This window comes from Oncorhynchus kisutch, linkage group LG5, assembly GCF_002021735.2.
Source record: "Oncorhynchus kisutch isolate 150728-3 linkage group LG5, Okis_V2, whole genome shotgun sequence".
Classification (NCBI taxonomy): Eukaryota; Metazoa; Chordata; class Actinopteri; order Salmoniformes; family Salmonidae; genus Oncorhynchus; species Oncorhynchus kisutch.
Genome location: NC_034178.2, coordinates 20,360,061 through 20,414,319, shown reverse-complemented (window position 1 = coordinate 20,414,319; position 54,259 = coordinate 20,360,061). Strand labels below are relative to the sequence as shown.

Genomic DNA, 54,259 nt, shown 5'->3' with positions numbered 1-54,259 from the left:
GGAGCTTGTGTAGGTTTCCTGGTTGGATTCCAGTATTTTCTTCAGGGAAACCAGTGCTGACTGATAACTATGCAGGCAGGGTGGGAATTGACCCATTAGATATTAAGAAGGAGGAGCCACTATTGGCATACCAAACCATACTGCTTTGTAATCTTGACATAACACTTGGCATTATGCCCGTCGTAACATTGTATGACTGTTCATTACAACAACCTTTTTTTCGGTACTTGAAATTAAATGTCATGGATAATGACAACAGACGTTAAGGAATGTTAATGAAAACAACATAATGTGGGTATCATGTCAAGTTGCATCAAGTAAAGAGGAACTTTTTCCTCAGAACTTAACTTTTCAACATATCTGCTAATACAATGTACTTCATTGAGAAATTTAAGTCATTGCAAGATCCAATGTTTTTCATTCTCCCATAACATGTTTGTTTGCATTGGTCATGTACGCTGCCTTGCCCCACTAATGAACTGTACCGTCTAGACCAGGTGCTCAGATGAAAGCAAAACAGAATCACTCAGACAAAACAGATAATCCCAAAGATTTCAAATGGTGTGCCTTTAGGGTTGACTCGATCACCCCCGATCCCTGTCTGTAATGAGCTCTTCCTGTTCTATAGAGATGCCTGTGTTTAATGAGGGAGTCCCACACAGACCAACTTGTGCTGCCATAGGCTGGCTGTCGGTCCCATTGAAAATGTTCAGTGTTTGTGTGCCTGCCTGTGCTGAAAGATTGGGCTCTGTCTGAACTATCAATCTGACTAAACTGGCTCTAGACTGATTCACATATTGACAGAGACTTATAGTTGATGATAACAATGTTGATAGAGGTGTCATGGAGAGCGTTGCAATATACCTAATCTTTGCCTTTTGATAATGTAGTCATTGTTTAAATTAGGAGAAATGTAATGATTGTTTTCAAAAAATATATATATACATTTTGCTCGAATTCATTGTACATGCGTATGAGGGTTTTGCTGTATAACTCGCAAATTAATAACAGAACATGTATTCCATGATTTGACCACTAGGTGTCTTCACAAGCAATACTGTCTACCATAGTGAGTCAGGCTTTGGAGACAATGGCCCAAACCAGGTTGGGCATCACTTTGTTTCAATATATCCAGGACCACAGGTTTCTGCACTTAAGTCAAACTGGTAGAGTTGATGGGAAGTACTATTAGGTGATCGATCAGGTGCCAGAATGATGCCTTTGCCTCTATTCACCCTTAAGTTGTCGTCAACATGCCCTCTACTTTTTAATGTGGAATGTGTTTCTCTAGCTTTTGGGGGCACCATTTTGAAAATGAGTATGAGGAGAAACCAGATGGGGTCAGGTTTAGAGGCATCACCCTGGGTAAGAACTTTCTTTTACCTTCCAACTACATTCTCCTTGACCAGTGTGAGCAGTACGGTGTCCATATTAGGACAGCAGCAATTGAGGCTGTCCTAATATTGACACTGTAGAGTGGACCTGACTGGGTACAAATCTGCCATATTACCCAATGGTCTACATACCCAAATCGCTATAGATTCCCTTCTCCACCACATGCTCAGTTCTAGATGTGTGCCTTCTGTGGTTAAGACTATTTTTGTAATGCGTTATAGTGCAATTTTTTGGGCTCTGGATTCATTTGCTTTTTCACATGTAACAAATCACCCTTCTTATTTGCAATACCAAAAAAAATACAATAAAGAATTGACTCCATGTTCTATCATAAGATAATAATTTCCAACTCTACTGCATACATACCGATAAAAGTAAATGTCAAATTTGAAGCACTAAAGTAAACCAAAAGGGAGAAGCATGGGATGGACAGGTTCCTAAGGGCCCAGCTCTATGAATATACAGTAGAACATAGCAAACAGAACTTGTCCTAGTATACAATACATGTCCCTCTACTGCATTATAACATTTTTACTGAATCATCTGTTTTAGATTGTTATTTGCATTATTTCTTTCAATAAGTTACTGTTGAGGGTTTGAGTGAAAAAAAGGCATTTTCAAAGAAGGAATAAAAACCTAACCAGAACCTTTTGGGCTGTCCTCTTTTCCTTTGTTTTGACCCTTTTCAACTGTTCTGTTGCTTTGTTTGTATAAACCTAACCAGAACCTTTTGGGCTGTCCTCTTTTCCTTTGTTTTGACCCTTTTTAACTGTTCTGTTGCTTTGTTTGTATAAACCTAACCAGAACCTTTTGGGCTGTCTTCTTTTCCTTTGTTTTGACCCTTTTTAACTGTTCTGTTGCTTTGTTTGTATAAACCTAACCAGAACCTTTTGGGCTGTCTTCTTTTCCTTTGTTTTGACCCTTTTTAACTGTTGTTGCTTTGTTTGTTTTGCCCTTCAAATCAGTGTTGCTTTGTTTGTTTTGCCCTTCAAATCAGTGTTGCTTTGTTTGTTTTGCCCTTCAAATCAGTGTTGCTTTGTTTGTTTTGCCCTTCAAATCAGTGTTGCTTTGCGACTTTTAAAAATATAAATACATTTTTAAAAACGAGTGATGATTGATTTTTTTTAAAACATATGGTTACAGTAAAAGCATATTTATAAAACTCTTAAGCAATGTATTAACTGTACAGAAAAACATACGATCCTGGTGCTTATTTTGTTATGACGCTTTCTGTACTGATGAAGAGGTAATGCTATACTGTCAATATAAAATCAGTTCTATTCTATAACAAGTTCCATTCCGAGATGTATTGCAGTAAATAAGTGGGTCCTACAATTGTCGACAATAATTGTACGTGTATCAACATTGTTTATTTTAATATACAGTACCAGTCAAAAGTTTGGACACACCTACTTATTCCAGGGTTTTTCTTTATTTCCTACATTGTAGAATAATAGTGAAGACATCAAAGTAAACATCATTAGTAAACAAAAAAGTGTTAAACAAATCTAAATATATTTTATATTTGAATTCTTCAAAGTTGCCACCCTTTGCCTTGATAACAGCTTTGAACATTCTTAGCATTCTCTCAACCAGCTTCATAAGGAAGTCATTTCAATTAACAGGTGTGCCTTGTTAAAAGTGAATTTGTGGAATGTATTTCCTTCTTTGAGCCAATCAATTGCGTTGTGACAAGGAAGGGGTGGTATCCAGAAGATAGGCATATTTGGTAAAAGACTAAGTCCATCATTACTTTAAGACGTGAAGGTCAGTCAATCCGGAAAATTTAAAGAACTTTTTGCTGCTAAGAAACCACTACTAAAGGACACCAATAAGAGGAAGAGACTTGCTTGCGCAAAGAAACATGAGCAATGGACATTAAACCGGTCTTTGGTCTGATGAGTCCAAATTTGAGATTTTTGGTTCTAACTGCTGTGTCTTTGTGAGATGCCCAGTAGGTGAACGGATGATCTCCGCATGTGTGGTTCCCACGTGAAGCATGGAGGAGGAGGTGTGATGGTGTGAGGTTGCTTTACTGGTGACACTTTAAATTATTTATTTAGAATTCAAGGCACACTTAACCAGCATGGCTACCACAGCATTCTGCAGCGATATACCATCCCATCTGATTTGTGCTTAGTGGAACTATCATTTATTTTTCAACAGGACAATGACCCAACACACCACCAGGCTGTGTAAGGGCTATTTGACCAAGAAGGAGAGTAATGGAGTGCTGCACAAGATGACCTGGCCTTCACAATCACCCAGCCTCAACCCAATTGAGATGGTTTGGGATGAGTTGGAATGCAGAGTGAAGGAAAAGCAGCCAACTAGTGCTCAGTATATGTGGGAACTCCTTGAAGACTGTTGAACAAGCATTCCAGGTGAAGCTGGTTAAGAGAATACCAAGAGTGTGCAAAGCTGTCATCAAGGCAAAGGCTGGCTACTTTGAAGACACTAAAATATATTGGTTACTACATAGTTCTGATGTCTTCACTATTATTCTACAATGTAGAAAATAGTTTAAAAAAATAAAGAAAAACCCTTGAATGAGTAGGTCCAAACTGTTCAAACTTTTGACTGGTACTGTATATTGGATCCTTAAAGTGTTGCTGGGTTTGTATCTATATTTGATAAGAACAAGACACAATGTCTATTACAGAACATGCTATGAATCTGATACATTTCAATTATACCCCAATTAAACAAATAAAAACATTTTATAAAAACTGTCTGCTTGTCTTTTTACTCTCTCACTGACCATGAAGAGTAAAATACAGACATTTGTCCACAACTACACCATTTCTTATGACGCATAATGTCAATGTACAACCTCCCTTATGGAAAGAATTCACATATATTTTTATAAAGTAAATGTTAATATTATGGCTTTCTATAAGAAAACACAACATATGATTATTACGCAATTCCTATGTTTGTCAAATACACTGAGCTCAAAAAGTATTAGGAGAGTGACACATTTAACCTCATAGTCATTGTATCATTTCAAATCCAAAGTGCTGGAGTACAGAGCCAAAACAACAACAAAGTTGTCACTGTTGTCACAATACTTTTGGAGCTCACTGTATATGTGACAACATTATAAGGAAAACATATGGTTCTTATATTATGGCTGTGTATGAATGTGGCCTACTTAATTTAAGTCATATACCAGTTATGGTTCTTACTACATGCTGCAGGAGTACCCATATAAGAATTCTTAAATTATTCTAATGGACTGACAATTTCACAGGTTGCATTTCACTGTTCAGACGCTATAGAATATAAGTAAAGTCCTTTACTCAACCTGTTTAATAAAAGTCTTGCTCATTTAATAGTGATAGTAAATACTACAAAAAAATACTTGCACACTTGTCTTTTCTGTGGTAGGTGGTTGTCTCACCTACTGTAGCTATCTTCAAAGATGTCTGCTAAATGACTAAAATGTGAAAATGTACTACCACAAGATGGCAGTCATACACATTTGTTGGAGTATTACTCCACTGCAGCTTTCCCACCATGCTTGTGTAGATACAGATTATCAATTTTGTTGACCAGATACACAATTGGCCGTTCTAACAATGAAAAGCAAGTCGGGAGGAAGCAAGATCAGGTGGGACCATTCTAGCCAATGAGAGGGTAGATACAAGTGTGATAAGTTTCCGGGATGTCACGTGTCCTACTTATATCAGTACACTCGTAACAACTTAAGCATAACGAAGCGTATATTTGGTTAAGTAAGCCACACTTGGCAAATAAGCGATTACATTTTTTGTTTACAAAATTTGACTCTCATTGACCATACAAAAACTGGTTGATTGGTGAGCAAAACATTTGTTTTAAACGCCACCTGCAGGAGAAGACAGATTTTGGGCACAGTTATCACAGTTATCCCTCTCGTTTTGCCTCTTTTTCTCTGGTGTAGGCATTGACACTCAGTATCCAACAGAAGGTAGGTAGGCTTTTATAATGTATTATTATAAATAGGCCACACACAGTAGCCTACACAGAGACTAAGGATTATATTCCAAATTGACCTGTAGCCCCTACTCCCCAGCCAACCAAACTAAATGACTATTTTCCCATAGCGCTCTCGTCTGTCATGAAGTGCTTTGAGAGACTAGTGTCGTGCCTTTGGCTATGCCGGATTAGGTGATATGACATGCTATACTATAAAATAATTTCTCCGTAATTAATATCACTTGATTGAGCTGATCATGTAAATATAATTAACTAGAGAGTCGGGCACCACAAAATAATATTTATAGAGCTGTTATCTTCCGAATAAACTCTTAAAGACCTAGTAATATTTTACATTAATAGCAGTCAACATTAATCTTACTTCAGTCTCATCTGAAAGTTGAAAATTCTTGGTTATCTGCAAGAACCCTGGCTAACAAGTTGAATCAGCAAAACAAAATTGGGTTTAATTATTTATTTACTAAATACCTAACTAATCGCACAGAATTCACATACACACAATTAATCATAACTTGATTACAAATTACGTCATAAAGGAAAACGTCCCTAGCGGGCAGAACAGATATGACAGCTAGTTACAAAAAGGAAAAGGGGCTGGGTTGAGTGAAAGAGCGGGAAGACAGGAACAAAGGCGAAGCTGTGCTATCGTAAATACAGTATCTTATGCATTCTAAGTTACCGCCCATTTGGAAAAAGAAAATGCAATAATTATTTACTCTGAGCTGCACTTCAGTAGGTGGGTGGTAGATGGAAGGCCATGTTGTCAAACCGAGTCCTCTGAAGAATGTCTCTGGTTGTCAATTGAATAAGTTGTAGTAACGTCGTTGTGTGATAGACGGGATACTCTGTCTGTTCCTTTCTAACCTGCGTTAGCAGCTGCGGTCGCTAACTCAACAGCTAGGAGGTATCACTTCTATAGTGAATAAGAGTTCAAAGTTCGCAACCAAAGCTCATGCAGATGTTGGCTTCGTTCTGTAGTTATTATCTGAACCATTCTGACATAGGACCATCATCCTACCTCATCGGAACAGGAGGTTATGTTGTCGTCAAGGCTTTATATAGGGAGGGAGAAAAGGGGTGTGTGTCATAGTTTACAACCTCTGTCTATTCACATGGGCGGGCCACTGAGTGAGCAGCAATATCGTATGAAAACCCACATCTCACATTTTACAAGCTAAAATCACATTTCATCCCATCACAAATAATTTCATATTCAAACATTTAAATTGAACAACAATTCCATGTGAATCCGATAACTCTGATGTGTAGACTTTCCACTGTAGAGGTTATGTCATCTTATCATTGATGAGATGACAACAGAATATTGACAACCGAATATTCATTAACTTCTTGCGACAAGGTGGCGCTATTAACATTTTTGGATGAAAAACGTTCCCGTTTTAAACAAGATATTTTGTCATGAAAACATGCTCGACTATGCATATAATTGACATCTTTGGAAAGAAAACACTCTGACGTTTCCAAAACTGCAAAGATATTGTCTGTGAGTGCCACAGAACTGATGTTACAGGCGAAACCCAGATAAGAAATCCAATCAAGAAGTGCCGCATTTTTTTAAACCGCCTCATGCCAATGACTCCTTATATGGCTGTGAATGAGCTACGAATAAGCTTACGTTTTCTACGTTTTCCCCAAGGTGTCTACAGCATTATGACGTCTTTTTAGGCATTTAAATTGGAGAATGGCTGTAAGAGACCATATAGCGCGAGTGGTCGCATGGTGTCTGCTGGAGAAAACCTTGCGTAAAATACTGAGGTAGCCATTTTTCCAATCGTTTCCTATGAGAAACCAACTGCCTCGACGGATATATTATCGAATACATATGTTAAAAACACCTTGAGGATGGATCCTAAACAACGTTTGCCGTGTTTCTGTCGATATTATGGAGTTAATTTTGAAAAAAGTTTGGCATTGTAATGGTAGCATTTTCCGGTCGATTTCTCAGCCAAGCATGATGAATAAACGGGAGCTATTTCGCATACAAAAATAATATTTTTGGAAAGAAGGAACATTTGCTATCTAACTGGGAGTCTCCTGAGTGAAAGCATCCGAAGTTCTTCCAAGGTAAATGATTTAATTTGGTTGCTTTTCTCATTTTTGTGAAAATGTTGCCTGCTGCCAGCAGAGCTAGCATAGCATTATGCCATGATAAACTTACACAAATGCTTGTCTAGCGTTGGCTGTAACGCATATTTAGAAAATCTGAGATGACAGTGTTGTTAACAAAAGGCTAAGCTTGTGTTTGAATATATTTATTTCATTTCATTTGCAATTTTCATGAATAGGAAAAGTTGCGTTATGGTAATGCGCTTGAGGCTATGATTACGCTGCCGGATACGGGATTGCTCGTCGCTAGAGGTTAAAACCTGTTACTGCTGCAACCTTTTGTTCTCAATTTCCGCCTGAAGACATACCCAAATCTAACTGCCTGTAGCTCAGCCCCAGAGGCAAGGATATGCATATTCTTGGTATCATTTGAATGCAAACATTCTGAAGTTTGTGGAAATGTTAATTGAATGTAGGAGAATATAACACAGTAGATCTGGTGGAAGAAAAGAGAAAGAAAGAGCATATGTTTTCTGTTTTTTATTGTTGTAGCATCATCTTTCATATGTACTAGAATAGCCACATAGGATGCTGGAGATAATTTTGATGGATAACACAAGAGGTCAACTGTAGGTGTTGCAAAGTTTCAGACTGATAACTTCAGGAATGGGTGAGCTACATGACATTTAGCATGAAGTCACCCAGGTGTCCCACACAAGTTGCCCAAATGTACCCAAGTGGCCGAATTGGTGAAATGACCTATAACTATATACAACATTGCAAATAACTATATACAACTTATCAAAAAGCAATTCTAACACACAAAAAAAAAACAGGGGTAGACTGTTCAGAAGCCCTCTACACAATCTTTTGCTGCCTGTGCCATGTCCCATAGCAGTCTCTTTCTGCTGTAAAGCAGAGGCAAACTGAACAACTGGTGCAGGTGATGGTCATGTGACAAAGAACACAACGACGCCTCCATGCTTTGCCCTTTTGGCCCTGAGGTACAGTCATTCCTCACTTCCCTTCCTCCGCTTCTTTGTTCCTGTCTTCACACCTCTAGATGGCCGGGCGGGGGTAGGTGTGGAGCCGGAGACAGCAGGAGTCTGGCTGGATGAACCCGCTTCAGTGGGGGATGGGCACCTGGGCACCTGGGCACCGGGGCCTCCCAGTCAGAGTCGCTATCACTGTGAAAGAAAACATAAAAAATATTTGTATTGTATGAGCCTTTTATCATCACATAAAATAAACAGATATGTATTGATTGTATAGAGCAGAGGGAATAGTCACTAAGGTGTTCCATTCAACTCCGGCCATTGTTGTGTGTATATATATATATATATATATATACACACACACACACGCACACACACACAAACAAACCAACACACACACACACACACACACACAAAAACAAACTACACATTTCATTGCAAAAAATATATATATATATATTTTTTTTTTATATTTCATAAAACGGCATTAGCACTTACCCATCCAGAAGTATGTCCTGTCCTTGCAGAAACAGCTCCTCAGTTTGTTTGAATGATAACACTCCAAGATTCCTCAAACTAAAAATCTGTCTCACTTTCACTTTTACTTTAGAGTTTGACTTCGCTTTACATGAAGTTTTCGCCAGGATATCTTCAATGAAATCGTTGAAACTACAACTTTCCGAAATACAGCCTTTACAGCAACCCCTCTGATCGTCAAGGCGAAAATGGAGTTCCCTGCGCGTGCGATTACAACAAAGGAATTGTGGTCAAACCCCAAACCATTACATACGGGCGTTTACCTCAGCTCATTGGCTATCTACCCAGCTAGATTTCAAGAAGATCAGTGGTCATTGGGCAGAACTATAGTCAATCAATGAAGCTTCGCTAAAATTATTGGTGCGTCAGGTAGTCATTTATCGTTGTCAGCTCACTTCGGTCAATTCTCCCTGCAAAAAAACCAATGGTGTTTGACTGTGTTGCAAACAAACAGAGGAATGCACTGACACCCACCATGACTATGTAACGATTGTTTACAGGGGCGAATCATGCTGAATGCTCCGTAAAAGATTGATAGAGATGGAATTCACTGCACAAATTTTTTACAAAATGTTTAGATTTAGGCTATAAAAATGGATTTTATCAAAGAAAACAGCACTTCATTTGATCAATGGGATACTCAGGAAGAGAAATAAGAGCAAGATATCAGAATGTAAGTCATAATTTTATACCTTCAGATGTAAATGTGTAAAAACTGTCATGGCTGTTCTTGATTGCTCTTCTCAAACAAAAGCATAGGATTTGTTCTCTGTAATAGCTATTTTAAATTGGAAAACGTAGTTTCATTACCAAGATTCTAATCTTTTGAAGGGTGTAAGACACTTGCATTTTCAAGAATGTTTAATGTTACGAAATTGTATTTTTAGTTGTCACTCTGAAATTTCCCTTGATGTTGATCCCTGTACAGGGACAGCAGCCATAACAGGTTTTAAGGACTCCTTTACACTTCGGAAACAGTCTGCTGACCCCTCGGCTTTTGATACATTTTTTTAAATATTCTGTCGTGACTTGACTTTAACATTAATCTGAAGAATATTATTTTTCTAATTAAATATGTTTAATTGTTACCCGATTAAATTAATCATGTAACTAACTCATTAGGATCTGGGGCACCATGAGAGTGGTTCTTTAAAGAGTTACCATCTCCTGAATTAAACTCTAAAAGTTTAAACATCTATAAACAGTCAACTTATTAATCATAACCTCGTATCATATCATCATTCTGAACAGTCGTAACCTCTTTCCATCTGCAAAAACCCGAGCCTTACTTATGATTCAGTACTACCCAAATTGGTTTACTTATTTATTTACTAGCTAATTAAATGGGAACACAGGATAAACATACACACTTTGCATCGGTTATTGACTGGAGACTTAATACGCTGGAAACAGGTCCCTAGCGGAACGACAACAACATGGCTGCTTGTTAAAGAAGAGATGGAGAGGGAGAGAGAGAGGGACATAGACACTTAACATTGGTACATTCAGAAAATACTCACCTACAGTAACCATATACTTTGCACAAGAACCACCTCCTGCTTTGAGTAAGAAATCATAATTGTATTTACGTGAAATGCCTGGGTTTGCCGGGGATCTCTTTCGGTGAACAGGACAGCCTTGGAAAGGGAGTTGGCATTTTCATGGCACGCTTGTAAGGCTTTAATTGTCCAAAATGGTTCCAACCTTCTCCGTAGTTGTCCTGTATCCGGTGACTTGTCATGTAGTCCTGAACAGATCTACAGAGTTGACTTTCCTTTCATTCACTCTTGAAGAGGTTTATTTGAAGATAGACTAGACTAGCCAGCCATATCGATGGTTTGAGCAGAGTAACAGGATGGTCCTACTTAAATTCTCTTTCAAATATAATTTACTTAGGACAGCTAATCAGCCATAACAGTGATTGTCCGGGAGGGGAGATTATCGCCTCCACCTCATGTTGAGATTCAAAGTTCAAACCAATTTAAACGTGCAGCTTCACGTCTTTCTGGTATGGTATGTTAATTTCTTAAGCCATCATTTATATAGTTTGCAGGAAAGGGGCGGTTTTGGCAGGCTCTCTGACCTCACTCAGGGACGGTGACTACTTACTGTGCAAAGTTAGAAAAACAATTATCTCTTATAGCTTCTCAAATCACATCACTCTCTTAACAAAAACACGTTCATCATTTTCCTATTACATGCACAACGCATAGTATGGAAACTTCATACATGCAGTGGGTATACTTTCCAAGTTACAGTATTTCCTTTATAACAAAATCACAAAATAACAAACAAAATTACTTTAGTGTTCTATAGATCGCCTCTGACCATTCCCAATGTTCTATGTTAGAACTATTGTTCCGGTATTCGCTTTTGAACGTGTTAGAGTTTCAGCTGGAAAAAGTCTGTTGAAACAAAGCTCATTCCTTTGGTGAATCTTGAGTGCAGACCTGAATCTTCTTCCTTGATTTACAACAGGGAGTGAGTTGTTAATCCCTACTAGTTATTTACTTCCCCCCTCTAGGGTAAAAGGAGGTCTGATTGAAGTTTTTCATTGCAAATCTGATCTGACCTATTTGGATTCTTGCGGACAGTCATGACAACTCTAACTGTCCCAAAAATTGATTCAGTCTCCAAGCTTCAATTGGAGGAACCTATCCCCATGGAAGAGATTTGAGGTGGCACATGCAATGCAAGGCGGTAAATGTCCTGGACCAGATGGATACCCAATATCATTTTATAAGAAGTTTCTGTATAAATTAGACCCGCTCTTGAATAATATGTTTATTGAATCCTCTGAATCAGTATCTCTCCTTCAAACCTTAACACAAGCCTCCAGTTCATTTATATTGAAAAATAATAAAGACCCTCTCTCCTGCAGGTCCTATCGCCCAATCTCAATGTTCAATGTGGATGTTAAGCTCTGAGCTAAACTACTAGCTGTGCGTTTGGAGTCGGTTTTACCATCTGTTATTTTCTCTAACCAAACAGGATATATAAAAAATAGACATTCTTTATCAAATATCAGACAATATATGTAGAATCCTTCAATCTCAAAGTAGCCAAAGATTCTCATATCTCTAGATGCTGAGAAGGCTTTTGAGAGAGTGGAGTGGGGCTACCTTTTTCATACTTTAGAAAAATGTGGCTTCGGTAAAAATGGATTGCTTGGATCAAGTTACTATACACTTCCCCACTTGCATCTGTCAGAATGAATAACACCAACTCAGACTATTTCCCTCTCTTCATACGCACTAGACAGGGGTGTCTATGGTCTCCCTGGCTTTTTTCCATCGCCATCGAGCCCCATGCTATTGCATTTAGATCCAACCCACATATAACAGGAGTATTCAGAGGTGGCATCGAACAAAGGGGCTAATGTTATGCTGATGACTTGCTTCTCTATATCTCAAACCCTTATTTATCCTTACCCATTGTGCTATCTGTTCTTAATGCATTTGGCCTGGTCTCTGATTACAAGGTGAAGATAGAATCTTCCTCATGTATGCCATCCTGACTGGCTGCTTTGGCACATTCCCCTATTCAGTTTGCTACTTCAGGTTAACATTTTGGTAAAAAACACTCAAGATCTGTAACCAGTTTAGACGTCACTTTGGTTTGCAAACCTATTTTTTTATTAAACTAGGCAGGTCAGTTAATAAGAACAAATTCTTATTTTACAATGACGGCCTACCCCAGCCTTACCCTCCCCTAACCCGGACGACGCTGGGCCAATTGTCCACCGCCCTATGGGACTCGCGATCACGGCTGGTTGTGATACACCCCAGGATTAAACCAGGGTCTGTAGTGACACTTCTAGCACTGAGATGCAGTGCCTTAGACCGCTGTGCCACTCGGGTGCCCCCTATTAAGGGCCCTTCTACTCAGAAATCAAGTTTTCCATCACTTCCCTAGTAGATGGAGCCGTGTCCATGTGGTTCAGCCTTGGCATCAAATCATCTACAGTTTTTTTCAATTGCTAACATGCATTGGTCAAAACTGAAGTCACATTGGCAAAACTCTTCACACAGTCAGCGAAACAGAAGTGTATTTGGACCAAATCTTCACACAAAATGCATTCAATGACCACATTCTCCGAAATCCATGAACTCTTCTCTCATTCATACTCCACCACCTGCAAAACAATGTATTTGCAGCACGTTTTCAAATGCTAACACACTGTTTCCAAAATTGTTAAAAACGCTTTGAAAACAGAATGATGGCAAAATGTTGTGCATTTCTGCAGTAACCAGATTGAAACATCTCTGCAGAATATTTCATCATTCCAAACACAGCTGATTGTAATGTCAGCTGAAAGCCTACCCAAGTGTCCTGTTTTTAGTTTCGTTACCAAACAGACAAAAGAGGACGGCTTCAGCATTATTTTGTTTGGAAAAATGGATCAAGGAAGACAGGTTGGTGGGGAAAGAAGAGTGGCAGGGAGAGGTAGACTGCCTGGAGGACAAAGGAGAGGAAGACCAAGAGTGGTGGTCTCTGATGAGATATGGGACACAATTATTGACCTTGTAAACCATGGTCTCTCTTTGAGAGAGGCTGGTTTACAGTTTCTCAGTCGCTTTGATGCATTTCTTAGATCAAAAGTGCAATTTTTGATACTACTTGTACAAATTCCAAATCATCTATTCACTTGTACACATCATTAAAGCAATTTCTTATTCATTTGAACAATTTTGCAATTGATAATGTACAAGTGTCAGTTTTTTTCCACATTATCAATTGCTCATGTCATGTTGATCAAAATATAGTAGATGGTTCTCTGTTGAATAGTCTTACCCCTCAAAACATCTAGGCATTAGTTCCTTGCATAAGTCATTACATGCTAAATTGTTTAACTATTTGTCATAAACTGTCAAGCATAGTTTTACACATTTCTATTAGACCTTTTGTACAAAAATGTGAATTGATGAATCGTGCAGGTGAAATTGACCCTCACTCATGAAGGAATGTAAAGTGTTAGTTCAACCAACAATCAACCAGTTGTCTAAATTGCTCAAAGGTGCATCTCATGAAGAATCAATTGGCAAGCGTATATAGACAGACCACAACACAGAGTTGCAATTTTCCAATAATGGATGGACCAGGAAACGAACAGGGTCAACAGCCAAGAGGAGGAAGAAGAGGAGCAAGGATGCGTGGTGGAAGACAAAACAGAGGAAGAGGCAGAAGAGGACATAGGCGCATATCTGATGACATAAGGGCCACTATTGTAGACCATGTTGTCAATCATGGCCTTACAATGGCTGAGGCAGGTCGAAGGGTGCAGATGAATATTGGGAGATCAACTGTGTCCTCAATAGTTCAAACGTTTCAAAGGAACAGGTATGTCCACCAATGTACAGTGCACTGTTACTGTATATAAGCAGTATACTGTATACTTCCTACAATGCTTCATATTACAGTAGTCCACTTGTATTTCACAGCATACAGAAATATACTCTATACAGATACATACTGCACTTTACATGCACCCACCTTTATGTTTTACAGTAAAATGGGTGTTCGCATAGTTTTTGTCTATGTGAAAGTGTGCGATGCATCCCTGCATTTTTCCCCACATAGGACTGCCAGATTAGTCAAACCGGTGGCAGAGGACGCCTTTTCACACCTCAACAGGAGGAGGCTATTTGCACCATGGTCCTAGCAAACAATGCCATGAGACTCAGGGAAATACAAAGGACCATTATAGAAGACAACGATGTCTTTGAAAACATCCATACGGTTAGCATCTCAACCATCGACAGGGTGCTGCATAGAAACCAGATGAGTATGAAACAGCTGTACCATGTACCATTCCAAAGGAATGAGGACAGAGTTAAGGAGCTACGGTACCAGTATGTACAGGTAAAACATATATCTATGTAACTTCTTTACAGCAACATTTTATAGTGATACATAGTACAGTAAGAATAAACTGCACACATTTCCATTGCTGTGGAAGGAACATGCAATATATGTACATTTTATGTCACTCTTCCTTACCAAATCAAATTCAACTGTGTGTTCTGGGATATAGCGTATAATGGAGTTGGAATCAAGTGAACCCTCTCACAACTTTGTATACGTGGATGAGGCTGGCTTCAACCTGGCAAAATGCAGAAGGCGGGGTCGGAATATCATTGGTCACAGAGCTACTGTGGATTTGCCAGACCAACAGGGAGGAAATATCACCATGTGTGCTGCTATTTCAGAGCATGGTGTCCTAACCCATATCCCCCGTATAGGGCCATACAACACCCAGCATCTACTCAACTTTTTAGAGACTCTCTACAGGGCTCTCATCCCTGATGATGAGAGGGGTCTGTTTAGAGAGGATTTGCCAAAGTATGTGGTCATTTGTGATAATGTGAGTTTCCATCGATCAAACATCATAAGGCAATGGTTTGTGACCCACCCGAGGATGCTCATAGAATTACTCCCACCTTATTCACCATTCCTTAACCCAATTGAGGAGTTCTTTTCAGCATGGAGGTGGAAGGTGTACGATCGTCAGCCACACACACAGATGACCCTGCTGGCTGCAATGGATGCAGCATGTGAGGACATCACAGTAGACGCCTGCAGAGGATGGATAAGGCATTCCAAAAGATTCTTTCCACGTTGCATTGGAAGGGAAAATATCCGGTGTGATGTGGATGAGAATACGTGAGCCAACAGACAGGAACGTCTGGATGTGTAGAGACAGCACAACAGTGCTGCGGGCAATGTTGTGCCTTAGGGGTGGTTTCCTGTGTTTCTTTCTAATTTCGTTTTTTTTCCTTTGTGCCCCTTGGGTTGTCCAGTCTCTTTCAATCAATAACCCACATACAATAATATGTAAATAGTACTGTTGAAATTGATATATGCCATAGAAGTACAGCCTTGTGCATTTTCAATACAGTAACTGTCATCCAAACTGTAGCCGAAGTTTACATCAGGTAATACTGTCAAAGTACACAGTTACATTGACAACAATGACTTATCATTCTGATGACACTGACATGATCATTGGCATGAATATTTACTTTTGAGAGACTACTAAGGATTTTTAGTGACTGACTAGCTTTAGAAACATATCTATTGTATATTGCAGTTTGTACAAATTGTTCTGAGAAATGCACTTATTATTTTGCACATGTTAGGGATGATGTGAAAAATGCACCAAAGCGACTGAGCAAAACTGTAAGAGTGCTACCAAATCTGCAGCATTCAACAGTTGCATCAATAATTCAAATTTTTCGGTAAAACAACAGGAGAGATGTGCATCCTTCAGTAATAATTGAACTACATATTACAGTACAATACAGTATGTTCACATTTTTACATGTACTGACATTTTGAAATATATTGATTGTTTTGTGTTTTCAGTAGGATCCAAAGATTGCCTCCCACAGTAGGGAGAGGCAGAATATTATCAGATTTGCAGGAAATTGCCATTGCTGAAATGGTAATTGGCCACAATGCAATAAAACTGTGGGAAATTCGGGACAGAGTGCTGGCAGACAATAACCCTTTTGTGAATGTGAATACTGTCAGAATAACGACAATTGCCAGAGTCCTAGAGAAACATAAAACAAGGATGAAGCAGTTGTACACTGTACCCTTTGAGAGAAATGGTGAACGTGTGAAAGAACTCCGGTATCAATATGTCCAGGTAAGATGTCTGTTCAAAAACCAAACTGGGTACATACACAGCTATGCATAATGTAAAGTGCTGTAAAACTGTGGATTTACTGTATTTTAGAGAGTAGTGGAGATAGAAGCCAGGCAAACTGCACATACATTAATCTTTGTGGATGAAGCTGGATTCAACCTGGCAAAAACACACCACTGGAGAAGAAATGTGATTGTCCAGAGAGTAACCGTGGATGTCCCAGGCCAGAGAGGAGCTAAAATCACAATGTGTTATGGTGGAAAAATTGGCAGATTATGTTATAATACTTTTATTGCATCAAATGGTTGTTTTATTCAACAGGATAGAGTATTCTTAACTATTGTGTATGTGTTCTACTGAGGTTGGGCCTCTGGGAGATAACACTGACAGGAGAGATTTACGTTGTCTTTTGGGTGATAAAACCTAAAGAGCATTCCAGAGCATGAGTTAATGTTTCTGTTCAATACCGTACCAGGGAAAGATGCCTCCAGTTTGGAGTCGGAGGGCCAAACACTGGTCTCTACACAATGAAAACTGTTGATGCAGATACTATCTGCTGTGTATTATAAGTATCTTTCAAACAAATCTTAACCTTGTGACCCATTCTATATATCTGTTGTTTGTCATGTAGGTTGAAAGGGGTGTATCTTGGCTATAAAATACCTTTTGTATTTTTGTCTCTGGGCTCTCATGAATCATCTGAGCTTGAATCGTCGACCAGCCTTGACCAGCCATCATTATCGTAGAGCACTCAATTGATTCACTTTATATGTGTGTGTTGTATTGACCTGCTCCCTTATTAATAAGTGATTAAAGATTTTGTTTAAGTATAACTCTGACTTGTGTGATAAGTTTGTCTCTTCATTTGATAGTAAAGAAATTAACCACCACAGTGTGTAGCACTGTCCAATGATGGTTTGCAGTTACACAAACCACTCATTAGCCCCTACAATACAGAGAGGCTCATTTACTTTCTGGATGACCTGCATAATGGACTTGTGCCAGCAGAGGAGAGAGGGGCCACAAACTCCCCTACCTTCGTTGTTGTGTGGGATAATGTGGCATTCCACCACTCTGCTGCAGTCACAGACTGGTTTACTGCACATTCCAGGATGTCAGTACTATTCCTGCCTCCATTCTCCCCCTTCCTAAACCCCATAGAGGAGTTTTCTCTGCGTGGAGGTGGAAGGTTTATGACCACCATCCACATGACCAGATGTCCTTACTGGATGCCATGAATATGGGGTTTGAAGACACTTCTCCTGAAGACCGGCAGGGTGTGGAGACACTTCTCCTGAAGACTGGCAGGGTGTGGATACACTTCTCCTAAAGGCTGGCAGGGTGTGGAGACACTTCTCCTGAAGACTGCCAGGGTTGGATTAGACATTCCAGAAGATACTTTCCAAGATGCATCGCCCGGAAGACATAAGATGTGATGAGAACTGCGGGAGAGAGGGACAACTAGAACCCTCACAGTACTGTACGAGTGTTATATTACACATGTTTTTTGTTGTTGTAATTATTAGTGCAGCCCTGGAATTTCAGGAATTTGTTTCAACTTTTTATTTTTCACAAGTAAATTACTATATGCAAAGATAGAAAAGAAAGGCTATTGAAGCAAATGGCTGCATTTCTGATTAATTCTTGTGACATGTACTTTAGTACAGTCAATAAAGTGAAAAGGTGTCACTTATTCTATAATGAAACACTGATTTATGTGAAAATTCATTCAAACTTCTAAGAGAAAAGTTAAATTATGTAATGCTCCCTGTTAGTGTTTTTTTTAGGTCACTGTGTTATGAGTGACAATCTATGCTTTCTGAGTGAGAATTGTTGCCGGTGTTATGGCCGAATGAGCTTATTTTGAGACATGTATGAAGTGTTTTGGTGGTTTGAGTGAGTTTTGGAGGTGAGATGAACTGTTTGGCCAAGATGCATGTTGGTAATGCAGACTGAAGAGTTTTGAAAAAGGGGCTTCAGTATTGAATGTTTGTTAGCAATAGAAAACAACTGTAATGATTTGTATATTGACGGCATGTTTACTTCGTTCCACCTTCTGAATAGTAATTTCTTTAGATATTTACCACTGACCTGCATAATGGGCTTGTGCCAGCAGAGGAGAGAAGGGCAACAAACTCCCCTACTTTCGTTGTTGTGGAGGATAATGTTGCATTCCACCACTCTGTCCGTGAAATGACCTCTCAAATCCCCACTCTTCCTGTGAGTGGGGAATTGTTGACGCTGTTTGCGATAGGTTTCGGCAAGCTCCTGTTTCATTAATGCATATGTTTTGGTCTTGCTCTTCTCTACATAACTATTGATCTGACATCTTTGATGCAATATCTAAAGTATTACAACTGCCATTTACTCCAACTGCCATAACATCCTTATTTGGGATAATGCCTGATATTATAACACTACCAAAATACACATCTGACTTTGTAGCCTTTTTAGGTTTGTTGGCAAGAAGGTAGATTTTACTTCTGTGGAAATCACCTTCTCCTCCCTTTCATTTTGTGCAGATTAAAGATGTCTTACACTAGTTAATTGGAGAAGATGATAAAGAAAAATACAAAATGTGGCAGCCTTTCTTTACCTATGTAGAGACAATGCAATTTCCCTCTACAGTAAACTGCCTAGCTACGCCTTGTATTAGGTTTTTTATACCTTTATTCAACTAGGCAAGTCAGTTAAGAACAAATTCTTATTTTCAATGACGGCCTAGGAACAGTGGGTTAACTGCCTTCTTCAGGGGCAGAACAACATTTTCACCTTGTCAGTTCGGGGATTCAATCTTACAACCTTTTGGTTACAAGTCCAACGCTCTAACCACTAGGCTACCTTCCGCCCCATTTATCTACCTTTGTGAGTGTTTAATATGAACCTGTCTTATCAGAATTTTTCTATTCATTTTGAAGACTAGCCATTTTTTTTGTGCACTTTTTTGTTTGTAATGTATGTTTTGTTATGAAAGTATTGCATTTGGAATGTATTACGACCCCATGACTTTCTCCACATTTTGTTAAGTTACAGCCTTATTGTAAAATGGATGAAATGAAAAATTTTCCTCGTCAATCTGCACACAATACCCCATAGCGACAAAACAAAAACAGGTTTTTATACATTTCTGCACATTTATTAAAAATTAACCACAGAAATACCTTATTTACATAAGTATCCCCACCCGTTGCTAAGACTCTAAATTGAGCTCAGGTGTATCCTGTCTTCGTTGATCATTCTTGAGATGTTTCTACAACTTGGAGTCCACCTGTGTAAATTCAATTGATTGGACACGATTTGGAAAGGCACACACTTGTCGATATAAGGTCACACAGTTGACAGTGCATGTCAGAGCAAAAACTAAGCCATGAGGTCATGGGAACTGTCAGTAGAGATCCGAGACAGGATTGTGTCAAGGCACAGATCTGGGGAAGGGTACCTAAACATTTCTGCAGCATCGAAGGTCACCAACAACACTGTGGCCTTGATCATTCTTAAATGGAAGAAGTTTGGCACCACCAAGACTCTTCCTAGAGCTAGCCGCCCGGCCAAACTGAGCAATCAGGGGAGAAGGGCCTTGGTCAGGAAGGTGACCAAGAACCCGATGGTCACTCTGTCAGAGCGCTAGAGCTCCTCTGTGGAAATGGTTGTCCTTCTGGAAGGTTCTCCTATCTTTGCAGCACTCCACCAATCAAGCATCTCTGGAGATACCTGAAAACAGCTGTACAGAAAATCGCTCCATCCAACCTGACAGAGCTTGAGAGGATCTGCAGAGAAGATTGGGAGAAACTCCCCAAATACAGGTGTGCCTAGCTTGTTTTTTTAATTTTTTATAAATTAGTAAACATTTCTAAAAACCTGTTTTTGCTTTGTCATTATGGGGTATTGTGTGTAGATTGTGGGGGGGAAACAATTTAATCGATTTTAGAATAAGGCTGTAACCTAACAAAATGTTAAAAAATGTGGAAAAAGTCAAGGGGTCTGAATACATTCTAAAGGCACTGTATATGTAGCCTGTTAATATTTGTCATGGTTTCACAGTACAACCATTGTTATGCTACTTTGCAGATAAATCAACACACAGCATTTAAATACTTTGATGGCTCATAACTTCCTACAGCTAAATTAAGACAAGACCGAGGTTCTTATTATTGGAACCAAAGCACAGAGAGAATCTGGCTGCACATTTTCATCCACGGTCAATAAAGATAAAACACCACCATCCGTTTCTATCTCAGGCAGATACAGAGAGACCCATCCATGCTTTTATCACAAGCAGGCTTGACTACAGTAATGCTCTCCTATCTGGTCTACCCAAGAAAGCCATTGGTCAACTGCAAAATATACAGAATGCTGCAGCATGGGTACTGGGTATATGGGTATATATTTTACCTCTTGGGGATGTCATTCGAAAACATAATGTTAACTTTCACTGCTATGCGGATGACACACAGCTGTACATTTCAATTAATGGCCTAGGAGTGGGAAGGTGAACGGAAAGGCTCTGGAGCAACGAACCGCCCTTGCTGTCTCTGCCTGGCCGGTTCCCCTCTTTCCACTGGGATTCTCTGCCTCTAACCCTATTACAGGGGCTGAGTCACTGGCTTACTAGGGCTCCCTAGGAGGGGTGCGTCACTTGAGTGGGTTGAGTCACTGATGTGATCTTCCTGTCTGGGTTGGCGCCCCCCCCTTGGGTTGTGCCGTGGCGGAGATCTTTGTGGGCTATACTCGGCCTTGTCTCAGGATGGTAAGTTGGTGGTTGAAGATATCCCTCTAGTGGTGTGGGGGCTGTGCTTTGGCAAAGTGGGTGGGGTTATATCCTTCCTGTTTGGCCCTGTCCGGGGGTGTCCTCGGATGGGGCCACAGTGTCTCCTGACCCCTCCTGTCTCAGCCTCCAGTATTTATGCTGCAGTAGTTTATGTGTCGGGGGGCTAGGGTCAGTTTGTTATATCTGAAGTACTTATCCTGTCCTATCTGTTGTCCTGTGTGAATTTAAGAATGCCCTCTCTAATTCTCTCTCTCTTTCTCTCTTTCTTTCTCTCTCTCTCGGAGGACCTTAGCCCTAGGACCATGCCTCAGAACTACCTGACATGATGACTCCTTGCTGTCTCCAGTCCACCTGGCAATGCTGCTGCTCCAGTTTCAACTGTTCTGCCTGTGATTATTATTATTTGACAATGCTGGTCATTTATGAACATTTGAACATCTTGGCCATGTTCTGTTATAATCTCCACCCGGCACAGCCAAAAGAGGACTGACCCACCCCACATAGCCTGGTTCCTCTCTAGGTTTCTTCCTAGGTTTTGGCCTTTCTAGGGAGTTTTTCCTAGCCACCGTGCATCTACACCTGCATTGCTTGCTGTTTGGGGTTTTAGGCTGGGTTTCTGTACAGCACTTTGAGATATCTGCTGATGTACGAAGGGCTATATAAATAAATTTGATTTGATTACTGACCAAGACCAGACAGAGAGCACTCATTATACCGGTTTTAAGGTCTCTGCACTGGCTGCCTGTAAGTTTTAGACTTAATGTTAAGATTCTTCTACTGGTTTTCAAATCAATCCACAATTGTGCACCCCAATACATTCACAAGCATTCCGCTACACTCCCATTAACATCTTCTAACCATGTGTAAGTGACAAATAACATTTGAGTTGATATCAGACATGCTTTTAAATTCTGTACCCAGTAGGTCTCTCAGGTCCTCTGATACTGGCCTTTTAACTAGCCCAAAGCCTAGGACCAAGAGGCATGGAGAGGCAGCTTTAAGTTACTATGCCCCCTGCCTCTGGTATAGCCTGCCAGAGAACCTGGGGGGGGGGGGGGCAAAACTGCACACACATTTAAGAGATCTTAAAACACACCTTTTTAGCTTTTCCTTAGGGTTATTTTTTTAGTCTTATTTTTAGTCTCATTTTTTAGTCTCATTTTTATTTAGTTTTTTTTTCCTCTTGTGTTGTAAATATATACGTTTTATTTCAGCATTTTTATCTGTGGACTGCATTGTGTTGCATTTATGTCTGAAATGTGCTATAGAAATAAAACTTGATTTTATGTATTACTCTGTTCCAGAATGAATGGTCTTTGGAATAACTCTGGTCCTTCCTCCACTGCAGCCTCCTGAACAGTTTGTTAATTCCTTTGTAGAAACAGGCTTTGTGGCTTGGAAAGGGTAGTGACTATTAATACATTCCTCTAATAATCAAACAGATGGGGTTCTGGAAAAGTAGGAATTTAGTTAACACAACCCCATCTAGTGGATGTATAGTGTCAACTAGAACGAGGAAGAAATCACTATTCAAGACACAGGCTGGAGGAACTTTTCTATAAAAGAATGAATAAATGATGGAGGGGATTTGTTTTCACGTGGATTTATAGCTTGTTACTTCAGAGGTGAGTTGGTGATATCCAGACAATAGAAATGAAAAAGGTCAACTGTACTCAACGCATTGAGCTCTAGAATTGCATTTGTTTGTCATCACAGGGAGTCTGTGTAGTGCAGTCAGTTTGATCCTCAGCTACAATCTGTAGGACACCTTTCTGATGTCAATGACAACAGAATTTGGTTTTATTGCTCACAGTTAAAAAACAATGGAAATTGCATATAAAATCACACTAAGAGCAAAATATGGATTACACAATGATTGACACAGTATGCATCCCAAATTAGTCCATGGGCCAGAGGGCCAAATTTCCCCACTTTGCTGTGGCAAAGTCTAATGATGATTTTCATTAAGGTCCATGTCTGTGGGTTATACACTGCTCAAAAAAAATAAAGGGAACACTTAAACAACACAATGTAACTCCAAGTCAATCACACTTCTGTGAAATCAAACTGTCCACTTAGGAAGCAACACTGATTGACAATAAATTTCACATGCTGTTGTGCAAATGGAATAGACAACAGGTGGAAATGATAGGCAATTAGCAAGACAACCCCAATAAAGGAGTGGTTCTGCAGGTGGTGACCACAGACCACTTCTCATTTCCTATGCTTCCTGGCTGATGTTTTGGTCACTTTTGAATGCTGGCGGTGCTTTCACTCTAGTCGTAGCATGAGACAGAGTCTACAACCCACACAAGTGGCTCAGGTAGTGCAGCTCATCCAGGATGGCACATCAATGCGAACTGTGGCAAGAAAGTTTGCTGTGTCTGTCAGCGTAGTGTCCAGAGCATGGAGGCGCTACCAGGAGACAGGCCAGTACATCAGGAGACGTGGAGGAGGCCGTAGGAGGGCAACAACCCAGCAGCAGGATCGCTACCTCCGCCTTTGTGCAAGTAGGAGCAGGAGGAGCACTGCCAGAGCCCTGCAAAATGACCTCCAGCAGGCCACAAATGTGTATGTGTCTGCTCAGAAACAGACTCCATGAGGGTGGTATGAGGGCCTGACGTCCACAGGTGGGGGTTGTGCTTACAGCCCAACACCGTGCAAGTCTTTTGGCATTTGCCAGAGAACACCAAGATTGGCAAATTTGCCACTGGCACCCTGTACTCTACACAAATGAAAGCAGGTTCACACTGGGCACATGTGACAGACGTGACAGTCTGGAGACACCGTGGAGAACATTCTGCTGCCTGCAACATCCTCCAGCATGACCGGTTTGGCGGTGGGTCAGTCATGGTGTGGGGTGGCATTTCTTTGAGGGGGCCGCACAGCCCTCCATGTGCTCGCCAGAGGTAGCCTGACTGCCATTAGGTACCGAGATGAGAACCTCAGACCCCTTGTGAGACCATATGCTGGTGCGGTTGACCCTGGGCTCCTCCTAATGCAAGACAATGCTAGACCTTATGTGGCTGGAGTGTGTCAGCAGTTCCTGCAAGAGAAAGGCATTGATGCTATGGACTGGCCCGCCCGTTCCCCAGACCTGAATCCAATTGAGCACATCTGGGACATCATGTCTCGCTCCATCCACCAACGCCACGTTGCACCACAGACTGTCCAGGAGTGGGGGATGCTTTAGTCCAGGTCTGGGAGGAGATCCCTCAGGAGACCATATGCCACCTCATCAGGAGCCTGCCCAGGCGTTGTAGGGAGGTCATACAGGCACGTGGAGGCCACACACACTACTGAGCCTCATTTTGACTTGTTTAAGGACATTAAAGTTGGATCAGCCTGTAGTGTGGTTTTCCACTTTAACTTTGAGTGTGACTCTAAATCCAGACCTCCATGGGTTGATAAATTTGATTTCCATTGATAATTTTTGTGTGATTTTGTTGTCAGCACATTCAACTATGTAAAGAAAAAAGTATTTAATAAGAATATTTCATTCATTCAGATCTAGGATGTGTTATTTTAGTGTTCCCTTTATTTTTTTGAGCAGTGTTGAGCAATGTTTTTGAGAAGGATAAAAATCTTATTGAGAAAATGTATTTATTAGTTTTTCATTTCGATAAGATATGGAAATGCAATGAATTGAAGGTTATTTGTTGATGTAAATATCTAAATGTTAATATTATTGTTGGATGTAATTTTAACAGCTAACATTTCGATGGCAATAATACATAGATATACTGATTTTGTACAACCTTGTTTTACTCCTCTTGACAGTTTAAAATGTTCGTAGATGTAGCCATTATTTACTATTTTACACCTAGGGTTACTATACATCACTCTAACCCATTTTATAATAAATTCTCCAAAATTGAAATATTCCAGGCATTTATATATAAACGCCAGTCGTACTTTATCAAAAGCATTTTCAAAGTCAGCTATGAAAACCAGGCCTGGTTTCCCATATTTTTCATAGTGTTCTATTGTTTCCAGCCTTATATTGTCTCCAATATATCGTCCATGTAAATGATTAGGATGAATAATATCTGACAAAATCTTTTCAATTCAATGCGTTAAGCATTTAGCTCAATTTTTGCATCACAACACTGAAGTCTAAGAGGCCTCCAATTTTTTAAATGGACTTCATCTTTAAATATACCACTTGGATCTTCTTTCAGTAATAATGAAATCAGAACTTCTTCTTGAGTGTCCGATAAGCTACCATTTATAGAGGAGTGGTTAAAATGTGCTAATAATGGTCTTCTGAGTGTATCCCAAAAAAGTTTGGTATACCTCCACTGGTTTGCCATCCAGCACTGGAGTTTTCCTGGACTTAAAGACTTTAATTGCATTAAGTTTCTCCTTGTCACGTCCTGACCATAGCCTGTATTTTCTATGGTATAGTAGGTTAGGGTGTGACTAGGGGTTTTAGTCTAGTTTATTATTTCTATGTGGGGTTCTAGGTTTAATTTTTTATGTTGGGGTTTGTGTATGATTAGAGGCAGCTGGTAATCGTTGTCTCTAATTGGGGATCATACTTAAATTGCATTGTTTCCACCTGTGGGTTATGGGATATTGTCTATGTCTAGTTTCTAACAACGATCGTGACACTCTAATTTGGCCTACACATGAGTCTTTCAGTGCAGATGTTAATTTTACATTATCCATTGGAAGAAAATACATACAATTAGCTTCAGTTAGTGGAGATGGAGGAGACAAACTAAAACATATGTTTAAAGTACTTTACTTTGTCTTTTAAAATATTGTTCGGTGAATCATGAGTGACTCCATTTGTAACAAGTTTCAGTAAAAAAAAATGGTAGCATTTCTGAAGATTGAAAAAGAATTGTGCATTTTTCCCGTATTACATCCAGTTCGCTTTAATTTGTTTTATAGTATAACGTCTTTTCTCATGATCTGCTAAGCCATTACAATTATAGCTGGCTATACTTATTTCACCAATTACCATAATGAGACAAGACAAAATTCTAATCATCATAATATATATTTGTAAACATAACAATGATTGAGTGTCTATATAGCTGTACCATGATATTTGCATTGCTACCAAGTAAACCTCTAATTGGACCACTATTCCACCCGCTAAAACCCCCCATCCCGAGTTGTGTTGCCATCCCAATGACCGGCAGACCACCCCTCCCCCGGATCCCATGGCCCCGGGGAGATGCATGCCCCCATTGTGACCATATTCGAAAAGAGCACACAGTGGCACCCACAGAACAGAAGCAGATCAGTCACCAAAGCATTTCCATCGCCCTCACCTCGATTAGTATTATATATAGCTATTAAAATATATATATATATATTTTAAATCCTGCTTATCTAAATTTCCATTATTAATATTTGTAATAATATAGGTCGTTTATGCAAAGGATTGTTACTACTTACCAGTATTGCCATTACAAAAATTGGCAAGCAATTATTATTTTAGCAAACAATTGTGATTCATCCTATTTGTCCCGAACATATTTACTCCCTAACAACAGTTGTGGGATACACACACACACACACACACACACACACACACACATACTCAACCCCTTCCCCCACAAACAACCATACACTCAGATGCTCAACAGTTGTTCCATCCCAGAGCCCAACTGAGGAAAGGCCTTGATTTACGAATGCATATACAGTTGAAGCTGTATGAAAAGACTGGGCAGAAATGGGGAGATTTGATTAGCTATTGTCACGTCCTCGGTGATTGAGATCAGATATACCCCCTTCCCCTGAAACATCCACACGAGGTCCCCCGTTGTGAACATATCCCCAAGCATCACCGTGCAGTCAGACCTTTGATGATTTTGTGCCACCAGGGCCACAATAATATGCCCCCTCTCTGAATGTCGGAGGTTGACCCCCTCCCCATGGGTTACTGCAGCTAGTGTTGCCAGGACTGCCAATACCTGGGTTGGGGCACCCCACCGTGATCCCCGTCGTCCAGGTTCTCATTAGCAGTTTGAGAATTTCCTTGTATATTATGCTCTCCCATCAGGGGGCTCTGGCTTTGTAGGACCAACCCTGCCAGGCAGGCTCAGAATCTGTAGGGGGCAGTGCTGCTCTAGTAGGTCTCTGACCTAATTTTGGCTGCATACAAACAGCTTACAACAGGCCCATAAAACAGGTAGAACCTTATCATTGGGTTGTTCGGGTGGGTGTCTAGGGTATAGGGTTGTGGACCGTTCCATCAAGATAGGACCACAAATAAATAAATTAGATGTATAATGTATTTTTAAAATGTAGTTCCACCATGATAAATAAATACATAAATATCCTTCATTTGCACAAAATTGAAAACTCTCAAAACCCCTGCTCACAGACATGCAACCATTTCCTTTTTAACATCATACTTTCCCAAACACCAAAAACACACACCATGCCTTCTGTCTGCTGTCTTTTTATCGTCACCATGTTGAATTAGTACTTATGTGTTCCAATTAATTATATTTGAATATTGCTTTTCTATCTATGTTTTTGTATTGTTATGATACCTACCATGGCTAGTTTTGTGTTCCATTATTCGTCTCCTCTATGAGAACTTTGTCATTTTTAGAATAGCCCTGGAGTGGTCTTTGTCTCTGAACATTTGGTTATCAATATACAGAGAGCTACGCGTTTTCCTTTCAATCTGTTACCCGTTCTGCAATTTCCATCGAACTGACCAAGGCTTTTAACCGTTATGTTATCTTTTAAAAAAGCAAATTTGGCAACAGTTGGGCGTTCATACCTCTGCACAAGTTGGATTCACTGTGCTAATATTATATGCTAACTATGTTCTGGCCCACCGACTATTAGCTCATAAAAATTTGGCCCGAGGCCAAATCAAGTTGACGAACCCTGCCATAGAGTGAGTTTCAACAGGGTCGGTATTAACACAACATTAGGGCTTTCACACGCTGTAGCCTGGGCAGCCGCTAGCGAGCGCTATAAATCTTTGTCTGCAGTTAATGTGCCCAGCCAGTAATACACTTGTGTCCTGCGGTGACCGGTTTCTTACTTAAAATGTTCTCCATTCAGGCTGCAAAGGCTTCGATTTCCTCCTTAACTCAATATAATGGTGAGAAGGTTGGAAACAAATGGAGGAAATATCCATACTTTCTTAATAAAACACTATTTTCCACAACTTTTATTTGGAAACTACCAGAACAGGGGTTCTGTTTTTGTGTTTTTTTTACACCTGCTACATTAGGTTAGGGGTGAAAAAACAGACTGCTGCTACCTGATTGGCTGAACGCAATACGCAACATCCGGGACTAGCATTTAGCCAATCTAGCATGGTGGTGAAAAATTGCGTATCATAAAATAAACATATTTTCTCCTTTAGGAGGAAATTGAAGCCTGAATGGAGAATGTTTTATGTACGAACCGGTCACACAAGTGTACTATTGGCTCAGCACATTAATGAAGGGCTAGACTGAACTTGCACTCTCACTACTAGCAGACTGACCGCAAAAAACAAAAATTTCTCTAAGACCCTGCTTTAATCTAGTTTTAAGTCTCTTACATTTTTTTTAGCAACAATCTCAATCTGATAATGTTCAGCAATTTCAATTAACTGCCCCTTAGTACACAACTCTAAGGCTACCTCTGAAGGAGCTTGAACAAAACTACTCAGAATGGAAGACATTTTCCTCAACCAATACAACTATTACAAATGCTCCAAAAAAACACAACTCACCTGCTGTCAGTCTGGGTTCAATGACAGGAGCCACACCCCACTATCCGCCAAAAACAACTAACTAACTGGCCCTGGTCTTCGTGCAGTCACATGTGGTGGGGTTTTATGCACACAAAACCAGTGGAGTGGAAAAGACAACCAGTAACTGGCGCCCCCCCCCATAACCAAGGAGGTGCTCCCGAGCCGATGTAGGGGATAAGGGAAAGGGATGCTCTACCCACATTCACTTCCACCTAAAACAAAAACACCACACGCCTCCTATTGATACTGTTTCATCTTGGTTTCGCCTGTAGCATGAGTTCTTTGGCACTCACAGATAATATCTTTGCAGTTTTGGAAACGTCAGTGTGTTTTCTTTCCAAAGCTGTCAATTATATGCATAGTCGAGCATCTTTTCGTGACAAAATATCTTGTTTAAAATGGGCACGTTTTTTATCCATAGATTAAAAGAGCGCCCCCTATATCCAAGAAGTTAAGGACTCCACAAGGTCAGTCTGATGCCTTCAAGCTAATGCAGAGACCGGTGGGGAGGGTTGCACTCCGCTTGCCGAATGGGAGTCGAGGGGCCTGCGAAAAGACCTGCCCAGGTTGTAGAACCCTATAGTTGTCGAGTATGTAGGTGGCTGGTTCTGTCAGGAACTGGAGTGTGTAGAGACCCGGTTGGTCTTCTTGCATCCTCTAGTAGCGGTCTGTGGGCATCTTGTCTTGTAGGATTCTTCCGTGGTGTGGGAGGTAGTGGCTTTGTCCGGAGGGTCGAATTTCGGTCCTGTTGGATCTTCTTCGGTGGAGAGGGGCCGTTTCAGGCCTTTGTGTGGCGAAGGAGGTCTCTTCTCAGTTGGGGTCACCTGTACAGAGGTCTGGAGAGGTGAGTCGTCCTCTGCTTTGCTGCCTGTGGGGGTGTGGGTGAGATGAATTGACTGTTGTCTCTGGTTGACCAGTCTCCTTGAAGGTGAGGGAGTTCCGCAGGCTCTTCAGAAGAGGTAGTAGTGGGGGTCTTTGAAGGAGTTCTTCTGCCCATCTGCTGCCAAGGTACCAGTAGGTGCAGTCGGTGTTGTATTCTGTTTCGTTCCTGTAGTTTCTCTCCAGAATCTCATGGTTCCTTCTGAGCCATTGCATGGTGGTGATGGTTAGTTCGTTGAGTGTGTTTGATGCTCTAGATGGGGTGAAGAGGGCTATCAGTTGCCTTGTCCTGGTCTGGTAACCAGGTGGTAAATGGCCTCCGGAGAGGTGTTCGCTGGTTGCTTCCAGGTGGTGTCTCACTCCAATGAGTCTGGAGATCAGCTTAACTGTTGTCTTGTAACTGGTGTGGAGGAGGTTGGAGGTCTCTCTAGGTTGTTCCGTAGTTCTACGGGTGTGGAGAGGAGAGATGGGCCGCTGGAATGATGGTAGGGAAAAGGAGGAGATGTCCCGGTGCTGCTGGTGTGGAGTCCTCTGTGATGGTGCTCCTGGTGTCTTGTCTTTGTGGAGGAGAAGGGCTGGGGACTGGTGAGTAGTCCATGGTACCCGTAGTAGTGATGACCTCGGCGGCTTGGCCGACAGTGCTGCCGGTGTGGGGCGTAGTCTCTGTTCCGGTGTTGAGTCAGAGGTAGATCAGTTCGCCGCTGGGGAGGTGTTTCTCTGGAGGTAGGTGGGTTTCTTGTTTCCCTGGAGTGTCTGGAAGCTATTGTGTAGCGTGGTGGGGGTCCTAGGGTGTGGTGGTGTTCAATCTTCTCTGTGTGGTGGTTATCCTCTGGGTTGGAGGTGATACATAGAGGTGCAGGAGCTGTTTGGTCCTGTTCTGTTGGTCTGTTCTGCCTCCCTGTATAGTGGGAATGCCTGCTGTAGGATGTCTTGTGGTGGTATCTTCCTCGTGCTGGGTCGGTCTCGTGGAGAGCAGTGGTGTTCTGCTGGATGGGTGTGTGTCCTCTGCTGGGTGGTGTGTTGGAGGGGGAGATTGGTGTAGGCCTGGTCCCTCTGTGGGTGCTGGGTCTGGTAGAGGTGGTCTCAGAGGGTTGGTTGGAGAGTGTGTCCTGAAGTCCCTTAGTTCTGCTCCTGACGTCCGAAGATCTGGTAGGGATGTCTTGCTGTTGGAGTGAAGTGGTCTCAGGTGGGCCGTGAGTGTGGTGGTGACATGGTAGAGCTGGTTCCATCTTCCTGTGATGAGTAGATCGGTCTGGAGTGGTGATTGAAGATTTTTCTGTTCGTTCTTAAGTGTAAGGTTCGGGTGGTGAGACGGGGTTGCCCCCCGGAAAATGTTTTCATCATCTCTTGTAGGATGTGGAGGGTAGGAAGGATCGTTGCGGGCCGCGTGGGATCTCTGGTTGTCCCTTTTAGCGGTGTTGGAGGTCCGCCGTAGTTGTGGGGGTGTCTGTGTTCTTCATGTTGGGTGTTGAGGTCGCTGGAGTGCTGGAAGTTCTTTGGGTCTCGTCCATCGCCGTTTTGTGCAGTGTGTGTGGGAGCTGTGTAAAACTCATTTAAGGAGAGAATGAAGTACAAATTAAGAAGAAAGTAGCCAAAAAGATGCCCTCCCGAAGTCCGTTGCAGATCCTGCCTTCCTTACAGCTGCACAACGGATCTAGGAGGGTCCCAGCCACAACGCGTTTCTTCCTGCTGGGCTTCTTCAGGTGGCAGGGAGAAAAAGTTTGTGAAAAGTGTACAAAAAGGTGCACCTAGTCGGTACTAGGGAGCTACCCATTCCGGACTGGAAAAAGGTGTGTGTGTGGTGCGGGAGGAGGTCTGGAAGATGTAGTCGTTGAAGGCCAGGGTTTAGTAGCTCATATCATTGGGGGTGGAGGTCTGGAAGATCTAGCCATAGTGTGGAGAATCTTCTACAGTGGGTCTCTTGCTCTTTGCTGGTATCTGGATGAAGTTGTCTCCTTGAAGTGCTTCGACCGAATGGTGCCCTTCTTTTATAGAGAAAGGGGGTGTGGTCCAGCAGGTGTTGAGGCTTCTCATTGGAGCATGATGAGAGTATGCATTGTGCATGTGAGGGGTATTGCTGTTTCATCCAATCAGATCGCAGTACCTGTAGTGGCCTGCATGGGATGCCCATGTCATCTAGAGGTCAAGTGGTCTGGGGTAGCTCCATTGATTACAATGGAGAATTGCATTGCGCCCGGTGACCTTTCTCTTTTGGGGTTTCCGCTGTGGGTGGGTGAGCGGTCCAGGAGGTGTTGGAGGTAAGAGTCGAAGTCTGTGGGATTAGAAAGAGACATTGATGAGGTTCCTAGGTTGTGTATAAGTCGCTCACCTGGTCCTCCAAAGATGGTAGTTCACACCTTTGCTCTGCCATAGACCTGTGTGTTAGCGTCAAGGGGCGGTAGGCTCATCCTCTCTGGTTTTAAGTGCCATGTTCAGGAGATGTCCGAAGCAAGGGTGTACACTTGGGGGGTTGGAGCCAGCCCCTGTAGAGATCTTTCTGAGGGGGTTTGTGGTCATGGCAAGCGAATAAAGATGAGTGGGTAGCTGTCTTCTCTCGCTCTCCCATTGACTGGTATGGGGTGTTGGGAGCAGTTAGCTCTGGTTGTAGTAGGTTCATTTCCATATTGAGTGTGGGCCTTCCCAGGGTCCAAGGGGTGTTTGGGGCAGGTGTCCACCTTCCTAGGTAGGTGCTCATGTTTGTTTCATACTTACCTTTTGAAGTTGGGTGTCTGTGTTATCGATTCTACATAGTCTTCCATTGTAGTGAAAGAGAGTGGTGGGCTATACTGTTGTTCTGTTGGTCTTTGCTCCTTGTCTGTGTGGGACAAAACTCTGAGGCTATAATAGGATGACGTTTACCCTTGTGGGGTTGTAGTCCACCCATTGCTAACTCCCTGGGAGGTGTTTTTCTATTTTTACACTGTGGTTGAATTTCAGGTAGTTGTGCTGTGCTATTGGTTTCCCATATGTATTCATTGTACCGGTAGAGAGCGGTGGGCTATATCAGCGTGTTGAAGACTTAAGCTTCTCAGGGGTCCCAATCCTAGGGCTATAGGAGGATGAAGATTCCTCCCGTGAGGTTGTCACCAGTCTGGTGTTTTGTTCCTCCGAGGTGTTTTTCTATTTTTGCACTGTTGTTGAAGTTGTGTAGTGGTGTCAATTCCATAGCTTTCCATTCTAGCGGTAGCAGTGAAGTGCCATGCTGAGTTCAAGAAGAGTTGGATCCTCGTAGGTGTGGGTTTAAGAAATCTGTTGTGTTGTGTTACAGCTCCTTTGGTTGTGTGGTAGTAGCTCTGCTCTGGTGTTGGGGATAGTGGTCTCTTATCTTGAGTTGTGTCTATCTGTTGGTGGTGCTACCCATGCTAGAGCGACTACTTACCTAGGGTTGGCACATAGGAGGTGAGGATAATACATACCTGCATGGGTCTGGTGGTGTTCCTGATGTTTTGAGATGGCCTGTTTCAGGGAGGTCTTGTTTTTGAGCCTCTCTTTTCTCTCCTCTCCTTTTAAGTGTTCATCATCAGTCATCAATCCAGGTGCCAAAGCCATCACTTTCCAAATAATGTGGTTGTCAAATGTGGGGGTATTTATTAATAGGTGGAGTGTAGGTGAGGTGGGTGTCTTGTTGGTGGTGTCCATTGGTGATGGTCTCTTTTTGTTGTGTTCTCTGTTGGTGTAGGGGGTCTGTGGTCTTGTTTGTTTTGTCCTTTGGTGTGAAGTGGGATCTTGCCTTTAGTTGTAGAAGCCGTTGTTTTCTGTCCAGTCCTGTAGATGTCTTGGTTGGAGTTCTAGAAGAGCTGTGCCGGGTCTTTTGTAGTGTAGATCTCTGTTGTAGATGTAGATAAGGTGCCTGGGCTGACTGTGTCCAGGCCCTCTGACGCCCAACGCCAAGGTGTCTGGCCATGGTTAGGTTGTTTGTTTGTCAGGGAATCAACAAGGTTGGTCTGATGCTTTCAAACTGATGCAGAGACCGGGGGGAGGGATGCAGAGACCGGGGGGAGGGTTGCACTCCGCTTGCCGAAAGGGGGAGTTGAGGGGTCTGGGCACAGATCCGCCCAGGTTGTAGAACCCTATAGTTACCCGCTTTTAGTAGAGTTGGTTTTGGGGTGCATTGGTTTTAGGAGTCTTCATCCTTGGTCATACGTACATTTTAAGTCCATGTAGGGGGTAGGGTTAGGGTGGGGGTAAGAGTGAGGTTAGGGTTAGGTTGTTTGTTTGTTTGGGAATCCACAAGGTCGATCTGATGCCATTTTAAGTCTATGTGGGGTTAGGTTTTATATTTGGTAGGGTTAAAATAAAAACATTTTTTTTAGGTGCACAGGCCTGTTCCTATGTGCCCCTCCAATGTCTCAATAAAATGTGTTATTCAAATGCAGTACTTTCAAATAGTCGCTAGATGGGAGCATATGATCATAAATAAAACAAAGATGGTACTGAGAGTCTTAAACAACTAAAGACAGCAGTTCTCTTTAAATTGTCCCTGAGACACCGAGCGTTCATAGTCATTATTTGAATGTTTGCACACTTCAAAAGAAAAATCAGCCAGGTGCAGGTTTCAAGTACTCACTTCGTCCGGTGAGAAAAGGTCCTCATCAAACTGGGATGCTGGACCAGCAGCCTCCGAGGCCCCACCAACCTTCCCACCACCCACACCGCCCTCCTGAGAACCCCAAGACACGGGGTTGGGGATGGGGCGGGGGGGGGGGTCCCGGCATCCCAGAACTAGCCTAAGACACCCCATCCCCGTCTGGAAAAAACAGCTGAAAGAGCGGGAGAGATGGACCCCGTGAGGACAGGGGAGACACCTCAGCAGTACCGACCATCTCCCCAACCCCTCGTACATCCACTGACAAGGGCTCTTGACCCGGTACCTCTGACGGCTCCCCATCCAATGCATCCTCCTGTGGATGGGGGGGGGTCCCGGCGTCCCAGAAAAAGCCTGAGACATCCAATCTCCATCGAGCATACACAGCGCAGGGGTCACCAGGTCTATGTCCATCGGGATGAGTGGGAGAGATGAGACCCACGGTGACAGGGGGGGGGGGGGGGGTCACCTCTGTGGGTCACCTCTGTGGCACTGTTCCCATTCGCTCTCATGCCCCAACCCCTCCAGCCCACTCTGGCCCTCTCCCATCTCGAGGGTGAGCCTCTTCTTTTTCTTCCTCCGAGCCTCACCCGAGTTCAAAAACAGCCCTGACTCCTGCAGGGCATGCTGGGCTGTGGAGGCATCCCTCTTTGTTCTTGGAGTGGCAGGCAAGGGAGAGATGGACCCCCATTCCGCCGTCCTCATTTGTGAGACCTGGAGCTCCCCCACGAGGGCCCCAAACGCCTCTTCATCGATGTAGACTTTGTCGAGGGATGAGCCCAACTCCACCAACCTCTCCCGTCGGCCTACTAATGGATTGAGTACCCGTTGACATCTGGGTCTCCGGGACCACCTCCAACTCCACCGAAGCCCTCTCCTCCAAAATGACCTTACCCCCGATGTTTGGAGCTGGCAAGGACCGGGCTTGCTTCTCTGGTTCCCCACTCACCATCCTCCTTGCTGCCTCTCCTGGCCTCCCCTTCTCCTCCAAGCCCTTTCCGCCGGCAATCCTTCCCCCAACAGCCGCTGCTGCATACGTTTGCTGCCTCGCCGGGCACTCGCGAAATAGGTGCTGTTTACTGCCACACTCATGACATTCTTTTGGTGCCGTACAATTTTTGACCTCATGTTCCTCTGACATGCAAAACCTGCATTTTACCAGCCCACATGAGCCTGTTCAATGCCCGTACTCCCTGCATTTCCTCTATCCGACCCTAATGAAAACACCTCAGGTGAATGCAAAAAGCCCTCAAACCTACCCGGATCTTCCCTTAGGAGAACCTGGAACTGGATGCGGCCATTCCAGAAGCCCAGTGAGTCCTTCACGTACCTGGCTCCCGATGGATACAGTCGCCACTGCGATGTAACGTCACATATCCGCCTTCTTGCCAGGCACACGATGTTGACAAAGGTCTTTCCCCCTTTGCCTTCTTTACCCTCTCCATTATTCCATCACTCTTACATTCCGTGTAGAAAGTTACATCGCATGCCTCCTCCATTGAGTTCCCCTGCAGGCATATCACATCTGGGACCTTCAGAGATAGCGCCCCCATCCACACGGTCCTCGCAAAGGTGTCCCTCGGCATCCTTCTTACTTCCATGCAAATCTTATGGTGTTCTTTAGTCCGACTCTCGAAACCGAACATGTGTTCCCACTACCTGCCATATCGGTATGGCTGTAGTTTAAATTTGTTTTGATTATTTTATGCAAAAAAACTGAAACTCACCACCCATCGGCTTTTAACTCAGCAAGCTTTGAGGCACCGCAGTACCGAGCTTGATCGGAGCCAAAAGGCTGAGAAGCGATAAGCCACAACTTGACCCCTGCACCCGCTGGGCACCCGGGGGTCTCGGCAGACCTCAGCGGTTTCGCAAAAGTTGGCTCCGCCCCCTCCAACAACAGGCAGGTGTTTGTTTTTTTAAGTTGCCAATGCGTCTTTAAGTCACTAGCTCTTTACGCCTAGTGTGACTATTTGTTCAAAGCCCGACAAATGCGATGGCTTGAACTCAATTGCCCAAGCGACTACTTTGAGTGGAAAAATTGCCCCGGTCAGCCGGCTTGAAGTCTAACGCCTGAGCAAAAAGTCTCCAGAGTCAATTCCTTCAAAAAGTATGATCTTTGTCCCCATCCCATGTGCAGTTGCAAAAGATAGTCTGGCTTTTTATGGTGGTTTTGGAGCAGTGGCTTCTTTTTTGCTGAGCGGCCTTTCAGGTTATGTCGATATAGGACTCATTTTACTGTGGATATAGATCATTTTGTAACGGTTTCCTCCAGCATCTTCAGAAGTTCCTTTGCTGTTGTTCTGGGATTGATTTGCACTTATCGCACCAAAGTACGTTCATCTCTAGGAGACAGAACGCGTCTCCTTCCGGCTGCATGGTCCCATGGTCTTTATACTTGTGTACTATTGTTTGTACAGATGAACGTGGTACCTTCAGGCACTTGGAAGTTGCTCCCAAGGATGAACCAGACTTGTGGAGGTCTACAATCTTTTTTCTGAGGTCTTGGCTGATTTCTTTTGATTTTCCCATGATGTCAAGCAAAGAGGCACTGAGTTTGAAGGTAGGCCTTGAAATATAACCACAGGCACACCTCCCATTTGAATTAAATGATGCCAATAAGCCTATCATTAGCTTCTATAACCATGACATTCTCTGTGCGTTTTGAACATCTTGGAAAAATCCAGACAACTTAGTGTATGTCATCTTCTGACCCACTGGAATTGTGATTCGGGGAATTAAATGTGAAATAATCTGCCTGTAAACAATTGTTGGAAAGATTACTTGTGTCATGAACAAAGTAGATGTCCTAAACAATTTGCCAGAACTATAGTTTGTTAACTAGAAATGTGTGGAGTGGTTGAAAATGAGTTTTAATGACTCCAACCTAAGTGTATGTAAACTTCTGACTTCAACTGTGTGTGTGTGTACACTAATGCCCAGCCATCTCACCCCAGGGCCTTTTTATTACAGGTGGGAAACCAAGGAGTCTACAACTCTGGCCGGGTGTACCCGGACCCCTGGCTCATGCGTCAATGCCGTGGAGTGCACCTCCCTAATCCCCCCTCCGGTTTCCACATGGCAGAGATGGAAGTGGATCAACCGACTCTACAACTAGCAAAGAACCTAACCCTAACCCGGGTTCGCATCCCACCCTTAAAAGCAGTAGGCCAGGCCTCTGGAAGGCTGAATTTTTTTAAAGTCATGAATAAACAAGTTCATGCTCTAAAATCAAATCTGTTGGTTTTAGTACTATTTCTTAACAGAGAAACCTACGCATTTATCCATCAAACCCCCTTTCTTTCCTTTAAAATTGACATGTTTTGGATTACAACTAAAAAGGTTCAACCCCTCCCCACTGCCCTATCCCCATTTCTCATTTAAACCCTCCAGTGTAATGGTTTTTAAAACTCTGATCCAATTGCATTCTGCTGCCCCTTGCTGTCTCCCGGTCCACCCAGGACCAGACTGCAGACCCGATACACTGAGGCTGGTCTTGAAAGTGATTAACCAGTACTGTCTGTAATTCCAGATGTTGTTTCAACTGGGTTTCTATTGGATGTTTTGTTTGACCGATATAGGGTTTATTGCATATTGTACAGGTGATAATATAGATATCATTGGAGGTGTTATCTGTGATCGGGGCAGATGTGTCACTGTGGGGATTGGAGTTTAATTTTCTGTCTGTAGTTGGTGTTATGGTGTTTGGGGGGTTGTGGTGGTATGTCATTGAACTTTGCCTGACTGAGTAAGTCTGAGATTTGTATTCTTCCTGAATGCTGAAATGATTCTGTAAGGTTGAAGGGGTAGGTAAACCTGTTGTGCTATGGAGAAGTTGTGTTTTATTGCAATGACTATGTGAAAACGTTGATACCAAGGGGATGAGTATTTTCTGTTCGAGGGATGATGAGGAGGAAGGGTTAAGGTTGGGAACGGGATGCGAACCTGGGTTAGGGTTAGGGTCGGGGGTGGGAGTGGGATGCGAACCCGGGTTATGCTAAGGGGTTAAAACCTCTTGGTGTTAGGGTGCGCTATTTAAATTTTTGGATGAAAAACGTTCCTGTTTTAAACAAGAGATTTTGTCACGAGAAGATGCTCGACTATGCATATAATTGACAGCTTTGGAAAGAAAACACTCTGGCGTTTACAAAACTGCAAAGATATGTCTGTGAGTGCCACAGAACTGATGTTACAGGCGAAACCCAGATAAAAATCCAACCAGGAAGTGCCGCATTTTTTGAAACCGCCTCATGCCAATGACTCCTTATATGGCTGTGAATGAGCTACGAATGCGCTTACGTTTTCCAGGTATTCCCCAAGGTGTATTGTGATGTATTTTCATGCATTTCCATTGAAGAATAGCCGTAAGGGAGCATATTTAGCAAGTGGTCACATGGTGTCTCCCGCAGAAAATCTTTCATAAAATACTTAGGTAGCCATTTTTCCAATCGCTTCTTATGAGAAACCAATTGCCTCGACGGATATATTATCGAATATATATATATGTTAAAAACACCTTGAGGATAGATCCTAAACAACGTGTTGCCGTGTTTCTGTCGATATTATGGAGCTAATTTGGAAAAAGTTTGGCGTTGTAGTGGTAGCATTTTCTGGTCGATTTCTCAGCCAAGCATGATGAACAAACGGGAGCTATTTCGCCAACAAAAATAATATTTTTGGAAAAAAGGAACATTTGCTATCTAACTGGGAGTCTCCTGAGTGAAAACATCCGAAGTTCTTCAAAGGTAAATTATTTAATTTGGTTGCTTTTCTTATTTTCGTGCAAATGTTGCCTGCTGCCAGCAGAGCCTAGCATAGCATTATGCCATGATAAACTTACACAAATGCTTGTCTAACGTTAGCTGTAACGCATATTTTGAAAATCTGAGATGACAGTGTGATTAACAAAAGGCTAAGCTTGTGTTTGAATATATTTCATTTGCGATTTTCATGAATAGGAAAGGTTTCTAAGGTTATTTGTCCGCTGCGCTATGCTAATTCGTTTGAGGCTATGATTACGTTCCCGGATCCGGGATTGCTAGTCGCAAGAAGTTATCAAACATATGTTTTACCTTTTGTTTATTGCAGGAGGCTGTTGCAGTACCTCCAGTTTTGTGGAGTGTGGGTGGTGTCCACTCATCAGGGGTCGGGATTTTGTTTGGGACAAGGAAGGTGAGGGTGGAAGGCACGTACGTTGCGATGCAGGGGAGGGTTTTTGGGGTGGACATAGAGTTAGAGAGGTATACGGGCCACAGACGGTGCCAGAGAGAAGGGAGATGGTGGAGAGTCTGGCACCTCTGTGTGCCACAAACAGAGTTTTGGTAGTGGGAGGGGATTTTAATGTAGATTTAGGAGGGGTGGGGGATAGTAGCGTGGGGGACATAACCGGACTTATGGAAAGCCATGATCTGGTGGATGGAGGCCTTAACACTACTCTGGCACTGGCAGGTCCCATGGGGGTCGTGTGGAGGCTGGACTATGTTTTTCTACCCAAATCCTTGGGGCTTTTGTCTGGGAGTCTGTCTGCCTATTCGGTAGGGGGTACTGGAAGCTCGACCGGGACATCCTGGAGGAGCGGGCTTTTGTCAATGCTTTCTGGTTTTTTTTCGGGGGCTGGAGGGTCTCCGGCCTATTTGCAGAGGGGTTTTGGAATGGTGGGAGGTAGTTAACCTCTCTAGGGTAAGTGGGACGCTAGCGTCATATTTATAAAATGCTTTTCAGCGAAAGCATACCTAGCCCAGAACATAGCCCAGTTGACAAATTATTACAAACAGTAACCAGCCAAGCAGAAGCGTTACAAAACTCAGATAAAATTAATCCCTTTGATGTTCTTCATATGGTGTTAATCAGAAGACATTCATTTACTCAATAAATGTTCCTTTTGTTCGATGAAGTCTCTTTATATCCAAAAACCTCAGTTTTGTTAGCGCGCTTTCTTCAGTAATCCACAGGCTCAAACTCAGTCAAAACAATGATACAAAAAAATCCACATTTTATATGTAAAGTTCATAGAAACATGTCAAGCGATGTTTATTCAACCCTCAGGTTGTTTTTTAGCCTAAATTATCTATAATATTTCAACTGGACAATAACGTAGTCAATATAAAAGGTCAACAAGAAATGCACAAAACTCCAACACGTTAGGGTTCCACTCATTCAGACTGCTCTTACTCCCTCATTTATAAGAATACAAGCCTGAAACGATTTCTAAAGACTGTTGACATCTAGTGGAAGGCATAGGACCTGCAATTTGAGTCCTAAGTCAATGGATACTGTTACGGCTTTCTAGTGGTGAAGGAGAGTCGGACCAAACTGCAGCGTGTAGATTGCGATCCATGTTTATTTAAACAAACGTAAACACGACTAAACATTACAAAACAATAAACACTACAAAACAATAAACGTAACGAAAACCGAAACAGCCTATACTTGTGTAACCTAACACATAGACAGGAACAAGGACACTAAGGACAATCACCCACGACAAACTCAAAGAATATGGCTGCCTAAATATGGTTCCCAATCAGAGACAACGATAAACACCTGCCTCTAATTGAGAACCACTCCAGACAGCCATAGACTTTGCTAGATAAACCACTACGCTACAATCCCAATACTAACACCAAAACAAAACAAAACACACCCCAATACAAAAACCCCATGCCACACCCTGGCCTGACCAAATACATAAAGATAAACACAAAATACTTTGACCAGGGCGTGACAGATACTGTAATGGCAATGAATAGAAAACTACAAAACCAAAAAATTAACTACTTCCTGAATGTTTTTTTCTCAGGTTTTTGCCTGCTAAATCAGTTCTGTTTTACTCAGACAATATTTTAACAGTTTTGGAAACTTTAGTGTTTTCTATCCGACTCTACCAGTTATATGCATATCATATCTTCTGGGCCCCGAGTAGCAGGCCATTTAATTTGGGCATGCTTTTCATCCAAAATTCAGAATGCTGCCCCATACCCTAGAGGTTAATTAACCTTTTGTGCCTAGGGAGCAGTGTTTTCATTTTTGGAAAGATTTTGTCAGGACAAGATGCTAGAATATGCATATAATTGACAGCTTAGGATAGAAAACTCTAAAGTTTCCAAAACTGTAAAAATATTGTCTGTGTATAACAGAACTGATATTGCAGGCGAAAGCCTGAGAAAAATCCAGGAATATTTTCTAGGAATATTTATGTCCGTTGCGTTATGCTAATTAGTGTCAGTCGATGATTATGCTCCCGGACCCGGGATGGGGAGTCACTACAGGTTTTAAGGTAAGAATTAGGGTATTTATTATTGGGTTTTGTAAGAGGAAGGGGGGAGAGAGGAGAGAAGGGAGGTGGAGCAGCTCCAATGTTTTCTTGATCTCAAGTACGAGGCGGGCAACCTCGGTACTCCGATGAAGGTTGAGCGCGCTACCAGCCTCAAGGCTCAGCTCTGGGAGGTGCCGTGCCTTCCTGCAGCATGCACACTGAGTTTATAGAGCAGAATGAGCCCTGCTCTGCAGTGTTTTTCAAATCAGTTATGGAAAAGCAGGTAAGACAGGTTTTTTATGGGGTGAGGGACGGACAGGGTAGGGTAGTTAGGGAGCCGGAGCAGATGGTCAGGGTGGCAACTGACCATTTCCGGGGGGTTTTCCAGGAGAAGGTAGTAGAAGAGGAGGGGACCGTGTTCTTAGAACACTTGTCCCGGCGTGTGCCAGAGGACATTAGAAAGGCGATGGAGGCCCAGATAACACTAGAGGAGGTGGAAAGGGAAGGTGCACGGGCTGCCGGCTGAGTTTTACCTCAAGTTTTGGGGTATGCTTGGACCGGTGGTCCTCGAAGTCCTGACGGCCGTTCTCGAGACTGGAGTCCCGGGCAGGTCGATGGCTGTAGGCGTGCTGTCCCTCTACAAGAAAGGAGACGCCGCCGACCTTAGCAACTGGCGGCCCATGACCATGCTGTGCGTAGATTATAAGATACTAGCTAAGGTCATGGCAGACCGTTTGCGCACAGCCCTTCCCTACGTTGTCCATGAGGATCAAATGGGGTCCATTTTGAGACCTCCGGCTCCGCGACACTGAACTGGAACATGAGAGTTGCTGTGGTGCAGAGGAAGCTGGCAATGTGGAAGGTCAGATCCTTGTCTATCTTGGGCAAGGTCCTGGTCCTGAAGGTGGATGTACTGCCTTCCCTTCTGTATTTGGCATACATCTATCCATTGCCAGTGAGCATGAGGAGGGGGCTAGTAAGGCTTGTGTTTCAGTTCATGTGAGCGGGCAGGTATGAGTATGCCGCCAGGGCTCGCTTGCTCTAAACCATTGGGGTGGGAGGGAGGGGAGTTCCACACTTCCCACTCAAGCTGGACTCTATTTTGTTTTTGTTGACTGAGCTCGCTAATCCAGTGATTTTATCCCTCCGGTTATTTCCTGCAGGTGTTCTTCTCGTACTAGGCGAGAATTGTAATGGTGCGGACCAACATGGGTCCTCGGGCTGAACAGCTACCGTTGCACTTCAGCCATGCGGCGACGTGGCTACGCGCGCATCCCGAGGTTGAAGTCGCCCGAGTAGGTTTGGACCACAGACGCCTGTACGAGGAGGTCAGACGGACTGTTTGTGCGCCACCCTGTTGTGGGTACCACTGCTCTGGTCTGGTAGACCATAGAGGTGCGGGGCCTAGACAATCGTCTTAAGGATCTAAATTGGTTAAGCCTCCAAGTGCTTGCCGGTACGATCCATCATGTACCGGCATAGCTTGGCACGATCCCTCCAGTGCCCGAGATCAACTTGTGGTGGGGAGGAGACGATAGGCCACATGTACTGGGACTGTGCTTTCGCAGGAGTAGTGTGGGCCAGGGCTCAGGGGTTGCTAGGAAGAGTGCAGTTTTTTTTTAAAACATGGGCGAGGGTGGAGAGAGGGGTAGGGAGTGCAGGGTTGGTAGGTAGGGACCGTTTTCTGTTGTGGCTGATTAGCAGTCTTTTTAAGAAAGGGCTGTGGGATGCCAGGCAGGGGCTGGTTAAGTCGGGGCAGACTGGGAGGTGGAGATTTGAGGAGGAGGATAAGGAGGAAGGAGAGGAAGTGGGGCCACCATGCCGCCTTAGAGCGGTGAAAAGGGGGGTTGGGGCTGGTAAGGTAGGTTTTGTGGGTTTTGGATTGCTTATGTTTATTGATGGCCTGTTTTTTTTTTTAAAGGGTTTCAGGGTTTTTTGTTACAAGTTTTGATATGGGCATCTAATATGTTAAAAGAAGTGTGAATTGTTCACCGTGTAAATGTTTGAATAAAAGCTTTGAATCATCTGTTCTTATCAGGTTAATATCTGATCCGTTCCCCATCCGGGGACTACATATTAAATGGATTTTTCGAACAGGGAGTCGGAAATGGGGCTTACTCCGTCCGCTCCAAGCATTGACCCGGTATTGCAGGACCTCCGGGAATGGTGTAACACTTTTCTCCCATTGTCAAGGAACAAAATACACAAAGCTATGCAAACAGCTATAGCAGAAGAAGAAACATCTCAACTGAAACGGTCCTCCGTTTCCCTCATAGAAATAAAAAACATTGACCAGGATGGTGTCTGTTTTTGACCTCCCCCCAAGAAATACAATCACTTCACCAGGATAGGGTGTGTCTGACTTTTTACACCACAGTCCTTGGAAGAGTGGGTTCGGGGAACACCCGCGAGAACCCGGACTTGAGTGCACAGAGTGTTTCTCGGGCGCCGACCTCCATACGACTCTGGTTTCTCTTCATTACGCACAAGCCTTTCGCCTTTTACACAAGCCTTTCGCCTTTTACTTTCGCCTTTTACCTCCGTGGAGAGGAACACTTGCGAGTTCAATGTATTTTTGGAGGGGCTTTGCTTCTGGCAGAGCCCGGTATCTTGTTTCAAGAGAAATTGACAGAGATGACGCTGAGACTTTTTGCTCAGGCGTTTGACTTCAAGCCGGCTGACCAGCGTATTTTCCCACTCAAAGTAGTCGATCGGGCAAGCCCGACGACGACTGGCTTATTTGCCGGGCTTTGAACAAATAGTGGCGCTAGTCGTAAAGAGCTAGTGACCTAAAGACGCATTGGTGACTTTAAAAAAAAACACCTGCCTGTCGCCAGGGAATCGTTGGGTGGGGAGGAGCCAACTTTTGCCAAACCGCTGAGGTCTGCCGAGACCCCGGGGGCTCGGCGGGTGCAGGGGTCCATTTTGTGGGTTATCGCTTCTCTGTCTTTTGGCTCAGATCAAGCTTGTACCGAGGTGCCCCAGAGCTTGCTGAGTCGAGTTGAAGATAGAAGGGCGATAAAGTTTCTTTGTTGGAAACTGGTTGGTTTTTGTTTCCAAACTATTTTCTTGAGCGCATTTATCCAGGAGGAAATGGCGTGAATTTCCAGCAGGTCGGTCCCCGGATTGAGCTCGCTGAGTCGGATTGAGCTCGCTGAGTCGGAAATGGGCCTTACTTTGTCCGCTTCACGTGTTGACCTGGTATTGCAGTACCTCCGGGAATGGTGTAACACTTTTCTCCTATTGCCAAGGAAAAAAATAGACAAAGCTATGCAAACAGCTAGCAGAAGTTACCTGACATAACTGGTCGCTTTTGTATTGTTCTGTGACAGACCGTGATTCTGTTTCCGGAATTTCCGGTCACAACTTGCAGACTTGTTTACGTGTTGCTGTGTGTTTTGTTGCCAACCTTACTTTGCTACCTGACAACTTTACGGTTTTAACTTTTTAAATTATAAAATTTATATTTTTGGTTTTTCCCTCAACTTTTTATTTTCATTCAACTTTTTCACTCCGGACGCTTTATCTGGACATGGTTCGTCAGGACCTCCAAAAGCCGAAGCTAAGTAGTAACATTAACAACATGATGCCTTCTAATTGCAGTCGCTGTACTCATAATATACAGGAGAACGATCGCCTTACGGCGAGGATAGCTGTGCTACAAGCTCAGCTTCAGACACAATCGTTAGGCAAGGGTAATTTCAGTGTAGGAAAGGATGAAACAGCGCCTGTGCCACCAGTAAGTACAGATAGTAACATTAGTATAAATCCCCTCACACGGTCCCCGCAGCCGGACAACTTTCTCACGGTTTCTGGAGGGAAATGCTGTAGGAATGCTCAACCAGGGTTTTGCTCATTCAGCTGACAAACTTTCAACCGGTTTTCCCCATTAAGCAGCGAGTCGGAGTCAGAGGCCGAGCCTTCTCTTGTCTCTACTCCTCCCGTTACGGGGTCTGAGACGCCGAAGCTTCCCACCATTAGCTCTGACAAATTGAAAACCCTAGTCATTGGCGACTCCATTACCCGCAGTATTAGACTTATAACGAATCATCCAGGGGGCAGGGCTACTGACGTTAAGGCTAATCTGAAGATGGTGCTGGCTAAAGCTAAAACTGGCGAGGGTAGAGAGTATAGAGATATTGTTATACACGTCGGCACCAGCGATGTTAGGATGAAACAGTCAGATCACCAAGCGCAACATAGCTTCAGCGTGTATATCAGCTAGAAAGATGTGTCGGCATCGAGTAATTGTCTCTGGCCCCTTCCAGTTAGGGGGAGTGATGAGCTCCTAAAGCAGAGTCTCACAACTCAATCGCTGGTTGAAAACTGTTTTCTGCCCCTCCCAAAAGATAGAATTTGTAGATAATTGGCCCTCTTTCTGGGACTCACCCACAAAACGGGACCAAGCCTGACCTGCTGAGGAGTGATGACTCCATCCTAGCTGGAGGGGTGCTCTCATCTTATTTACCAACAGACAGGGCTCTAACTCCCCTAGCTCCACAATGAAATAGGGTGCAGGCCAGGCAGCAGGCTGTTAGCCAGCCTGCCAGCATAGTGGAGTCTGACACTAGCACAGTCAGTGTAGTCAGCTCAGCTATCCCCATTGAGACCGTGTCTGTGCCTCGACCTAGGTTGGGCAAAACTATACATGGCGATGTTTACCTTAGCAATCTCACTAGGATAAAGACCTCCTCCATTCCTGTCATTATTGAAAGAGATTATGATACCTCACATCTCAAAATAGGGCTACTTAATGTTAGATCCCTTACTTCAAAGGCAATTATAGTCAATGAACTAATCACTGATCATATTCTTGATGTGATTGGCCTGACTGAAACATGGCTTAAGCCTGATAAATTTACTGTGTTAAATGAGGCCTCTCCTCCTGGTTACACTAGTGACCATATCCCCTGTGCATCCCGCAAAGGCGGAGGTGTTGCTAACATTTACGATAGCAAATTTAAATTTACACCAAAAAAATGACATTTGTCTTTTGAGCTTTTAGTCATGAAATCTATGCAGCCTACGCAATCACTTTCTATAGCTACTGTTTACAGGCATCCTGGGCCATATACAGCATTCCTCATTGAGTTCCCTGAATTCCTATCGGACCTTGTAGTCATAGCAGATAATATTCTAATCTTTCGTGACTTTAATATTCACGTGAAAAAGTCCACAGACCCACTCCAAAAGGCTTTCGGAGCCATCATCGACTGGGTGGGTTTTGAGTGGGTTTTGAGTGGGTTTTGTCCAACATGTCTCTGGACCCACTCACTGTGGATGCCAGAGGACAAAAATCAGTTAACCACCTAACTGAGGAACTCAATTTAACCTTGCGCAATACCCTAGATGCAGTTGCACCCCAAAAACGTTTAAAAAATATTCAAAAACTAGCTCCCTGGTACACAGAAAATACCCGAGCTCTGAAGGAAGCTTCCAGAAAATTGGAACGGAAATGGCGCCACACCAAACTGGAAGTCTTCCGACTAGCTTGGAAAGACAGTATCGTGCAGTATCGAAGAGACCTTACTGCTGCTCGATCATCCTATTTTTTTTTCAACTTAATTGAGGAAAATAAGAACAATTTGAAATTCCTTTTTTGACACTGTCGCAAAATTAACTAAAAAGCAGCATTCCCCAAGAGAGGATGGCTTTCACTTCAGCAGTGATAAATTCATGAACTTCTTTGAGGAAAAGATCAGAAAGCAAATTAAGGACTCCTCTTTAAATCTGTGTATTCCTTCAAAGCTCAGTTGTCCTGAGTCTGCACAACTCTGCCAGGACCTAGGATCAAGAGACGCTCAAGTGTTTTAGTACTATATCTCTTGACACAATGATGAAAATAAGCATGGCCTCTAAACCTTCAAGCTGCATACTGGACCCTGTTCCAACTAAACTACTGAAAGAGCTGCTTCCTGTGCTTGGCCCTCATATGTTGAACATAATAAACGGCTATCTATCCACCGGATGTGTACCAAACTCACCAAAAGTGGCAGTAATAAAGCCTCTCTTGAAAAAGTCAAACCTTGACCCAGATAATACAAAAAACTTGAATCTTCCATTCCTCTCAACTTTTAGAAAAGGCTGTTGTGCAGCAACTCATTGCCTTCCTGAAGACAAACAATGTATACAAAATGCTTCAGTCTGGCTTTAGACCCCATCATAGCACTGAGACTGCACTTGTGAAGGTGGTAAATGACCTTTAATGGCATCAGACCGAGGCTCTGCATCTGTCCTCGTGCTCCTAACCCTTAGTGCTGCTTTTGATACCATCGATCACCACATTCTTTTGGAGAGATTGGAAACCCAAATTGGTCTACACGGACAAGTTCTGGCCTGGTTTAGATCTTATCTGTCGAAAAGATATCAGTTTGTCTCTGTGAATGGTTTGTCCTCTGACAAACCAACTGTACATTTCGGTATTCCTCAAGGTTCCGTTTTAGGACCACTATTGTTTTCACTATATATTTTACCTCTTGGGGATGTCATTCAAAAACATAATGTTAACTTTCACTGCTATGCGGATGAGACATAGCTGTACATTTCAATGAAACATTGTGAAGCTACAAAATTGCCCTCGCTAGAAGCATGTGTTTCAGACATAAGGAAGTGGCTGGCTGCAAACGTTCTACATTTAAACTCGGACAAAACAGAGATGCTTGTTCTAGGTCCCAAGAAACAAAGAGATCTTCTGATGAATCTGACAATTAATCTTGATGCTTGTACAGTAGTCTCAAATAAAACTGTGAAGGACCTCGGCGTTACTCTGGACCCTGATCTCTCTTTTGATGAACATATCAAGACTGTTTCAAGGACAGCTTTTTTCCATCTACGTAACATTGCAAAAATCAGAAACTTTCTGTCCAAAAATTATTCAGAAAAATGTATCCATGCTTTTGTCACTTCTAGATTAGACTACTGCATAGCTCTACTTTCCGGCTACCCATATAAAGCACTAAATAAACTTCAGTTAGTGCTAAATACGGCTGCTAGAATCCTGACTAGAAACACAAAATTTGATCATATTACTCCAGTGCTAGCCTCCTTACACTGACTTCCTGTCAAGGCAAGGGCTGATTTCAAGGTTTTACTGCTAACCTACAAAGCATTACATGGGCTTGCTCCTACTTATGTCTCTGATTTGGTCCTGCCGTACATACCTACATGTACGCTACGGTCACAAGACGCAGGCCTCCTAATTGTCCCTAGAGTTTATAAGCAAACAGCTGGAGGCAGGGCTTTCTCCTATAGAGCTCCATTTTTATGGAATGGTCTGCCTATCCATGTGAGAGACACAAACTCGGTCTCAACCTTTAAGTCTTTACTGAAGACACATCTCTTCAGTGGATCATATGATTGAGTGTAGTCTGGCCCAGGAGTGTGAAGGTGAACGGAAAGGCTCTGGAGCAAAGAACCGCCCTTGCTGTCTCTGCCTGGCAGGTTCCCCTCTTTCCACTTTGATTCCCTGCCTCTAACCCTATTACAGGGGCTGAGTCACTGGCTTACTAGGGCTTTTTCATACCGTCCCTAGGAGGGGTGTGTCACTTGAGTGGGTTGAGTCACTGATGTGATCTTCCTGTCTGGGTTGGCGCCCCCCTACCCCCTTGGGTTGTGCCGTGGCGGGCTTTGTGGGCTATACTCGGCCTTGATTCTCTGCCTCTAACCCTATTACAGGGGCTGAGTCACTGGCTTACTAGGGCTCCCTAGGAGGGGTGCGTCACTTGAGTGGGTTGAGTCACTGATGTGATCTTCCTGTCTGGGTTGGCGCCCCCCCCTTGGGTTGTGCCGTGGCGGGCTTTGTGGGCTATACTCGGCCTTGTCTCAGGATGGTAAGTTGGTGGTTGAAGATATCCCTCTAGTGGTGTGGGGGCTGTGCTTTGGCAAAGTGGGTGGGGTTATATCCTTCCTGTTTGGCCCTTTCCGGGGGTGTCCTCAGATGGGGCCACAGTGTCTCCTGACCCCTCCTGTCTTAGCCTCCAGTATTTATGCTGTAGTAATTTATGTGTCGGGGGGCTAGGGTCAGTTTGTTATATCTGGAGTACTTATCCTGTCCTATCCGGTGTCTTGTGTGAATTTAAGTATGCTCTCTCTAATTCTCTCTCTCTCTCTTTCTTTCTCTCTCTCGGAGGACCTGAGCCCTAGGGCCATGCCTCAGGACTACCTGACATGATGACTCCTTGCTGTCCCCAGTCCACCTGGCCGTGCTGCTGCTCCAGTTTCAACTGTTCTGTCTGTGATTATTATTATTTGACCATGCTGGTCATTTATGAACATTTGAACATCTTGGCCATGTTCTGTTATAATCTCCACCCGGCACAACCAGAAGAGGACTGGCCACCCCACATAGCCTGGTTCCTCTCTAGGTTTCTTCCTAGGTTTTGGCCTTTCTAGTGAGTTTTTCCTAGCCACTGTGCTTCTACACCTGCATTGCTTGCTGTTTGGGATTTTAGGCTGTGTTTCTGTACAGCACTTTGAGATATCAGCTGATGTACGAAGGGCTATATAAATACATTTGATTTGATAAAGATAATTGGAATTTATGAACATTGATTACAAAATTACTTAACATGTACAAACACTTTTTCATATCAATATTGTACATACATGTGATTGTAAAAGTTTTGTATATTTTGGTTTGGCCCATCGCGGGTTATCTGTATTTCCATACCCCCTTATTGTTCTCTTTTGCCTGACCTTCGGCTACCAAGGTATGTTGTCCTTGGCTCCGATATTGTTCAATATAAAACCGTGGTAATGTTACTCAATGTGCTGTTATGCAACCATAAGTTTGTTACAATGTGGACAAGATAAAAATGTATGTTATAGAAGAAGTTACAGGTCTGTGAGAGCCAGAAATGTTGCTTGTTTGTAGGTGACCAAATACTTATTTTCCACCATAATTTGCAAATTATGTCACGACTCAAACCGAGGGTGGCTCTCCTTCCCGTTCGGGTGGCGCTCGGCGGTCGTCGTCACCTGCCTACTAGCTTCCACGGATTATTTTCTCCCCCTCCTTATGTGTTTATTGATTACACCTGTTTTGAGTTGGTTGTATTAGTTGGGCTTTATTAGTCAGCCGGCCCGCCCGTTTCTTTGTGCGGGATTGATCATTGTAACCCTGGTGTTTGCTACAGACGAACATGTTTGTGTATTTAGTCCTGGACTGTTTTCGTTCCCTGTGTCTGGGACATTTTGTTTGAGCACCCAAAAGTGGGGTGGCCATGGTTCACCGTGTGTGCATTAATGGAACACTATATTGAACTCTCTGCTTTCCTGCACCTGACTTCACCCTCACGACACCCAGTACCTTACAAATAAATTCATTAAAAATCCTACAATGTGATTTTCTGGATTTGTTTTCTCATTTTGTCTGTCATAGTTGAAGTGTACCTATGATGAAAATTACAGGCCTCTCATCTTTTTAAGTGGGAGAACTTGCACAATTGGTGGCTGACTAAATACTTTTTTGCCCCACTGTAACCCCTTCCTAATGAACACACATTATTTAACACTACAAGAAAGACAGGGTAGACTTCTTGCCAGTTATAGTGCCGTATACCTCATTTAGGCAGCAGGGTAGCCTAGTGGTTAGAGCGTTGGACTAGTACCCGGAAGGTTGCAAGTTCAAACCCCCGAGCTGATAAGGTACAAATCTGTCGTTCTGCCCCTGAACAGGCAGTTAACCGACTGTTCCTAGGCCGTCATTGAAAATTAGAATTTGTTCTTAACTGACTTGCCTAGTTGAAAAAAGAAATACATTTAGTCATTATACATTTAAAAAAATCCCATAACAGTGCACCAAAGAATAACATTAGCTATGCAGCTGTAATTAAAAAAGAAAACACACTGAATTATTATTATTTTCAAATTATTAACATCCCCTCATAGTAACAACTTGGAACTAGACTATAGTAACTATAGTAACATCATGGAACTAGACTATAGTAACAGCATGGAACTAGACTATAGTAACAGCATGGAACTAGACTATAGTACCATAGAACTAGACTATAGTAACATCATGGAATTAGAATATAGTAACAGCATGGAACTAGACTATAGTACCATATAACTAGACTATAGTAACAGCATGGAACTAGACTATAGTAACAGCATGGAATTAGACTATAGTAACAGCATGGAACTAGACTATAGTAACAGCATGGAACTAGACTATAGTAACTGCGTGGAACTAAACGATAGTAACAGCATGGAACTAAACGATAGTAACAGCATGGAACTAGACTATAGTAACAGCATGGAACGAGACTATAGTAACAGCATGGAACTAAACGATAGTAACAGCATGGAACTAAACGATAGTAACAGCATGGAACTAAACGATAGTAACAGCATGGAACTAGACTATAGTAACTATAGTAACATCATGGAACTAGACTATAGTAACAGCATGGAACTAGACTATAGTAACATCATGGTACTAGACTATTGTAACAACTTGGAATTAGACTATAGTAACTATAGTAACAGCATGGAACTAGACTATAGTAACAGCATGGAACTCAACTACAGTAACAGCATGGAACTAGACTATAGTAACAGCATGGAACTAGACTATAGTAACAGCATGGAACTAGACTATAGTAACAGCATGGAACTAGTCTATAGTAACAGCATGGAACTAGTCTATAGTAACAGCATGGAACTAGTCTATAGTAACAGCATGGAACTAGACTATTGTAACATAGAACTAGAATATAGTAACAACAAGGAACTAGACTATATCAACTCTAGTAACAGCATGGAACTAGACTACAGTAACAGCATGGAACTAGACTATAGTAACAGCATGGAATTAGAATATAGTAACTGCATGGAACTATACTATAGTAACAGCATGGAACTAGACTATAGTAACAGCATGGAACTAGACTATAGTAACAGCATGGAACTCAACTACAGTAACAGCATGGAACTAGACTATAGTAACAGCATGGAACTAGACAAAAGCAGATGCATGGAACTAGACTATAGTAACAGCATGGAACTAGACTATAGTAACAGCGTGGAACTAGACGATAGTAACAGCATGGAACTAAATGATAGTAACAGCATGGAACTAGACTATAGTAACATCATGGTACAAGACTATAGTAACATCTTGGAACTAGACTATAGTAACTATAGTAACAGCATGGAACTAGACTATAGTAACAGCATGGAACTAGACTATAGTAACAGCATGGAACTAGACTATAGTAACATCATGGAATTAGAATATATTAGCAGCATGGAACTAGACTATAGTAACATCATGGTACTAGACTATAGTAACAACATAGAAGTAGACTATAGTAACAACATGGAACTAGACTATAGTAACTATAGTAACACCATGGAACTAGACTATAGTAACAGCATGGAACTTGACTATAGTAACAGTATGGAACTAGATTATAGTAACAGCATGGAACTAGACTATAGTAACAGCATGGAACCAGACTATAGTAACAGCATGGAATTAGACTATAGTAACAGCATGGAACTAAACAATAGTAACAGTATGGAACTAGACTATAGTAACAGCGTGGAACTAGACTATAGTAACAGCATGGAATTAGACTATAGTAACAGCATGGAACTAGACAATAGTAACAGTATGGAACTAGACTATAGTAACAGCATGGAACTAGACTATAGTAACAGCATGGAACTAGACTATAGTAACAGCATGGAACTAGTCTATACTAACAGCATGGAACTAGTCTATACTAACAGCATGGAACTAGACTACAGTAACAGCATGGAACTAGACTATACTAACAGCATGGAACTAGACTATCGTAACAACATAGAACTAGAATATAGTAACAGCATGGAACTAGACTATAGTAACAGCATGGAACTAGACTATACTAACAGCATGGAACTAGACTATCGTAACAACATAGAACTAGAATATAGTAACAGCATGGAACTAGACTATAGTAACAGCATGGAACTAGACAAAAGCAGATGCATGGAACTAGACTATAGTAACAGCATGGAACTAGACTATAGTAACAGCATGGAACTAGTCTATACTAACAGCATGGAACTAGACTATACTAACAGCCTGGAACTAGACTATCGTAACAACATAGAACTAGAATATAGTAACAGCATGGAACTAGACTATAGTAACAGCATGGAACTAGACTATAGTACCATAGAACTAGACTATAGTAACATCATGGAATTAGAATATATTAACAGCATGGAACTAGACTATAGTAACAGCATGGAATTAGACTATAGTAACAGCATGGAACTAGACTATGGTAACAGCATGGAACTAGACTATAGTAACTGCGTGGAACTAAACGATAGTAACAGCATGGAACTAAACGATAGTAACAGCATGGAACTAGACTATAGTAACATCATGGTACAAGACTATAGTAACAACTTGGAACTAGACTA

At 42.6% G+C, this 54,259-nt stretch overlaps 2 pseudogenes; both read left to right on the top strand.

Annotated features, from left to right (window-relative positions):
* Positions 1-43,846: 43,846 nt before the first annotated feature.
* LOC116374253 (uncharacterized) lies at positions 43,847-44,013 on the top strand (annotated as a pseudogene).
* A 283-nt stretch (positions 44,014-44,296) lies between these two features.
* LOC116374256 (uncharacterized) lies at positions 44,297-44,439 on the top strand (annotated as a pseudogene).
* The last annotated feature ends 9,820 nt before the right edge of the window (positions 44,440-54,259 follow it).